The following is a 72,089-nucleotide window of genomic DNA, read 5'->3' as shown; positions in this document are numbered from 1 at the left end:
AATTACATGTGATTCACATGTAATTCACATATGAATTACATGTGATTCACATGTAATTCACATATGAATTACATGTGATTCACATGTAAATCACATATGTATTTTTGTGAGTGTTTTTGCATCAATCATTTTTTTTAATTTTCTTATAGATTTGGAAGAAATTGTGGTGAATATTGAAGGGGTGAAAATGATAAAATGAAGAAAATATGGAAACATTGACACGAAAACGCTTTGAAAATTTGTAGCATTTTTTTTTTGTTTTTTATATTTAATTTCGTACCGAATAAAACACTTATTCTATTGTGTTTATAGATTAGTAAATAAAATGAGATTTCTTATGATTTCCTTAATATGCATATATATGCATTTGTAAAAATATGCATATATGTACCTAAACTGTTGATTTTTTTGGTTAAAAAATTATAGTATTTTTTAAATATTCCAGTTTGTTTTTTTAATTTTATTGATTTTAAAATGCATTTAAAAATATTTTAGTTTTTTTTAAATATTTTTTTCAATTTTTCTCAAAAGTTCAAGTTTTTTTATAACAAATTAAAAAATCTGCATTTTTTTTAAAAAATTGAAAATTACTATTTTTTAAAATCCAAAATTTTGATTTATAATGTAATTTTTTAGATATTTTTATTAATATTTCCAATAAAACAAAAAATTAAACATTAAATAAGATTGGTAAGATTACGATCATGCCCTTAATGAATTAATTTTGATATAACGCTCCACTTTTAGTTCTCGGGTTCTCGGGAAGCTATGATTTCTCAACCGATCTCACCCCTATATATATATATATATATATATATATATATATATATATATATATACATACACACACACACATACGTAGGGTTAGGGTCATGTGAGACCACTCGCGTTTGTGAGTCGGGGAGACCAAATCTTGACCACTCATCTTGAATAATCAAAGGCTGATATTAATTTAGATTAAACCATAAAATAGGCGGTGGCATTTTTCTAAATTAATGGAACTTAGGGATTAGATCAAGACACGGAGGGGCAGGAATGGAATTTTGCATTCTTTTTTGTTCAGCACACAAAAACACCCGATATTCTTCCTAAAAACCTGAGATACGAACACTCATTTGATCCAAATCTCGATCATCATTCTGCTTCCTGAAATTCATCTTCCGATTCTTACACGAAAACCTCGATAATCAACTAGAACCTTAAAAACCTTTTATTTTGGATTCGATATCGATTCAATTGGCTCATTCTACAGATTTTGATTATGATTTTGTATAAAAAGTTGTTCCAAGTAAGTATAATATAATAAACCTCTTGTTCTTATTCAATAAACCTATCTGTTCTTATTATAGAAAGCTTTTTCACTTTAAATCGTTGTGTGTCTTCAACAAATGTCTAATAATCGAGATATTTCACTAGCGATTTATATCTCGAAGTCAGGATGTAATGGACTATAACATTATATAACATACAATCTAAACCTAAATCTCAGTGTGTGATTTATATAGAGTCTATGTATCTAAATGTTAACTCTACATATTATTCAAAAGTGTTCTATATATTCCTCAATTCATTTGATCTAAATGTTCTTAATCAAAATCAGCAAAGATGTTATATTATTCTAACTAATTGTTCATCATTTAATTAGATTTGGATCCATAAATTGTCTAATACTATAGATTTTGGTAACATAAATCTCTTCTTATGATTGTATTATAGTGTTTAGCAAAAAAAAATATTTGTATTCTAGTGAATTTTATGTTGATTGATATTAGAAATTTGTTGTTATGTATTTATAGAACTGTGACCAGATTATATATCCTCAACTAATGTGAATTCTAATGGAATTTGTTGTTATTGATGCAGCTAAAAAAGTGCAAAGAAATGCAACCGTAAGAAAAATAGGGATCGAAATTTATAAATATAAAGGTATAAATTGTAATTACTTAGATTAAATATTATAATTGTTTTTAGTAACTTCTAAATGCTTTTAATAAATATTTTAATTGTTTTTACTTGATAATTTTCTTCATACTGATTTAGGGAATCAAGATTGGGTTAAAAAAGGTATTAACACCCTTTCTTTCAAATAATTCATGAAAAAGCATATGTTTGGATTTATTTTTTTAAGTTAATTATTCTGGATATTCTAATTGATTTTAATTATTAAATTTCATGAAGGAAAATCAAAGAAAAAAATTTGAAAAAAAACATTGTTACTTCTGAAAGCGACTCTGATTCTTCTTGTGTTTCATCCTCACAACATAGAAAAAGAATTAAAAAAAAGGTATCAACAATCATTCTTTAAAATACTTAACAAAAGAAAGTTTTTTGGATTTAATTTTTTCAGTTTATTATTATGAACATTCAAATTGATTACAATAAATATTTTAACTTATTTGAATTTTTAAATTTCTTCATACAACTAAAAATACAAAAGAGAAGAAAAAACTTGAAAAGAAAAAAAGACACAATGTTTCAGATTCTTCATCTTCACAGTCAGAGACATCTACAAGAGAGAGTGATGAATATGGTAAAATATTATAAGAATGAAAATCTACTAAAGTATTATAATAAAATAATGGCATATGTTGTCTTTTATAATATATATATGTTGACAGCGAATAAAAGTATATTATATTCTTCTAATAGAATAATTATTGATGCAGATAAAGTAAATAAAAAGAAAAAAAGAAAAGTCAAAAAATATTTCAAGCATCACATCAAATTAATCAGATACACAATCAACGGGTAAAATAATCTAAACTTCTTTTTTCTGAAATATGATTTTTATACTTTATAATTCAAATATTATAGAACAATAGAAATATTAGAGTGTTTTTAACAATAGTTTTCATAGCCTATGTTTGACATGAATTACTTATGGATCATAACTGAAATTCTAGGTATTTTGATGTGAACGTATTTTTCTAGTGTTTATTGATGTGAAAGTATGTTTCTTTGATATGAAATGTTAATGGTTCATATTACACATTCTTGATATTATTATATCATAAATCATATAATACTTGATTTTTGTTGTTTTACTTAACTGATATAGGATTTTGCAACATTTAAGTTTATTTTTTTTAAAGAACAATATAATTTGAATAAAAATCTACATTTTACTTAGATGATATAGGATTTTTGGATTAAATTTCATAGAACATTCTGATATAATAAGTGTATTTGTATAATATTCTGTTGGAATATTACTTTGTAATTAGATTATATAGGATTTTTGGATTTTTGTGGTGTTACTAACATTTATGACTGGTGTAATGAATTAGATGATGAATCTGATGAAGAAATCTATGTAAAAAGGAGAAACGACGTTAGAAAATAGTTAAAGTAGTGACAAAGATTAAAAAATCAAAAAGGAAGAGGAATAGTGGGGACAATCGTGCAGCAATAAAGAAGCAAAAAACCGTTAAAGAGCAAAAGACTATGAAAGATGTATTGAAGGAGTTGCCTTCAATAAACACTAGATCGACACCTGGATTGATGACAGATGTTGTAAGTTCGTTGATGTCAGAACAAAAAGATTGGGTGAAACGGACGGGATTTAAAGCATTTTTGAAGATCAACATGAAGAGTATTCCCTTAAAACTTTGTCATTTTGTGCTTGAGCATTGTGATGAAGGCACAAACAGTATTCTAATTAAAGGAAAAATAATAAAGATCACAAAGGAAAAAATTCATAAAGTATTTGGTTTACCCAAAACTGGAAAAAGCTTATTTAACTTAGACATGGTTAGCGAAGATCATCAAGTGTTTGATGGATCGATGAAGGAACTTGAAGGTGGAAAGGCACATGCAACAAACTACAAGAAGATTATTCAAAAATCTGAATAAGTGGATATGAATTTCAAGTTGGTTTTCATAGCTTTATTTGTTAATACGTTTGCAGATTCCATTCATATAGGGACAAACAACTTAGTTCCAGTTAGAGCACTTGTTGAAGTAGTTGACATGTCTAAAATCGATTGGTGTGCGGATTTGTTGTATTGTGTGAAAAATTAGAAAAGGGAGATGGTGTCCAGACAACACTAAGTGTTATTATAGAGGCCCAATATGATGTTGTTGCTATTGGTATGTTTTTTCATGTACTTATTTTTTTTTTTTTCTTAAAAATGGATATCTAATATGATGTATAAATAATGCAGCTAATTTACTGTGATGAAATTGAATGCAAGCTCCAAAAAATAGAACGTAAAACACCATTAGTTGCGATGTGGACAACAAATAAGTTGAAGGAAAGACAATCTTTTGAGATTGAAGCTAGTGGATTTGGGGTTGGAAATCTAACTGTTAAACGATTACAATAGAAGTTTCCAGAGAATGAAGAAAGACAAGAAGAAGATAAAGATATGAAATTTGACGAACCAATAATTTGGGTTTAGAGAATAATATTGGCGAGGAAACTATTAGACATCTGCACAATCCAGAAAGACAAATAGAATTTGAAGGCATAAATGTTGATGACAAAATAAATTTGGCTTTAGAGGTGAATAATATAGACGAAACTATTGGAAAGAAGAATTTAGAAGAGAATGTTAAGCGCAAAAATCTTGTTGAGGGTGGTGAAATGATTGGTGAGGAGAAGATTAGGGAGAGAAATATTATAGAGAAGGTGGTTGGAGACAACATAGGTGAGAGCTCAACTATTACACCAAAACACAATCCAAAAGGTATATCTATTGATTTTTCCCCTTGGTCAGATTCATTCATAGAAAATCTAAACGAGGATTTGTTTAGAATATTCTCAAACAGAAATCCAGATTCAAATGCAATTCCAAATCCAGTTGTCAAATCTCCTTTTCCAAAAAAAAAACTAACATTTGAAAATTCAGAATTTCCTTCCTTTGATCTTTAAAAACCCAACTAATGAATGATGCAGAAACTGGTGATAATTCTGAGGGTATTGATGAAAATGGATAGTTAGAAGGGAATGAAGAACATATTTTAGATGAGAAAGAGAAAAAGGGTTAGAATGTGAATGAAAGAGAGAAAAGGAAGGTGACTAATCCAGATATTTTTATATCACCTTTTGTGAATAGGGTAATTGACTTAAGTGAAAAAGTCAGTACTGGGCAACATATAATGATGCAAATCATGTTTAGATGCACTCGAGACAAAGATCCAATGTAAGTAAATTCACAATCTTTAGTAAATTTTTTTTATTAGATATGCATATTCTTGAAGGAATACTTTTATAAATTTGAGTATTGTGTAATATTCTTATTGGAATATTGTAACACTATTCAAAAGAAAATATTATCCTAATTAATTTACATTTGTTTTAGTTAAATAATATATTTTAACTACAATGCAATATTTTTGTTTGAAGGGAAATGTAGTTTGAAACTGAATCTGGAGACATAATGGATAGGGTGCATTTTGAGGGTATGCGTCCAAATCATAAGATAAATCCTTTCATTATTGATTGTTGGGTTGTTGTTCTTAATTTTGAAGTAGAAAACCTAAGAAACAAAAAGTCAGCACCACGTGTCTTCTTCAACACTCAAATTATGGTACTTAATTTTTAAGTTTATTTTCTATATTCTAATTATAATTTATAACAATGTATTCTAATATTTCTATTGTTCTATATGTACAAACGGAAAAATTATTGGATGCTTCAATACCTTTTTTCGAAAGATTGCGACTTTTTGATGAGGTTGTAAACAATTACTTATATGACATCAAAAGAAAAGTAGATTTCAAATCTATTAATATGGTATGTTTTTTTTATTACAAGATAACATATTCATATTAAAATTTATAAAATTCATCTGTATTTATGTTTGAACTACAAGCGTGTTTTCCGATACACAATCGTGGTCATTTTTATGGTCTTGTTTTCAACCTTACAAATCCAAAACATATAATCATTAACAAGCAGCATCAGATACACCAAAAAAGTAGAAGATATCTGTGGAGAGATTCCTAAACTTGTGGTAAATGTTTCTTGCATAAATCTAAAATTTTTGTTCTAATCATAATTGTTTACTTTAAAAAACCACTCTATATAAGTAAATAAATTCTGATTAGAATATAAAATATAATATTTATATTCTTATCATATTTATTTACTTAATATATTTATAATTTTAGAAAAATATTGGTATTTTATTAATATATATTGCAACATATGTACTTTTCAAAGTTTTTGGACAACAATCGACATGATAAGGTTTCTTTGTTTAAATTTGTGAAGCCAATGAAAATAAAAATGGCATGGCAAATAAAAGCTAAGATAAATGATGATGGTATATTTTTAATGAGGCACATGCAAAAATACATAGGTGAGAAAGACAAAAAGTGGGATGGGAACTAGGAGAAGAAAGTGTTGGGACATCTAAAAAGATTGCAAAGTTGCGTACATTTTATGTTGCTAAGCTAGCAAACCATCAAATTAACAAGCAGAGAAAAATGAATGTTGCAGAAGCATTGAAATTTTCAAAACTTGATAAGAAAACCAGGTGTATGTTGGTGAAAGAAGGGAGTGAAGCAAGAGACAAGTTGGAAATGAAGAAAGTTTGAAAAAATTTTATATTGACTTATTACATACAAATAGTTTATTTTATGTTGTGTTTTTTTGTAAAAATACTTATGATTGAGGATATGCTTAAACCATTGATATTTTGGTAAATGATATGCTTAACCCACTTAGTTGGTATCTTGATAAAATATTTACTGCTTAATAGTAAATGATATATAGCGTTTAAAATTTTTGTTTGATGATCCCTAATTATTTGACTAAAAAATTGTTTGGTAAAATGATAAATGATTAAAATCCATATATGTTTATTATTCTTATACAATAATGTTGACAAATAAAAACACATATTGTTAATATTGTATTAAGCTTATTCTAATTTGTTTTATGTTAATTATTCTGATTATTCTAGTTTCATTAAAATACTTAATAATAAAACGTTTTATTATCTAACTATAATACAATATGTAATTTTGTTTTAGAATATTTTAATAAAAATAATATATGAAATTAGACTTAGTTCTTGATACAATAATAAAAGAATAGAATAATAAAATTTTAGTATATTTTAGGACATCTTACTTTAGAAAATAAAGTACATTATCTCTATTAGTAGAAGTAAAATTTTAGAATAAATGAAAATATTTGTTTTAGAATATTTGTAATTAAGTAATTTTATTTTACAATTAAAATAATATCATAACTTTGTTTTAGAATATATGTAATTAAGTAATTTTATTTTACAATTAAAATAATAATTGAACCAAATTGTAAGTTTTTAAATTAAAAGGGACTAAAAATACTAGGACTTATTTGCCATGGACGAAAAAGGGACAAATGTAATAACTTTGAGATTACTACTTATTCACGAGTGAAGAATATTAAAATAAAAAAACTCAATTTCTTCATCTGTATTCTCAAAACCCTCTTCCAAACTGCTTATCATTTTTGGATTCAACTCATCAAACACTCCATCAAAACCCTAACTTCTTGTACTTTTGAACTCGTCATCTTCGATTTCTCCTTGGATCGGTATCATTTTTCGATGTTGTGAATCCGATTTTCACTTGAAAATGTCGATAAAAAACCTAAAACCTTGTCATATCGATTTTAAACTTTTTGATTCATATTATGGTCTTTAATCCCTTGATAAAACCCTAAACCTACTTACTTTGATTCTTATCGAGTATTTCTATCAACAAAAATGGCTACATCAACACATGCTTCAGAATCTACACCATCAGATCATCCAAATGACATTGTTACCAAAACTCTCAAGAAATTCTAGGTATTTCAGTAGTTCTGTTTATTATCATTTTATATCCTTGTTTCCGTTTGAAAACGACGATGTTGCTTCGAGAACTGATCTTCTATTATTGCTCCAGTCTCTAATAATTAGGGCTCTTGGGCTCTTGTATCTTAGTAAGTCCCATTATTAGGATCATAAAGTGAAATAGGTGAAATGAAATGAAATAAGATGCAAAATACACCATACCTTCAAGAAGCAAGTGAAAATGTAGAAAATAACATCAAATTAGGCTTCTATTAATCAATCCAGTTTATGAATCAAACCATCAAGAGTAAGCAGTGTTCTAAAAGGCGCGCCATGGCGTGAGGCGTAGCTCCGCCGTTACGAAAAGCCTCATAACGTTGCTGTTAGGCGTGACGCATGACAAGGTGTGATATGGCGCGCCATGGCGCGTTATGGCGTATTATGGCGCATGTTTTTTCGTTTGAGACATGCTTTTTTGCTCTTTGTTATGTCTTTTCTAATCGTAGATACAAGTATTGTGGTTTTCGTTAAAATTTGGTTACTAGTTATTGATCTAATATTTATAAAAAGTAGTTATATTTAATATAAATTTATATTTATGTTGTAATATAATTTTAAATTAATACAAAATTGCCGCCTTACATCACGCCTTTAAAAACGCCATGGCTCGTTAAGGTTGAGGCTTGACCTTGCCGCCACGCCACACCTCACGCCATTTAGAACCTTAGGAGTAAGTATTATGATCCTAATAATGGGACGATTTTACCCCTGTTTAAAAAATGGTTGGTTTGAGAGATTTTTAGAATCGTTTGACTTATACCTTGTTGAAAGTTGAAATTAGGTGGAAATTCCCTTGTGTAAGTATTATGATGAGTTAGAATATAATTTTGTAATAAATGTAAGTGTTTTTCTATTACAGACAACAATTAAAGTGTATTTAACATTAATTATTTTCACGCAGCTAATATTATAACAATAATGACAAAATCAAAAATAAAAATGATGACATTAGATAGAAGTAGTGAAGTAGAAACTTCAATAGGCAAACGGTTGGTTTAAAAAAGAAAATCATCGAAGTCGATCGATGAATCAACAGCTACAGCATCCAAAGAAAAAGAAAAAAAAGTACATCATCAGTTATTCTTTTCTAACAAAATATTTATCTCATTTCTTTATGTTATTCTATGTATTATAATAAAATATTCTATATTCTGTTAATGTTTTTCTATATTCTATTAATCTTATTCTAATATAATATTTTTAAATATTAATCTAATTTGTTTATGTTATTCTATGTACTATAATAAAATATTCTATGTATTATAATAGAATATAAAAGAATAAATGATATATTATGTATTCTAATAAAATATTTATCTCATTTGTTTTTGTTATTCTATGTATTACTCTAAAATATTCTTTATTCTATTAATGTTTTTCTATATTCTATTAATCTTATTCTAATAGAATATTTTTAAATATTAATCTAATTTGTTTCCTTATTCTAATAGAGTAATTTTAAATGTTACTCTAGAATTTGGATATGATAAATCAATTATTAATTCCTAATTTGATTATGAAAATGGCAATAAACAACAAGAATGTCGGATATGGGTAAACTCATTAAAAAACATCAATAGCCGAACGACTAATTGAAAGAAGAAAATCATTGAAGCTTATTGATGATTCAACGAATACAATAGCAAAAGCCAAAGAAAAAAAGGTATATCATCAATTATTGTATTTGTACTATAATATCTTGTGTATTAATGTTATTCTAATAGCAAGAATGTCATATATAGGTAAAATTCATATTTGTTATTATTGATTATGCATTTACAATTAGAGTTAGCAAAAACAATTTACATAGTTCTTTTAATTGGAGATTTTGTGTTGACTAATAACAAGTTAGTTAAACCCTAATGGGTTTTTGCGTAACCCTAATGACTAACAGTTTGGACTTAATTATGTGATTAGGTATTTAACTCATGATAATTAAAGTTTGGAAGAAAGTTTCCATATAATCAATTTGATCGATTTTGCCCTAATACAATGTATTGACGATTTTACCCTGTTTCAAAAATGGTTGGTTTCAGAGATTTTTAGAATTATTTGACATATACCTTGTTAAAAGTTGAAATAAGGTGACAATTACCTGGTGTAAGTATTATGATGAGTTAGAATATAAATTTGAAATAAATGTAAGTGTTTTTCCTATTACAGACAACAATTAAAGTGTATTTACTGTAATTATAGAATGTTGTTGGATTTTCTGAAGTTATCAAAGTTGGTGCTTGACGTTGACTTCGTTATTAATTATATTGATGTCTCAAGATTCATTGGCTTCTGAAACACAGTAGATATATTCATATAGATGTTATTCTAATAGAATATTTTGAAGTGTTAATTATGTATTCTATTTTTATGATGTTATTATCTTTTTTCTAATATTATTTATTCTGAAAATCCATTGAACAATAGGGCAAAAAAGGTGCATTTTGAAGATGAAAAAAAAAAAAAAGGAAGTTAGACAATACGAATGATAACATCGAGAAAAAGACACAAAAAACAACAAAAGATTTATTAAAAGATCTGCCTTCAAAAAATGTGTAAAGAAGATGGGTTTTGGATCGCTTTTGGAGTTGAACATCAAGAGAATTCTGTTGAAGCTTGCACATTTTGTTGTTCAACATTATGATCATCAAAAGAATAATATTGTGCTTGATAAAAAAATTAAGATCTCAAATGAAAAGATTTATAAAGTCTTTGGTCTACCAAATAGAGGAAGAAGTTTGTTTTATTTTCATTTTGTTGACAGTGAGAATGAAACGTATGTTACATGGCAAAGCCAGTTTACAAAAGAAACAATGAATGAATGTCACTGGATTCAAAGAAGCCATTCTGAAATCCAAAAGATATGATGTTATCTTCAAGCTAAATTGTCTTTCTTTGTTTGTGAATACGTTTTTTGAATCACATTCTTATGGGACGTGCAACATAGATCCTGTTAGAAGAGTAGTTAGAGTTGAAGACATCTCATGCATTAATTGGTGTGCGTACTTAAATTACTGTCTGAAGAATACAAGATCTCTATGGCATCAAGATAAAAAGAAATGCTATTATAATGGGCCAGTGTTGTTATTGATGGTATGCTTTTTATTTAATTATTTTAATTATTTTTTATTTATGAATATCTAATACAATTTACAAACTACTATCATGCAACTACTTTACTCTGATGGTCTTGAATGTCCCATAAGAATTATCTTAACTTTTTGATCAATTTGTTGGAATTGCAGGTTGTTTTCCTAATAAATAATGGTGACCATATGTATGTTGTTGTTTTCAACCTAACATATCCACAAGTTCATATTATAGACAACATAAAAACAAAAATTGTTAGAAGAAACGTATGGAGTTACACCTACATCATTAGTAAGTTTTCATTTACTTTTATTAAATGTATTCAACTTACAATATAATAGACTGAATAATGTAATTTTGTTAATATACATTGCAGAAATTGTACTTCATACGATATCTGGAGAAAACTACATTTATCGTCAAAAAAATCAAAGGTTTGCTATCAACAATAGTGAAGATGATGAAAATTGACTGGAACACAAAGAAGTTGACAACAGAGAATAGAGCATTTTTAATGAGACATATGGAAAATTATTGTGGAGAAAAGTAAGGAAAGTGGAATGTGGAAATGGAAAAAGGTAGTGATGTGCAAGATGTGCAATTTGTAAAATTATGTGCCTGATATTCTATTAAGATTGCTACACATGAAATCAACAACCACAAGGAGAGAGTTATCAAAGAGGCAATCGAATTTGGAAAATTTGATCATCTGACTAGAAAAAAGATGTTAGAAGAAGGTATCAATAGAATGGATGAATTGGAAATGGGTAATAAATAGAATTTGATAGAAGTTTGGAATTTTATAAACGTGGTTATAGTGACTTAACAACAATTCCTTTTGTAATATCTATCTTATTTTGAACAAATTAGACAAAAAAAAAATGATGTCTAGTATTATGTAAAAAACTTGATATGGTTTATTAGGTGATTAATGCTTAATGTATAGTTGGTATTATGATCACTTCTTAATGGTCACAGTAGAATATTCTATAGTAAACATAAATTTTTTAGAATATTATAATAGAATAATGTATAATGGCATCATTATTCTATTAGAATAATATTAGATGTTGCATATACCTATATAACATTATTACATGTATAATCTTGTATTATAATAATTCGATAACAAAAGATCATACTGCAATCATTCGTATATACTTCAATGCAAAAATTAAAGATTGAAAATAATAGAAGAGTCAATATGTTTTCAAATGTATCACACATCATCACAAACCAAATGTCTCATACATCATCACAAACCAAAACATCTAAAAATGTCCAAACTAAAGAAATTTAAACATTTTATCTATATGGTATTATTGAACTTTATTGAAATACAAAAAAAAAAAATTGAAATATATTTCTAGACACAACTATGAACTTTGTACATTAGAGGTATTCAACAATGTCAAACATTTCCTTGAATTATGCCCTTTAACCCCACATGTTTTGCATGATCTTGATTGCTTGTTACCTTGAATAGTAGCCTTCTCCAAAGCACGTTTTAAACGTTTTCATGTAGCAGAACCTTTATTCTTCACCATAGGTGGATTTTCAACATCAACAACTTGAGGATTCGTAGTAGCTTCATAAAGTTTATCAATATGAGCTTCTTTTGTAACCGGTGATTCGTCTGAACCTTGTTCACCAATATAAGTCATAAAAACTTCTAGCTTTTGCATGAACTCTTCTAACTTCTTGTCATCATTACTTAATGAAGACAAGCATTAATCAAGCATCGAAAAAGCTTTGTATGCAACCTTCTCAACATTTCCAAACGAATCACCATATCTAAGTGTCCTTTTCAAAACTTTGGTGGGGATAATATCTCTTATCCATTTCTTAAGAATGTATCTTGATGGAATGTTTTATATGTCATAAATCTTTTGAATACAGAAGATGTGTATACAAAAAATTCCAAATCGCTCAAAAAGCATGCATAAACTTTTCACTATTAGATCTTCTCTGATGAATTCAACCTGTTTCAAAAGTATGAGGATATTAAGTATATTCAAAAAAGAAAAATTAGAATATTTTTTAAAAGTATTAGAATTTTAAGTATACTCTAAAAAGAAAAATTAGAATAATATAAAAAAAAAATTAAGACAATTATTAGAATTATAAAATGTCAACATTACCTCGAAATCACCTTCACTTGTGTTAAAATTCCATTCACAATCGATGTCAACTTTTTCTTTTTTCTCAACTACTACCTTCTTTTTTGATAGATTTGTCCTTTTATGTTTCACAATGCATATGTCGGAAACAACGCCTAAAGTAACACTCTTCTGTGAACAAGAAACAAGTGAATGAAGAATTTCCCTCTCCACCATGAGAAACATAGTCCTGATTTATACCATAGATGCATGTTTCCCCATATCTTCAAGAGGTCTTTTGATGATTCGAATTATAGTAGATGTATCAAAATCAAATTTGATCTAATTATTCCTTTGCCTTTCCATAACAAACTCAAAAGCATTCATGAAATTGTTTAACGTATAACCATGATCTGATACCCTATTGAATCCTAAATTCTCACTTTCCGACTGAGAAGTTGTTCTCATTATACCTGACATCGGTACATCTTTAAAATAGGATGGAATCCAACTACTTCTCAAATCAAACATATCTTTCATCCATTTATTGTCTTGTAACTTATATTTTACCATTAATGCATCCCATCTCATTTCAAAATCTTTCACCACAATTTTGGAGTCCCATATTATACTATTGAGGTCTACCTTAAAATCCGATTCATTCATTGTTTCCCAGCTTATATTCAAAAACAATCCATATATTATTCTATTAGAATATAGTATAGTATAAAAAGGCATTTCATTTAATATATTACCCTAATTACAAAAAATATTTCATTTAATATTTTGATAAGACTATAATATAGTATAAAAAGGCATTTCATTTAATATATTATTCTAATTTCAAAAAATATGCCATTTAACATTCTGATAAGAAAAGAACAATAATGTCATATTTATATTGAAAATAATGTCATATTTATATTGATAAGAATATAACAATAATGTTAGTACCTTCAATGGAAGTTTACTTGTGATATGCCACATACAAAATCTATGTTTTGTGTATGGCAATACTATCTCAATAGCTTTTTTTCATTGTTGGATCTTGATCGGTCACAGCCATAAGTGGTGCTTTTCTAAAACACTTCAAGAATGACCGAAGTAACCAAATATAGGAATTTATATCTTCTCTACACAACAAACCAACTCTAAAGTGATGCACCTTTTGTGATTATTAATGCCAGTAAAGGTACAAATACCATACAATACCTAAAAAAACACAAAAAAGACCATTAGAATATATAACTAACAAATATTTATAATTCTAGAATAAATACTTGTTTGTACGATATGTTGCGTCAAACGAAACAACGTCCCCAAATAACTCAAAGTTTGGTTTTGTAGTGTCATCAGCCCAAAATAGAGCATTTAACTGCTTCTTGTTACATCTGTATTCATATGTCAAATTTGTAACATTCTCTTTACGATTTTGAAACTTTGTAATCAACAAATTTGCATTAGTGCCGCCGATGTGATAATTTATATCCCTTGTAAAATTTTTCCAATCTATCTCTAGTCCACCAACAAATTCACATCCTCCTTTTATAACGCACATTAGCCTATATGTTGTAGTTGCCCCCACCTTTTCACTCGAAAGCTTATATATAAAAGCTTGATCAACAACATACAACTGGCGTTTAGCTCTTAAAAGATGCATACAATCTTGATTGATCAATTTGTGGTTGTGCTGTTGTTCAAAATGCCACAGGTAAAATTCTGAAGAATGTGGTATAACAATGAATGCAACAAAATCTTTGCAATTTGTGAGCTTAGAATTACTATTTCTCAACTGCTTTTTATGATCATCACTAGTCGTGTCTAAGGTAGAAGTGTTTGGCAATCTCCCTCTATTACATATAAAATATTTAGAAGTTGTGATTCCACTTTTTTTCCTCTCTTTTGATTTTTTAATATCAAAACCAGATCTTAATGCATATCCTTTATACCACTTAATAGCATCTTTGATATCTTTAAAAACTGAACCTAGGGGAGGTATCCAGCTATCTTCAACCTATGGAATCCAAAAGAAAGAACCATCAGCTCCAATGAATTGTTTGCAAGAGTCATATTGTGCTGCAACATTGTCACTTTGAACTACAAAAAAGAATATACCACCATGTTAACATATAATCAGAATAATTTGCATTCATATAACTGTAATCATAAAAAACCCCAATGTTATATGTGGATTATTTTATAAGCATAATATGTAGTAACATGAACTTATCAACAACATCATTCTATAAGAATAACCGATATTAGTAATAGAATTACCTTGGATTTCCGATTGATTTTCATAATTATGCAGAATCTCTGAAACACAAAACTGAATTGATGATTTTCTTCATCTTAATGATCATTTTCGATGTCATTCATATCTAAATCATCCATAACTATTACTAGGTTAAAAATTGAATATGTTATATGCAACTAACAATGAAAGCAATGAAAATGCAAACCTTGATCAATTGATCAAATCATGATATAATGTAAAATTTAACAAAATTACCTTGTGTTTTCGATTGATTTTCCTCGTTATGAAGAGTCTATGAATCATTAGAACCGAACTGATGATTTTCTTCACCGAGATGATTGTTTTCAATGCCATGCATATCCAAATCATCCATAACTGTAATCATTATTGATATATAAATGTATGTACAATATTCTATAAGAATAACATGCAATCTCATGAACTTATCACTAAGATGATGTTAATGAAAAGCAAATAGGCTGGAAAATTCACAGCTTGAAAGATCGTAAGCAATTCTTGAAGATGAAGATTAGTAGAAATCATTGAACACTTGAACCTCTACCGAAATTGATGATCATGGAGTTAAAATTGATCAAAATATTCTAATGAATTGCTAATGTCAATACATGAACATAAACATCAATCAATCAGATTATCAATTGCAGATGTAGAAGAATAAAGAACATGAACTCGAAAAACACAAAAATCACGAATTTAAAAGCTATGATTTAGCATCATTCGATCAATGTCCAAATCAAATTGATTATCGGTTGAAAGAATATAAGATTGGAGATATAATATCAATAAAAATGAATTGAAGAATAAGGAATGTTGATTCATCGAACAAATTGGTAGAAAAACAGAACAAGTGAGATGATTTCTTGATGACATGAAAATCAAGCTAACCTGATATCTGATCATCTTAAATTTAACCTAGTGACTAATCTACCCCTAATTAACTAACCAGTTAGGTTAATTAGTGTTAATCCCTTTTTTATGAGCCACAAGATCAAATTTGATCAAAGGCTAAGATTTGGTCCCCATGTAACACAAAATATTGGTGGTCTCATATGAACCTTTACCTCTCTCTTTCTCTCTCTCTCTCTCTCTCTATATATATATATATATATATATATATATATATACACACACACACACTAAGTGTAAAACTCATGGGACCCATGGTTGATTAATTTAAACAAAATCATAATTTTGATTACATAATAAAATAATATGCCATATTTAAGAAAAAAAGATAAATACATAATAATAGTATATTTATTTTATTAACATTTTCATTTGTAAGTATTTAAAATTTATAAATTTTAAGCAATAAATTTGTTAATTATAACAATTTATTTAACATGAATAAATCAAACACAATAAATTAATATAATTAAATCAAGTTATATAATTGAATTAATTAATATTAAAAATAAAAAAAAGATGATACAAAATAATTGATTATAAATTACCAAAAACTTCCTTATAAAAAACATTAGAGGTTTTATTGGTTAGCCTACCATCTTTATCTAAAAATAACAATTTTAATCCCTCTCTGATTTGTACTCTAGATAAGGCAACATATAATTAGCCATGTGAGAAAACAGGATCTTTGAGGTAAAAACCAACCTTGGATAACGATTGTCCTTGACTCTTATTAACAGTCATAGCAAAACATACAACCAATGGAAACTATCTTCTTTGGGATTTGAATGAATTTTTTTTCCTGATGGGGCTAAAGACATTCATGGAATAAAAGTACGATTTCCAATATTACTTCCAGATAATATATGTGCCTCGATAACACGTTTGCCCAATGATATCACTTGGAGTCTTGTTCCATTACATAAGCCATTTTTCTGATCAATATTTCTCAGTAACATAGCTGGAACACCGATTTTTAAAACTAACTTATGATTTGGTAGACCCAAAACTTTCAGACCATTAAAAACATCAGGTGAGTATAAATCTGCATCAAACTGATCATGGACAAATTCAGATTGGCATATAATATCTGAACTTAAATATTCAACCTCATCTCCTGGAAACTTAAATAGCAAACGGTCATTTATTTCTTGAACCATTCATTCTTTGGAGCTAGTATTGCTCTTTCTTGAAAGTAACTTGTATTGTTGTAATTCTCCAAAATCGAAGGATATAAAAACTCAATTAATGAACCTATAGGATCTTGTGGATCACTAGTGAGAATATCATCGGGAATATCAATAACCGTTTCATCGTCATTCTGACCACCAAGTTTGCCTTCTCCTATATCCAATAGCCATTCGGCAAAATCTCTAATTTTTTCTACATCAGACTGATCCCTTCCAACCGTTAGCCTCATGTTTTTTGTTAACTTATGTATTTTGCATTATTGTCATAAATATGAAGAACTTATTGAAGCATTAACAATGTTTTGTCTGCTGCCACCCGGAATAACAGGCAAAATTTTTCTAAAATCTCCACCAAAAACAATAACTTTCCCTCCAAATGGAATATTCGACTTGGTAGAATTTTCAGACCTTAATACATCTTTTAAACATCGATCTAAAGCTTGAAATGCATGCTTGTGGACCATAGGTACTTCATCCCGAATTATCAAAGATGTTTTCCTCAATAAGCTAGCGAGCTCACTACTTCGATTTATTTTACATACAAAATCCTCAGTAAGTTCAAATGGAATTATAAATCGAGAGTGCGTTGTTCTACCTCCGGGCAATAATCATGAAGCAATCCCTTGAAGCAACATTTAAAACGATATGACCATCACATCTAACTGCTGCAAATATTGTCTTCCATAAAAAAGTTTTACCTATTCCACCGTAACCATAAACAAAGAAGACACCTCCTTTATTTTTTTTAACTGCACCCATGATATCAAGGAAAATGTCATGTTGCTCATTTGTTAATGCAAGAAGCATACGGTCAAATTTAGTCTTTATAATGGGAATGTCATAATCTAGCTCCTTGGTGATAAGTCGATTGTTTGAAGAAGAAACATAATCAACGTTCGGGTAAGGCATGTTTTTATAATTTTTGAGAGTGTTGTTGTTACGAAGTAAAATCTATTCTATCTCGAACATATTTAAGTTCATAAGCCGATCTTCACTAAGAGTTAAGCCTGGAGGACAAAATATCAAATTAATTATATATATATATTATTAACAATATTTACTTATAATTATAAATTTATCAAATGCATGTTAGAAAATAAATAATTTAATTTTTAAATAAATAATAATAATAATATTATAATACATGTACACTTGAATCTCTGTCGTTGATTATAAAGAATTCCATCTGCCAAATACTCCCATGTATTTTCCCAAACAACTTCTGGTTTAGACATACTGTTACACATCAACAATGTGGCAAATAAGAACCGTAGATAAAAACCAGATCCAGAATGACTTGCTTCTTTAATTGCATCAATGTATTCTTTGTCATCATCCAAGAGCCCAAGAGCATAACAAGCATCTCTAAAAGAAAAATATTCTTCACCATTTACTGTACAAATCTCTTCAAATGATCTCGGACCTTTCACCTTATTTAAAATAATCCTTAAGAAATAAGCTTCCCCTAGATTAGGTGTAACCGAATGAATTCTACCAATGCACTTTCCTACTTCCCTAGGCTTCTAAAACGTATCCTTACGATTCCAAACAAACTTTGTCGAAAATTCAACATACGTAAGCTTCCGTGCATCATGAGAAATTGCATTACACTCCATCCAAGATGTGAACATTGAAGCAGCAACAAAAGGTTTGTCCAAAACAACATCAATATCACCGTCTTCCCCATATACAATCTGTTGTTGACCAGGAAGATGAAAAGGTAGTCTAACTACAGAAGGATACATGTAATGAACATCATATTTAAAAATTCACCATGACGCTTCACATGCAGATAAATATCTACAACCGTAATGTTCATTTATTTCATCAACCACTTGATGATTATCACAATCATTGTTGCTTCGTAAAATGGAAATTGTAGCTCTATCAGGTCCTTTGTTTATGTATTTGAAGAAATACTTTATAGAAGATCCCTGATTGCACCATTTAACATTAATATGTGCCTGGTATCTTTTCAATAAATAGTTGTTGTAGGGGACAACATTTCTATTATCCAACTTGACACCTGATTTTTCAACAAAATGACCATTGTTTCTTCTCCTATATAAGGGAAAACCATCTTGCTCAACAGACGTATGATTACAGAATTCCTTTGGAAATTTTTTAGAGCACTTTTTGTCCACCATGCATGAGCAATTGATATTTTCACCTCCACATGGACCATGAATCATGAACTCATTCACAAGTGACTATAATTCAGGGTCTTCATCTTTGTTTGGTAATTCGGCAGATATTATGGGATCAATAAATTCAACAACAGGTAACTTGTAGTCAGAATGCATGAACAGACGTATATCACTATGTGGCAAACCTCTTTTTTGAAATTCAATTGTATAAACAACTACAAAATATTTTGCACAAAAAAATATGGTTAGACCGTAAGCAAAATGTTAAAAATATGAAATAAAAAACATTTAATCTCATCAATTATGAGATAAGTTAATTTTAAATACCTACTTGAACTATGTCGAAGATATGACTCTCCCTTAAGTCTTTAATAAAAGCATCAAGCTTGATCTTGAACAACCTACATAGTATATCAGGTTTGTCTTCTGGTTGAAGTGAAGTATCCTTAAGAAACCTTTTGACCTCTGGCCATTTGGGATTACACGTAAAGGTTATGAAGAAATCAAGATATACAAACCATTTACATAATGACATGGCATCCAAATAGTTTTGTAGCGTATAGCGTGCACCACAAGTAAATGATAAAGGTAATATCACAAGTTGTCCGACGTTGGAGATACTTGTAGCTCCTTGAGCTTTTTGTGTAACACCGTAAATTTCAAAACCAATTTTTTTGATTTCCTAATAAACATAATTCGATTAATATTCACCAAACAACCATATTAATTATCCAATATAAGTTAATACAAAATCCCAAGATCACAATGTAAAAATTCCGAGTGTGTGTGTACGGATCAAGCCGGCGCCTTCCCACAGTCGTCACTAGTACCTGAAACAAACAACATCAAACAATGTAAGCACAAGGCTTAGTGAGTTCCCCAAAATACCACATATAACACATATTAGCCACTCGAGGATATAAATTTGTGGGTCCGTGCACCCAAACTCTGTGAACCCTCAGGTTCTAGCTTTGATAAACATGCACTACATAAATCACATAGAAATAATGCAGTACAATACATAACATACATAGCATACAATACTCTATCACATAACTCAGGTTACCTACTCAAGGTAATATAGTATAGTGAGAAGACTCACCTCACGTATCTCGGTAGCTCACGAATCCTGGAAATCGCTCGTGCTCGATCCTCCGAGCTCTAATCCTCCTATAACATTATATGTTTCTAATTAACACTTTATATCTCTAAGGTTGACTATCACAGGTCAACTCTGGTCAAGGGTCAACAGTCAACTCTGACCGGACTCGGCGAGTACCATGGTGACTCGGCGAGTCTAGGCGTTTTCACCAACCCTCTAAAATCCTCTTACTACATGTCGAGTATTCCCCCCTTTACTCGACGAGTTTCACCTGAATGAATCGTGGGGCCACCCCGACTCAACTCGCCGAGTCTCAAGGACAACTCGGCGAGTCCAAGTTTGACTTAGTCCACTCGTCAACCCTCTACAACTCACCCTAACTCACTGAGTCTACCCATGACTCGATTGGACCACTCGCTGAGTAGTCCCAAGGCAATCTTCAAGCTACTCGCCGAGTCGGATGAACAGACTCGGCGAGTCCATGCCAAGCAACCACTCCAACTCGCTTCTAAGGTCAGATCTGCTTCCAAAAACTATAGATCTTGCCTCCCTCGACTGATTCATCACGTAAAGCTCCTATCTTGGTGCTCATAACACACCCTATAACTCAACAATGGCGTTTTTGACCTAAGGCATGAGGATTCCAATCCAAAGCCTCCATTGATTCCCAAAAAGCTTGGGTAAAGGGACACTCTGGACCTCTAAGGGTCCAGATCTATGGTTCCAACCTCATAAGGGACCAAAAGGACAACAAATCTTGCCATAAAAGGGTTCAACAAACCCTAAATCTAGATAAACATCAACAACAAGAAGGTAACTTGGATTTATTACCACAAAAATGATGCTCTGGACTCCAAACCCACATAAGTGGCTCCTTCTTGCTTTCCCTTGGCTCGCTCTTCTCCTTTCCTTGCAACAATGGCACCTCCAAGGTCAATAATGGCCTCCTACTTAGCTCCAATGCTCACACTCGATTAGGGTTTCACTCAAGTGGCTGGTGAGCACAAATGACGGCCATTAGGCCCTTTAAATAAGTCTCAAACCCGAGAAATTAGGGTTTCATTACACAGCGCTGACTCACCGAGTCCATATCCTGGACTCGTCGAGTCCAGGCGCGATCCTGCATCCAAATCCGCATCCCTACTCGGCGAGTCTGAGCTCCAACTCGCCGAGTCCCCTTCACAAATCAACAAAATACCTGGTAAAATCCGGCTGTTACAACTCTCCCCCACTTGGACTAGACTTCGCCCTCGAAGTCTCGCTCTAAAAACAGCTCCGGGTGCTGCTCCTGCATCATACGCTCTGGCTCCCAGGTCATCTCTGATCCCCTCTGGTGTTGCCACTGAACCAACACCAGAGGTACCTCCTTGTTTCTCAGAACCTTGATCTTCCGATCCCTGATGGCCACTGGTCTCTCGGCATACTTCAGGCTTGCATCTACCTGAATATCCTCTAACGGAACCACTGCCGATTCATCGGCTATAGACTTCCTCAACTGCAACACATGAAAAGTGTCGTGAATCTGTCCCAACTCTGCTGGCAACTCCAACCGATAGGCTACCCGGCTTACCCTTGAAATCACACAAAATGGACCTATAAACCGGGGCCCCAACTTACCCCTCTTCCTGAACCGGATCACCCCTTTCCAAGGAGAAACCTTCAGGAGAACGAAGTCGCCGACCTGAAATTCAAGCTCGGACCGGCGTCTGTCCGCATAACTCTTTTGTCGGCTCTGGGCGGTCAATAACCTCTGTCTGACCTGTTGTATCTGCTCTGTCGTCTGAATCACGATCTTTGTACTGCCCATCACTCTCTGCCCAACCTCACCCCAACAAATGGGAGTCCGACACCTCCTACCATACAACAGCTCAAAGGGCGGGATACCGATGCTTGAATGATGGCTGTTATTGTAGGAAAACTCTGCCAAGGGTAAATACGTATCCCAACTACCCCCAAAATCCAATACACATGCCCGAAGCATGTCCTCAAGCATCTGCATCGTCCGCTCACTCTGGCCGTCTATCTGGGGGTGATATGCGGTACTAAAATGCAGCTTAGTACCCAACTCCTCATGAAATTTCTTCCAGAATCGGGAAGTGAAACACACATCACGGTCCGAAACAATCGAGATACTACTTCTCTCACATAAACCTCCGCCAACGTCTTCGCCGAAGAACTCTCACTGATGGCAAGAAAGTGAGCGCTCTTCGTCAACCTATCCACAATCACCCAAATTGCATCAACCCCTCTGGCAGTCCTCGGCAATTTGGTGATGAAGTCCATAGTGATCTGTTCCCACTTCCACTCGGGAACCTCCAATGGCTGCAACTTACCATGCGGTCTCTGGTGCTCGGCCTTCACCCTTCGATAGGTCAAACACCTCTCGACAAACCATGCGATGTCCCTCTTCATACAAGGCCACCAATACTCTTTCCTCAAATCCAAATACATTTTCGTAGCCCCGGGATGGATCGAAAATTTCGATCTATGAGCTTCCTCCATCAATGTAGTACGCGTACCACCCACAAACGGAACCCAAATCCGGCCCTGATAAGTCATAAGCCCTCGACTATCCGACACAAACTCAGAAACCAAACCAACGACCCGTTCTCTCTTCTGCATCTCCGGATGCACAGCCTCGGCCTGTGCCCCAAGAATGGCATCCAGAACTGGAGCTATCACGGTCAATCTCAAACATACATTTCGCAGTGGAGTACTCTCCGCCCTGCGACTCAGTGCGTCGGCTACCACATTAGCCTTGCCCGGGTGGTACAAGATCTTGCAATCATAATCCTTGACTACATCTAACCACCTCCTCTGCCGCATATTTAGGTTAGGCTGATCCATCAAGTACTTCAAGCTCTTATGGTCCGTGTATATCGTACAACGAACCCCATACAAGTAGTGCCACCAAATCTTGAGAGGGAACACCACTGCCCCCAACTCCAAATCATGTGTGGTATATCTCGTTTCATGAGGCTTCAACTGCCTCGATGCATATGCTATCACATGTCCCTTCTGCATCAGCACCGCTCCCAGCCCTAAAATCGATGCATCAGAAAATACCACAAAATCTTCCATCCCTTCCGGAAGAGCTAATACCGGAGCTTCACATAACCTTTGGCGAAGCGTCTCAAAGGAGGTCTGCTGCTCGGGACCCCATAAAAATGTAACACCCTTCCGGGTCAATCTGGTGAGTGGCACTGCAATCTTGGAGAAATCCTTGATAAACCTCCGATAGTACCCTGCCAACCCAAGGAAGCTCCTGATCTCAGAAGGTGACTTTGGCACCTCCCACCTCATCACCGCGTCAACCTTGGCCGGATCGACCAATATCCCTTTCTGATTAACGAGGTGCCCCAGAAACTGGACCTCCAGCAACCAGAAATCGCACTTGGAAAACTTTGCATAAAGTTTCTCCGATCTCAAAACTCCAAGAACCTCCCTCAAATGCTCCTCAAGTTGCTCTCTAGATCTCGAATATACCAGAATATCATCGATAAACACAATCACTGACCGATCCAACATCGGCCTGCATACCCTGTTCATGAGGTCCATGAACACAGCCGGGGCATTGGTAAGTCCAAAAGGCATCACCACAAACTCATAATGCCCATAACGTGTCCTGAATGCTGTCTTCTGGACGTCCTCGTCCTGCACTCTCTCCTGATGATAGCCCGACCTCAAATCGATGTTGGAGAACCAAGATGCTCCCTGCAACTGATCGAATAAATCGTTGATCCTTGGCAACGGGTAACGGTTCTTGACCGTCAGCTTATTCAATTCTCGGTAATCAATACACATTCGATGCGAGCCGTCCTTCTTCTTCACAAACAGAATGGGTGCTCCCACGGCGAGCTACTTGGCCGAATAAACCCCTTCCCCAGCAGCTCCTGAAGCTGCGAGGATAACTCTTGCATCTCTGGAGGTGCAAGACGATAAGGCACCTTAGCGATAGGCGCGGCTCCCGGAACCAAATCGATACCGAACTCCACTTGCCTCACGGGAGGCACACCTGGTAATTCTTCGGGAAAAACATCTGGAAACTCACGCACCACCGAGACTTCATCCACTGAACTCGGTCTCTCGGAGATCACTCGCGTATCCATCACATACGCCACAAAACCCTTACAGCCCTGCTGTAAACACTGCCTCGCCCTAGCGGCCGAACAAAAGGCTGATCCAGAACGTGTACCCTCGCCGTATACCGAAAGAACTCCCCCACTAGGATCTCGTATGGTCACTAGCTGACGCTCGCAGTCGATAACCGCGCCGAATCGGCTCAACGAGTCCATGCCCACTATGACACAGACATCACCCATCGCAATAGGAACCAGGTCGATCGGAAACTCAACCCTAAAAATCTCTAACACACATCCCCGGAGGACCTCCGTGGCACAAATCACTCTGTCGGAGGCTATGGAAACCCACAGAGGCCGACTCAATGCCTCACAACTAACACTGATATGCTGACTAAAGGCCAAAGATACAAAAGACCGACTCGCACCCGAGTCAAATAACACTAAAGCAGGCACAGAGTTCACAAGGAAGGTACCTATGCATAACATAATATAAGCATAATATCTCAACACCAAAAATAAATATATAAAAGGAAACGTACCAACCACAACGTCGGGTGCAGCGCGGACCTCTTCCGCAGTCAGCTGAAAGGCTCTCCCTCGAGCTCTCAGTGCCTCGGCCTTCACGGGCCGAATCTCTGTAGCTCTGATGGCGGAGGGAGCAGATCCCTGAGACGCTCCACGCAGCAGCGGACACTCCGCCTTCCGGTGTCCGGTCTGGTTGCAGTGAAAACACACTGCAAACCCCTTGGGGCAGTCCTTGGCCATATGCCCCTCCTTGCCACATTTGTAGCAAGACCCTGCTCGACAGACTCCATCGTGACCCTTGCCGCACTTCCCGCAAGTGCGGCCCTTCTGGCTCCCGGGCTTGGGATCAGCGGGCTTGGCCCGCTTGGCTGCCGGCTGAAGCTGTGCCGGCCGTCGATCCCTCCCCAGAGACTCCGCCTCCTCCCTGGACTGAGTCTCAAGCTCAATCTCCCTCTTTCAGGCATTTGCCTGAAGCTCAGCAAATGTCCGATACGAGGAGTTCGCAGCAAACTCCCGAATATCCCGTCTCAAAATGCTCAGGTAGCGGCTCATACGTGCCTGCTTAGTGGACACGTGCTCAGGGCAGAACATCGCCCTCTCATGAAACATCCTCGTGATCGCTGTCACTGACTCAGTACCCTGCTTGAGGGTCAGAAACTCCTGTGCCAAACGCTCCCTCTCCACCTGGGGAGCATACTCATCTCGGAACATGGTAGTGAACCTCTCCCAGGTCACTACCGAAAGCTCAGCAGGCGTGAAATGCGCCGTCACAAACTTCCACCAGTCCTTCGCTCCCAAGCCAAGCTGGTTCAGCGCGAACCGAACCTTCAAATGCTCAGGGGATGAGCAAGTGAAGAAGCACCCCTCCATATCAGATATCCACCTCATAGCTGCCACCGGATCCTGTGTACCATCAAACTCTGGTGGTTTGGTGTTGCTGAACTCCCGAAACAGTGACACATCACCTCCCTGGGGTCTCGCCGCAGCGATCGCTGTGGTAGCCGCTGCAACAGTAGCCTCAGAAAGAGCGGCATAACGCTTGTCAAATGTCTCAATCAGCGTGGTCTTAATAGACCCGAACATCTCTGGTATCTCAGCTCTGATGACTGCAGCCACCTCCTCATGAATGATCTGCCGAATCTCCTCATCACTAGCTCCGGCATCCTCCGGCATATGACGTGTCCTCACCATGATCAACCTCTGAAATACAACATGCGATAAATTAGAATTTACTCGAACATTCCCACACTCGACAATCCACCCCTCCTTGATTCTTGGTATCCCAAGATTCTTATTTGGATTGTGTACTGCCCTGGTGCTTTCAGTAGTACGGGCCCAATACTACTGTCCACACCGTCTCAGTACACACCCCAAACCTTCCTCTTCGGATCCCAATTCCCAAGTACTCTATCATGCGTATACCACTCTCTAATAGATCTCTCGTAAACCCCTTGCTGCTACCTACTCACTCTCAGCATCTCATAGCAGCTCACCCCTCCCTAGGCTAAGGCATCACAAATCAGGCCACTCTAGTCCTATTAGCAACACCTAGCCTACTCTAGCATGCAGATACATCATATCAATATTAATATCACGTAATATAAAGGTATTTTGGGAATTTACCATTCGGGCGTTAACTGATCGTACACACGTTTCTTCCTGGAATTTGTTTCTTTTTCAAGAAAATCTTTTACTCTTAGAAAAGTTAGGCTTTCTTTTGAAAATATCTTTCCAATTCCTCAGTTTGAGTTCAAATACTCCCGAAGGTGTACCCGAATCCCTCAAACCAAGGCTCTGATACCAAATTGTAACACCGTAAATTTCAAAACCAATTTTTTTTGATTTCCTTATTGATGAGATTAAGCAAACCTTTAATCTATAAAGATCGATTAGATCTTGAACAAGTAGGTAAACAATGACGATATGAACACAATAAAAGAACAAGACAAGATTGAATCAAACGTGTCGAATGATTAAACAAAATCCTCAGAAGAGCTCGATTAAGAACATCAACTGTAGAGGATTGGAAGGTTACAAGAACGATCAAAGAAACCTTTTGTCGTCTAGATAAATCGTTATTTTCAGATCTCTAAAAAGCTTAACCTAATATGCATGCAAGCATAAACTTATATACAAAACATAGAAGGCTCACGGTTGGACAGGCCCAAACCGGAATACAAAATAGCATAATCAGATGAGCCCAAAAGACGCAATCTTCAAAGCCCAACAATCTCCCCCTTTGCGTCAATTTGGGGCGAGACCTTCACTCTCTTTTCAAAGCAGAGGGCTTCTTTACCGTTTCAAAAAATTTCGGTATCAAAGCTAGAATATGATGCCTGAAGGTAATATACCAACGAAGCATATCTGTAAAGTTCTTCTTGTCTGCTGTTGAGTTCTGTTTGCATCGGTGAATGATATTGATGATGTGCTCCAGACACTCTGTAGAGAACAGATGCTTGTCTACCAAAGCAAACAGAAACTTATGCTTGTCGCCCTTGGTGAACATAACCGTCAGATTGGAAGAATCAATTTGCCCCAACTTCATTTTATGGACATCTCCGGTCTTGGAAGTGGGCTTGACAGTTGGTTTCTTGTTCATCACTTTTGCTATTTCCTGATCCATAGTGGCAAGCTCATGGACGTAGGAAGCCAACATTCTTTTAAGATGAGAAAGAATTGGTTCATATTCTCTCTGGTTGGAGAGAAGAATGTTGTTTAGCAAGATCCAATCGTGCGGGTTCAGACTGGGAAGATCTGCCAGAGAAATAAGATGTTCGGTGTTGGCCGTTCCTCTGTTGATTTTGAAATTGACGTTCACAAATCTCCCAGCCTGGGTTGGTTTCAGTACCTTGACTTTAATTATTTTCTGGGCATGTCGAACTGCGAGTCTCTTGAATTTTCACACTCAAAAGATGCAATCGGTTCCAACCAATAAATAGAAGGAAACTCAATCGCTTGAGTGATGAGTGTGTCTCTGTCCCAATCTGGGAACAGAGTCTTTTTAGCTTGATTAGCCTCCTCATCCTCCCTGATTTTCCTTTCTCTGGCCTCGGCCTCACGAGCTATCTTTAAGGTTTCATCAAGCTCTTTGTCCTTTTTCTTGCGTTGAAGAGCATCAGTAATGGTTTCGTCTGATTCTGATTCGCTCTCAACTAGGACTTGTTTACCAGAACCCGAAGCTACATTAACCTTCGGTTCTGTTTTGGACACACCTTCCTCTCCCCCTTGTCTCGGAAGAACAAGCTTCTCCGAGACACCCTTCATTTCACTTAAGATAGTAATTGCAGGAAGGAGTTTTGCCTGGAGATGCTGACGAATAGTGATGGTTAGGAAGTGATCATGGGAGTCAAGAACGCTTGTTAACATATTTTTAACGTCACCAGCGCAACTTTGAAGAACTGCCCGCTGAGTTTGAAGCAAAGTTATTTCTTGTTGTGCCTGGGCCAGTTGGATCTTTTGTAAGTCAATAGTCGCCTGGTGTTTGATAAGTTCTTCCTTCAGGGTGCTCTCGGCTGCCAGAGAGGCAAAACGTGAATCCAAAGATTTGAGGAATGAAGTGGATTCAGTTTTGAGGTCAGCACGCAGAGCCTCAAATTTGCTGGTTTCTCCCTGAAGGGTAGCTGAAAAAGAGTCTACTGACGCTTGAAATTTGGAAGCATTAGAGTCAGCATTAGCCTTGAGAGAATTAAGAAATATCTGAGTTGTATGAACAACCTCAGAAACTTCCTTAGTGGCTTTGGAGCATGAGGCCGCTGAATTATCTACGGCGTCAGTAGAACGATCCAAGGCTTCGGTGTAAGTCTGGATCGCAGACTCTATAAAGGCTTTCAGCACAGCACCCCCATAGGCTTTACCGTCAGCCAGCAGACTATCAAGTTTGGCGTGAATTTCCTGAAGCTGCTGACTTGACGCAGGGGTATCTGCATCGGTGTCAGTAGGTATCCGGTAGGGGTTGTAATAGATGGAATCGAAGTCTTCATCATCACCCCCTAAGGTAGCACCGGAGTTGGAAGATGGAGAAGGGGAGGAGGCAAGGTTGACGACCGGGGTTTCAACCACAGAAGCAGCCCCTGTATCAGATACGTTGACCGTTACTGGTGGTTGGGTAGTGGTGATGGTAACAGATTCGGTGATAATAGGCTTGGAGATAGAGGATGAAGGTTGAGAAACAGAGAAGGGAATATTAGGTTCTGTTGTGGTTTGGGGGATTGATGTTGGAACAGAACTTGTGACTCTCTGTTTGGGTGATTCGGTTGGGGTTGGAAATTTTGGGGAAGTAGGAGGAGAAGGTGATTTGGTAATTTGGGGAGATTTAGGTGGGGTGGGTGAGTTAGGAATACGAGGAGAGACTGGTGAGGATGGTTGTTGTGGAGACGAAACGGGTGTAGTTTCGGGTTGAGGATCAGCAACTTCTGTTTTGGATGGTGCATTCGGTTCTGATTCAGAAGAAGGAGATCATTTGGCTCTTTTAGCCATCTTCTTGACCTTTTTCGATCTGGACTGAGAAGGTGCCTCTGCCTCGTATTTGCGTTTGGAGGACCTTCTCTTTTTCTCCTTTTGGGGTGCGGTTTCTTTCTTCTCCGCCTTCTCCTTTTTGCTCACTCTCTTGCCCCGGTTAGCAGGCTGATCCAGAGCCTCAAGAGCAGCACGTTGTTCCTTAGAAAGAACCCTAGGAGGCAGGGGGTCCTTGAGCTGTAGTCCGCCATGATCTTGCTGTGGGGCGTGATGCATCTGTACATGGACTCAGGGATTAGTCCATAGTGCTGAAACTTACTTGGATCTGAGACGATGATCTTCTTGGTGTGATAAGTGGCAATTGAAGCCGTAAGAACATCCTTCATTACTGGGATGTCAAGAGAATCAATAGCCCTTCTGGTGATAAGGGTCCAAAACCTGGCGCAAGAAATCTCGGAGTGCCTGGCTGTAGTGTTGAGACTCTGAACCACTTGAGCCCAGATAATAGACCCATAGTCAAGATTAATGCCATTGTAAAGACCGTACAGGATTGTTAGAAACCCTTTGCTTGTGGTGTCGGAACCACCACATCTCTCCGCTAAACCCTTAATCAAAAGGGTAAGCAATCCGTTCCACTGAGATGGAAGACAGGATTTCTTGACTTTGGCAATAGATGTTAGAACATCTGTATACCCCATCACATACATCATCGTAAATATCTGGGCGGTGGTGATGAAGTCTGGTGAGATGACAGAGGAGTCGACGGCAAGCCCTAGAAGAGAGCAAAACCGTGTTTTGGATACTGAAGTCTTCTTGTCGTGAATAGTAAAGTAGATGCGGTCTTTGTGCCTGTCGTAGATGGCCGTGGTGTAGACTTGGGAGAGCAGGGACATAGGAACGGCCTCCACTTGCGTAAGTGCCAACAACAGTGGGGAATATTTGAGGCATTCCACCACGTATAGCATGTATGGGTCATATAGGAATGGATACATCTCTATGATCATGTTCTGATTTGGTTTGATTGTGAGTAAAGAAGAAGATGCAGATTGATCGTGAGCGGAAGAAGAAGTCGCCATTGTTGAGTTTTGGAAGAAGATGAACAGTGGTAACTTTTTCAGAGAGATAATGCTTGAGAGGTAACTGCCAAAGAACACGATCACGTCTTATTTATACCGTTCACAGGAGAGAGAAAATCGTGATGATGAAGAAACCAAAACATCGCCTGAAAAAGCGCGATTAGAAGTTATGGTGTATCCCAGGAATACGTCAGCACACGTGGCTGTGAAACGAATCCTTTGCATGCGCCCAAATCTTTTTCGTACCGTTTGAAATTCCTTGTGCCCTTGTTTGGTTACAACTGAAACTTAGAACCATGTGCCAAACAACAATTAGAATGTTGGAAAAAAAATTCCGTGCATAAGAGTGTGAAAGACAAAGAAATAAATCAAATGTGTTTGGAAGTGGGTGTTGTCTAGATAGAAGACAGAAAGCAGAAGATTCCGGGCAAGAATCGCTTCCTTCAAAGCCAAGAGAGACTTGAAGTGTTTGTGTGGTTTCCCGAGAAATACGATCAGTTGTCTTTAGAGAAACAGTGAAAGGCATCTTTTGTTGATGGCTAAAGGGTGGCTGAACTCAAACCAAACATTAAGTCTTGACATAAAACTGAGTGTTGGTAGAGTTACCTGTGAGACCGTTGTGATCTGTTGAACAGGTAGGAGGGAAGTATTTTGTGATAAGAATGATATAGACAGAAATCTCAAAAAAAAATTAAACTGGACCTCTTTGGGAAGAAATGTCTTAGGACGAGACAATTTCATAAAAGATCACGCATAAAGAAAAAGAGATTTCCAAGTAAAAGCTTGAGTTAATTACTCACCGTCAATTCATTTTAGGTGTTGGATTTTGGGTTTCACTTAAAACGTGGTAAACGAATCTAAGATCATAAACACAGATGTTGTGCAACCATAAGCCTCAGTGGTAAAGACCGAGAGCATCAAGGGTTACTTTAGGGAGCGAATGCAAATGAAGAAGTTGAAGAGATGGTTAAGAGACCGAACGTACCTTCTGCTACAGAAATGGGACAAAGCAGAGCAACTCATGTTTCAGATGAGTAAAAGAAGGTAGCTCTAGACCGAGTATGAGAGAATAGCCTGATTGGGAAGAAACGATAGGTATTGATCGAATCATTAAGGCATGCTCGAGGTCATAGAGGCTTGAGACAACATACAGCAGCATGCTTCTAGGGACGTCTAACTAGTCTGATAAAAATAAGACATACCTGGATGAACATTACATAAGGAGATGCTTGTATTCATTCGTGCAAAAAGTACACATACTAGAAATATAAAATGTTTTTGTAATTTTGAAATTTTCTGAGAAATAACGAAAAACAGAAGGATAAAATATTTTTGTTAATTTGGAATTTTCTGAAAAAGAAATAAAAACAGAAAGATAAAATATTTTTGTTAATTTGGAATTTTCTGAAAAAGAAATAAAAACAGAAAGATAAAATTTGTACAAAAGAAAGAAGCAGAGATAGACCGAACGATCTGAGTATTTCGGTGAGGGTTTTACAATCAGGAAGAACCGAGCGGTCTGTTTGAATGAGCGCCTGTATATTGCAGAGACAGAGAAGGACCGAGCAGTCTGGTTGTTTCGGTTCCGTTATTTTACCAGAGCAGAGAGTGACCGAGCGGTCTGGTTGGTTCGGTTCCTTTATTTTACTAGAGCAGAGAGTGACCGAGCGGTCTGGTTGGTTCGGTTCCTTTATTTTACCAGAGCAGAGAGTGACCGAGTGGTCTGGTTGGTTCGGTTCCTTTATTTTACCAGAGCAGAGAACAACAGAGCGGTCTGTTAGCTTCGGTTTCGTTAAAGTGTCAGAGCAGAATGCAACAGAGCGATCTGTTAGCTTCGGTTCCGTTAAAGCGCCAGAGCAGAAAGCAACAGAGCGGTCTGTTAGCTTTGGTTCTTGATTTTTAAATAGAGACTTGAGGATTTGGGACCGATTCTGAAACCATCATACCTAAGCCTTGCAATATTTGATTGAATGATGCTTCAGGAAGAGCTTTTGTAAAGACGTCAGCCAGTTGATCAGTGGTTCTTACGAAGTGAACTTCGATGTTTCCATCTTCCACGTGATCTTTGATGAAGTGATACCTCAGTGCTATGTGTTTGGTTTTGGAGTGTTGCACTGGGTTATGACAGATCCTAATTGCACTTTCAGAGTCACAATATAGTGGGATCTTCTTCATATTTAGTCCGTAATCTCGAAGTTGACTTTGGATCCAAATCACTTGTGATATGCAGGATGCAGCTGCAATATATTCCGCTTCGGCAGTAGACAACGACACGCACGTTTGTTTCTTGGATTGCCAGCTGACTAGCTTCCCGTCAAGAAATTGACAACCACCAGTTGTGCTTTTACGGTCGAGTCCGCATCCTCCGAGGTCAGCATCAAAATAGGCTTGAACAAAGAAGCCTGAGTTGGATGGATACCAAAGACCTAAGGAGGTGGTTCGCTTGAGATATCGTAAGATATTCTTCACTGCAAGCATGTGAGGTTCACGTGGGTTTGCCTGAAATCGAGCACAATAACACACAGAAAACATGATATCAGGTCTGCTAGCAGTTAGATACATTAATGAGCCAATCATTTGACGATAGAGCGTGATATCAACAGCCGGTTTGTCTAGGGATGGGGTAAGCTTGGTTCCGAATGCCATTGGGACTTTAACTTTTGAGTCTCCCATCATACCAAACTTTGCTAGGAGGGTCTTCGTGTAAGCTTCCTGATTAATAAAGATGCCTTCGGGTCCCTGTCTTATGTTTAAACCAAGAAAAAAGTTAATAGGACCCATTGAGCTCATTTCAAACTTAGTCTCCATCAGCATTCTGAATTCAGCCGTTAAGCTGGGATTCGTGGAGCCAAAGATGATGTCATCGACATAAATTTGAACTATCATAAGGTGGTTACCTTCCTTTTTGCGAAAGAAGGTTGGGTCAACCGAACCTTGTTTGAATTTAGACATCTTTAAAAATTTTGTAAGCGTTTCATACCAGGCTCTCGGAGCTTGCTTAAGGCCGTACACAGCTTTATCCAGAATGTAGCAGTGATTTGGATGCTTTTCATTCACGAACCCAGGAGGTTGCTCCACGTACACCGTTTCTTCGAGTTCTCCATTGAGAAATGCACACTTGACGTCCATTTGGAAAACCTCAAAGTTCTTGTGAGCAGCATAAGCCAGAAATATTCTAACAGATTCTAGCCGAGCTACTGGAGCGAAAGTCTCTTCATAGTCTATCCCTTCCTCCTGACAATATCCCTTTACCACCAGACGAGCCTTGTTCCGTATAACATTACCTTCCTTGTCCATTTTGTTCCTAAAAACCCATTTGAGACCAACAACCGAAGCATCTGGAGGAGTTGGAATCAGGCGCCAGACTTTGTTCCTTTCAAATTCGTTCAGCTCGTCTTGCATTGCTTGAACCCAATCAGAGTGATCGAGAGCAGTGTTAACTGTCTTTGGTTCAACTTTTGATACGAATGAGTTGAACATGCAAAACTCAACCTTTGAAAATAAGGAAGTCTGTTTTGCCTTCAGTTGTGATCGGGTCAAAACCTTTTCAGATACATCTCCAACTACTTGAGAGACAGGATGATCTCTGGTCCATTTGATAAGAGGAGGGTAATTTGGATCAAAAGTTGGGTCTAGTTCAGCATTAATTATTTCGTCTGGCTCAGATTGGCTATCATAACCGAGTGTCACATCATTATGTTCCCTCTCAGTTGATGAGCTTTGGAAGACATGAGGTTCAGGTGGTTCTTATGGTTCTGAGCTACCTGGTGTTGAGGCTTCTTCGATTGAAGTTGTAGAATTTGGCTCCCCCTGGAGTTGAGCGCTAGGCTCACCCTCGACTTGAGTGCTTGGCTCCCCCTCAACTTGAGCGTTTGGCTCCCCCTTGACTTGAGCGTTTGGCTCCCCCTCGACTTGAGCGTTGTTGGAAGGAGAGTCGTTAGAGGTTGATGTTTCTGCATGCATTCTCCTTGCAGCATCTTCGACAATCTGCTTCATGTGATCAACCTTGTTGTCTGCTGCACCTGCTTCAGAGAGTGAAGCATTCTCCGGTTCGTCGAAGAGGTCCATGAATGTCTCGAATAAGTTGGCGACCGAGACTGTAACCTGGCCATTTAGAGGAAAGATTTCCCCAGTGATATCTTCTTTAGCCTGTAGCTTCTTGACATAGTTGTCGTCAAAGGTCACATAATACGTCTCTTCAATCTTTCTCGAACGCTTGTTTAGGACCCTGTATGCCTTGGATGTGAGCGAGTAACCCAGAAATATTCCCTCGTCGGCTTTGACATCAAACTTGTTGCGGTGTTCTTTAGAGTTGAAGATGAAGCACCTTGAGCCGAACACATGGAAAAATTTCACATTTGGCTTCCTGTTGTTCATTATCTCATATGGAGTGAGCGCGAACCTTTTGTTGAGATATGACCTATTCTGTGTAAAACAAGCAACAGAAATAGCGTCAGCCCAAAAATAAAGAGGTAAGGAAGCGAAACTTAGCATAGTTCGGGCAGCTTCACACAAGGATCGGTTTCGTCTTTCGACTATTCCGTTCTGTTGTGGTGTGTAGGGAGCTGAGAAATTGGGATTGATTCCCTTTTCTGCAAGAAACTCTTCAAATTCCCTGTTCTTGAATTCGAGACCATTGTCGCTTCTGATGTTGCGAACAATCTTCTTGAGCTGTACTTCAATTTGCTTGATAAACACTATCAGCTTTTGAGTCGCTTCAGATTTGAGCTTTAGAAAGAACACCCATGTAAATCGTGAAAAGTCATCAATGATAACAAGAATATACTTGCTACCACCGATGCTTTCGATAGATGAAGGACCACAAAAATCAATATGAATTAATTCGAGTGGTTCAACAACTTTTGTGTTGATTATAGATGGATGACTTTGACGACTCTGCTTTCCCATTTCGCATGCAGCACACAGATGATCCCTGTCGAACTTGAGCAATGGAAGGCCCCTTACATGACCTCCAGTATCAAGACGGTTGATATCTTTAAAATTAAGATGAGATAATCTTCGGTGCCACAACCAGCTTTCGTCAGATTGAGCTTTTGATAACAAGCATATAGCTGGGTTTCCTTTGATGGGTTTGATGTTTAAGGGAAACATTTCACCCTTTCGCTCTGACTTGAGAATCACTTTATTTGACTTTTTCTCTATGATTTCAGAACCTTCATCATCGAATGAGACTTTGAGACCTGTACCTCCAACAGGCTGAGATACACTAATGAGGTTGTGTTGGAGTCCTTCCACATAAGCCACCTTCCTTATAGAGAAGTCCCCATTGTTTATCATCCCGTATCCCTTTATGGTGCCGAATGAATTGTTTCCAAACTTGACGTTGCCACCATTTGCAAGAGATCTGTATTCCCTAAGATCCTCTTTCATCCCTGTCATGTGACGCGAGCATCCACTATCGATGTACCATTCTTCGTCGAACTGCTCGTCACTTATAACCTGCAAAAATTAGACAGATTTAGGAACCCAAACTTTCTTGGGTCCACGTGAGCTTTGCATGGGAACGGGAACAATAAGAGAGACATCAACAAGATAAGTTCGTTTTATAAGAGTTGTTTCATCTTTCCTTTTAATGGTATAAACCTTGATTTTGTTAAGATTAGGTGAGTTAGATTTGGACTCTGGTGTGGATTTATTGACCTTCTGCTTCCACTTTTGCTCAGCTGATGAATGAGATTTTCGAGAACAAGAAGAATCAGATTTAGAACGAGATCGAGATAAAACAGTGGATGAGGAAGAATTAGAAGAATGAAAAGCGTTAGAGGGAGAGAAAGTCTTGGAAGGAGACTCTAGATGACCCTTTTGTTTTTGATCATTGGAGGGAACGACCTTAGAGTTTTGTTTTCTTTTGTCTTCAGAACCGAACCTTTGTGTTCGGTTGGAGCTGCCTTTGGAACCGAACCTTTGGTTCTGGTTGAAATCCTTTTCAGAACCGAGCCTTTGGTTTCGGTTGATTTCTTCTTGTGAATCGAACCTTGGCTTTCGGTTTTTGTGACTTTCACTCTTTCCTCCTGGATTGTTTTCACACTTCAGATTCTTGTTTTGATGAGTGAAATATGCATTCTGGGAATGCCAGAATTGTTTCCTTTCCAAAAGGTTCTTCCGGTATCTGCTGTTTCTTTCTCTCTTCATGTTCCTCATCTGAGAAGGTTGATGATGAACATTTGCTTTCGTATTCGTTGTCTCCTTGGCTAGTTCCTTTTGAACTGTAGGAGTTTTACTTTGAGTTGAGGAAGCAGAGAGAACTTTTTCTTTTGCCGAGTGATCCTTCTTCTGAGGAATATCTTTTGTACCACTGGTGCTCGGCTCATCGAAGTTGTTCGGTTTATTCAAGGGCTCAGGTATGTATCTTCCTTTGCTCTTCCAGGAAGTTCTTTCAGATAAACCAATGGTTTCGTCTGCATTATCAATTGGAGCTTCCCAGAAGTACTCATCACAGCCATCAGCATTGTCTTCGTTTACAATGGCTACAAGTTCAGCTGTTTGATGTTCAGTTACTCCTGTCACCTTGTAAACTTGATTTGGAGTGGTCCTCACCTTTTGATACACAACAGCTTTCTCAACTAATTTTGGGGACTTTTGATGGGACAACCGAGCGAACTCCACTGAGTTTTCAGAAATTAGATTCTTGTGATTTTCAGGTTCGGTTTTAACAAATTCTGAGCAGTCAACCGTGTCCTCTACAGAAATTTCGCTCATGTTATCGTCCTCGTTAAGCTCAGATGCATTTTCAACATCAATTTTGTTTTCTAAGCTTACGTTGGCGTTTAAAGAGTCAAATTTTTGCATGGTTTCGGTTCTCAGTTTAAGTTTGTCATTTTCATCCAAAAGATTTTTAAGCATGTCTTTGTGTTCTTTGGATTTAATGAAGGATTCAATTTTGTCCAGACCATGCATGTAGGTGGGATTGATATCATCAGACGATATCACACTCTCACAATTATAGGCTTCAGCATCGATTTCATCTTCCTTAAACTCTAGGAAGGGCAAAGTTATGCGGTGAATCCTTTGGCCTATTTCACATTCCAAGTGAAGCTGGGTAATATTAGAATACAGACGTTTAGCAATTAAACAAAAAACATTTCGTTGTTTTAACAATTTCAAATTGTCTCTTTGCAAATAAATGTTTTCATCTTTAACTTTGACTAATTCCGACTCCTTTAACTCTATCCACATTCTCCGCTCCTCACTCTTCGATGCCGCCCTGCTCAATTGATCAGTTAGGTTAGAATTTGTGACCCGAGTTTGAGTTAAGCTACTATCTAGATGAGATATTCTTGTATTGACGTTTTTTAGTTCTTTCTCATAAGAGGATGATGGTACTTTGCATGAAATAAAAACAGATTGTACCTTCTTTATCAGTTCATCGAGCTCATTGAACTGCTGGCTGAGCGGTTTGGTTGTAAAGCACATGTCCTCCTTTGCTTTCTGTCCATCGCTGCCTCCATCGGTGTTGTATCCCCTCATTTGAGATACGTCAGAAACCATGAGGCATTTTCCACCACTGCTTTCTTCCTTAGACAAGTATGCCTTTCCATGAGTAGGCTGCCTCACTTCCTCGTCTTCTGAGTCGGTAGACCAAACTTCCGTGCTACCGAACTCATCACCTAGAACAGAACCCTGCACAATAAGAGCATTAATAGGCGGTTTAGCAACAGACTTCTTCTTTCTCAACTCGTCCAATCTTTTTTGCAACACGGCTTCCTCGTCGTTCCCATCATCTTTTTCAGCCAATTTCTTAAGGACACAGTCCTTAGCATAATGATTTTTCCCACCACAATAGAAACAGCTCACTCCAGAGTCGCCATCCACCTTCGGTTCCTTCTTGTGCTCCTCAGCTTTCGGTTCATTAATCAACTTTTCAGAGCTGTAACTCCCCTGCCAGTTTCGGTTTTTGTTGTTGGGGAATCTCTTCTTTATGAACCTTTTGGGATTGGACACCATCAAGGCATAATCCTCTGATGTGAGATCATATTCTTTCAGGTTGGGGTCTTCATCTTCCATAACAGCTTTACTTTTTGACAGGAGGGCCAACGAACCAAGACTGGAAACGACGTTCTTTTCTTGCACCACGATCTTCTCTTGAGACTTGAGAATTCCCACCAGTTTCGCCAAAGAGTATGATTTAAACTGCTCATGGGCTTTAACTGTGGAAACTACTGCTCTCTATTCAGACCTCAGACCATTCAGGAATGTAACCTTCTGTTCGATGAGCTTCCTTTCAATATCGTGTTTGATCATCTTGCTGAGAAGATGATTGAAGCGATCGAACGTCTGGGTCACAGATTCTTCAACCCCTTGCTTGAATTCTCCAAACTCAGATAGAAGCAAAGTTTGAATCGAATGTTCAAGATCTTCATCTGTAGAATACAGTTCGCGAAGTCTATCCCAAACATCCTTTGCCGTCGTGCATGAACTAACCAATCTGAATGTATCGGACTGAAGGGCGAACCGGATCAATCTTAATGCCTTGATATTGCATTGGAACTTATCCTTTTCATCTTGTGCAATATCTTTCACGTCCTTTAGCAGATCATTGTATTCTTTTTGAGTCTTGATGATTCTGGACGTTGCAGAATGAGAAAACGGTCCATTGGTGATGGCTTCCCAAATCAGATACCCATTCTCCTCCGATCCAATAACATAGTCTTCGAAGTGATGTGCCCATACTTCATAATCATGGGTGTATAAGATCGGAATCTTTGTCGTCGAACCAATGCTGTTGGAAATATTAATAATGTTTGATTGTGTCGCGTCCATTATGATCGTAAAAACCTGTTCAAAGATCAGACTTGTAATAAAGCAGATTAGGGCAAAATAATAAATATCAAGATACGTCAATAAAGAGATGACGGCTCAATAAATATTGATGATTGCGGAAAAACCCTAATGAATATCTTTTTCACAGAAAAGATGTGTATCAATTACACAGCCTCCTGCTCTAATACCAATTGATGAGATTAAGCAAACCTTTAATCTATAAAGATCGATTAGATCTTGAACAAGTAGGTAAACAATGACGATATGAACACAATAAAAGAACAAGACAAGATTGAATCAAACGTGTCGAATGATTAAACAAAATCCTCAGAAGAGCTCGATTAAGAACATCAACTGTAGAGGATTGGAAGGTTACAAGAACGATCAAAGAAACCTTTTGTCGTCTAGATAAATCGTTATTTTTCAGATCTCTAAAAAGCTTAACCTAATATGCATGCAAGCATAAACTTATATACAAAACATAGAAGGCTCACGGTTGGACAGGCCCAAACCGGAATACAAAATAGCATAATCAGATGAGCCCAAAAGACGCAATCTTCAAAGCCCAACACTTATAAACATAATTCGATTAATATTCACCAAACAACCATATTAATTATCCAATATAAGTTAATACAAAATCCCAAGATCACAATGTAAAAATTCCGAGTGTGTGTGTACGGATCAAGCCGGCGCCTTCCCGCGGTCGTCACTAGTACCTGAAACAACAACATCAAACACTGTAAGCACAATGCTTAGTGAGTTCCCCAAAATACCAAATATAACACATATTAGCCACTCGAGGCTATAACTCTGTGGGTCCGTGCACCCAAACTCTGTGAACTCTCAGGTTCTAGCTCTGATAAACATGCACTACATAAATCACATAGAAATAATGCAGTACAACACATAACATACATAGCATACAATACTCTATCACATAACTCAGGTTACCAACTCAAGGTAATATAGTATAGTGAGAAGACTCACCTCGCGTATCTCGGTAGCTCACGAATCCTGGAAATCCCTCGTGCTCGATCCTCCGAGCTCTAATCCTCCTATAACATTATATGTTTCTAATTAACACTTTATATCTATAAGGTTGACTATCACAGGTCAACTCTGGTCAAGGGTCAACAGTCAACTCTGACCGGACTCGGCGAGTACCATGGCGACTCAGCGAGTCTAGACGTTTTCACCAACCCTCTGAAATCCTCTTACTACACATCGAGTATTCCCCCCTTTACTCGACGAGTTTCACCTGAATGAATCGCGGGGCCACCCCGACTCAACTCGCCGAGTCTCAAGGACAACTCGGCGAGTCCAAGTTTGACTTAGTCCACTCGTCAACCCTCTCCAACTCACCCTGACTCACTGAGTCTACCCATGACTTGATTGGACCACTCGCTGAGCAGTCCCAAGGCAATCTTCAAGCTACTCGCCGAGTCGGATGAACAGACTCGGCGAGTCCATGCCATGCAACCACTCCAACTCGCTTCTAAGGTCAGATCTGCTTCCGAAAACTATAGATCTAGCCTCCCTCGACTGATTCATCACGTAAAGCTCCTATCTTGGTGCTCAAAACACACCCTATAACTCAATAATGGCGTTTTTGACCTAAGGCATGAGGATTCCAATCCAAAGCCTCCATTGATTCCCAAAAAGCTTGGGTAAAGGGACACTCTGGACCTCTAAGGGTCCAGATCTATGGTTCCAACCTCATAAGGGACCAAAAGGACAACAAATCTTGCCATAAAAGGGTTCAACAAACCCTAAATCTAGATAAACATCAACAACAAGAAGGTAACTCGGATTTATTACCACAAAAGTGATGCTCTGGACTCCAAACCCACATAAGTGGCTCCTTCTTGCTTTCCCTTGGCTAGCTCTTCCCCTTTCCTTGCAACAATGGCACCTCCAAGGTCAATAATGGCCTCCTACCTAGCTCCAATGCTCACACTCGATTAGGGTTTCACTCAAGGGGCTGGTGAGCACAAATGACGGCCATTAGGCCCTTTAAATAAGTCTCAAACCCGAGAAATTAGGGTTTCATTACACAGCGCTGACTCGCCGAGTCCATATCCTAGACTCGTCGAGTCCAGGCGCGATCCTGCGTCCAAATCCGCATCCCTACTCGGCGAGTCTGAGCTCCAACTCGTCGAGTCCCCCTCACAAATCAACAAAATACTTGATAAAATCCGGCTGTTACATTTTGGTTACGTAAATTCTCATAATACTCGCATCTAAGAACATGTTGTTGCCTGCGTATGTAATGCAATCTCTCACTTTCAATCATATTATACGCATCTACCAGAAATTGTTGAAACAACCTTTTTGAATTAAGAATCAGTGAGAACGAATGATCCCAGTCTTGAATTCTAAAAGCGAAAAATTCTCTCATTATACATGTCGTCCGCTTGTTGTTGGTTGTATCTGTAATACCTCTATGAAGAATGTTAACAGTGTAACCATCATCCCCATATAGAAATAGTAGTGGATATTGGAGAGGAAGGTAATAAGGATTCAATTAACCGATATGTTGTAGAAATCCTAGTTTTGTTTGAACAACGATATGTTTATTTTCAATTGAAACAGATATGTCATTTACAATTAAAGCTGCAACCTCAGAAGTAGTTGGTAGGTTATATGTCCTTCCATCATGATTCCTTTGCCTGATAATTCTTAACTTCATATCAACGTGAGGATTTTTTTGAAAAGCATCTCCTACCATTCTATAAGAGCTAACCAAGACATTATTTGAATCTAGCATCACCTTCAAATCTTCAATAATATCATTATCAAATGATGTAGATTGATGGTTTTCCCCACTAAATGAATGGAAAATATACATAATATTAGTAAAAAAAAGAAAAATATTAAAATTTAGTATGAATAAGAAGTTTGAAAATTTACCCAAAACATCTCTATTTATTTGAATTTTCCTTCTTGGTATCATAAATGTATATCTAAGAGAATTTTGGTTGCGATCCTTTTGCTGGTAAAAGACTTCCAATACTATGATAATTTTGGCCACCAAGTCTGAAAATGTATGGAGAATTTCCTCTATTGATTGAAAAATCAATTTTACCACCGATCGATGTAAAAAAAAAGATTGAACTGTAACGTCAAATATTTTTCATGAAGTTTTTGCTTTTAGAATCGCTTGATTGAAACATTCTTTCATAAGTTGGTGGTGCCTTCTTTAAATCTGGTAGTTGAACCTTGCCATAACCACAACATAATGAAAATTGTGTGTTCCTTTTTTGTTTGCCTCTAATGGATTCATTTGTCCATAACTTTGCACAACATGTTTGGCATATAACAATCTGATCACCATGATCCAAATATTCTGTAAAAAATGAAGTGTTATAAATAAAATACTAACTTTATAAATATATACCATACAAGATTTGATTTGTAAAAAATAATAATAATGGATATTTTTTTTTGTTTACCTTTGGAAATACCAATGATTAAGTTTTCAGATATGAACTCATCTATATTTTCTACATCCGATGTAAGGTTAATTAATGGAATAGGAGATAAATGTTTCAATTTTCTTTTTAATTTATGACATCCTGGATTTAACTTGATTGATGATGAAGATTGAGATACTGTAGATGCAATTCTAGATGTCATATCGTCTGAAAGAACAGAGTAGTTTCTTTTATTTTCTAACGTTAAAGTGGGGTAGTTATTGAAACCAAAATTAGCTGAAACAAATAATAGTAATTTTAAAAAAAAAAAGATTATAAATCTATTAGGGTGTGCATCAGAGTAAATTTAAAAACAAAATTATTACCATTTGTAATGTTAGATAACGGAGTTCTAACATTTATGTATGAAGGAGAAAATTGTGAGGGCGTATTTTGATTTCCTCGAGATCTATACGAATGAGCATTTTCATTTTGAAGAACAACGCTTTTAGATTGATATGCAAAAAAATATATTCTAAAAATGGAAGGCATGACGTAAAAAAAAAAGTAAGAAGGTAAAATTAAATAATATTATAGCGTAATATCATAAAAGGATGAGAATTCATGTATTGTATTTTTCAGCTAAATGAAGTATAAAACGTGGTTGATTTTAATAAGAAAATTACAGTTATCCATGTTTTTTAAGATATGTGGAGTTGATGGATTTAGAATGTTGGATCTTGTATTTGTTCTCTTTAATCGTTTATTATCCAAATATAATTTTCACTGTCTTCTATTCTCTTTTGCTTGCAAGTAATACATATAGTTGTTTTTTTTTTTTTTTTTCTGCATAAGGAATATAAGCATATGATATAAAATTAACAATAGGTAGATAATTATATTGATAAAGAATATTAATAACAGTGAAGAAATAAATGTACCTTTGTAACTTTTAAAAAAAAATATAGCAGATGATGAAGATTTAAGGTACAACGATGCAGATAATTTATTTGCTTTTTCTTATCATGTTAATACGAGTTGGTGTTAGAATAGTACATATTTTTATGTTAATAAAAATATACAAAGAACTTAAAAAATATGTAAAAATAAAAATAAAAAATTGTAAATGATAAACATAACGTTGTTAATTGAAGTAAGAACATTAGTAGCAGTTAAAGATCGGTAGATTGATGTAGCAGACAAATTAATGTGCTATCTATTTTCTAAGTAAAAAGTATTTAATTTTCTAGTCTTTTTAGAATTAACCGACTTCATGACTGTTTGCGTTCTGAACAAATAACAACAATTAGTAAATAAAATACTACACGTAGTTAATAAAACAACACAACCGTAATTATTATTTAAAATTAGATGATAAGCATGAAAAATAATAATTAAAGTGAAGATAATATAATATAAAATAATATGATGATAAAATTTGAAATATATTTGCATTATGGTTTATAAAGTTTGTAAGTAGGACATCCTTGTAATGTAGTTACAATATAATATTTTTATGTCAACAAAACATAAATAAAAAATATAAAGTTACCACTAAATCATTTGTCTTAAAAATGAATTGTACATCAATATTATATACAAATTATATATTTGTATTATAATATCTAATTTTTTTATTTTTAAATTGTAATATAGAATTGCAGTTTCATTATTCTCATTATACAGTTATTATAGCTTAAGAATTTTTATACTTCGTACACTTTTGAATTGTATAATTTAGCATTAAGATCCGTATTTTGAAATACTGACAGCCACGTATGAAACCCCCCTAACCTACCAAACCTAACGTACCCATCTACATTTCTACATTTCTAGGTATGCGAAAAAGGGAGAAAGGATGAATGAATGCGTACAATTAAACGTAGCCCTAAACCTATCTATCCAATTGACTACAAATCTCATATGGGGCGTACAATAAATCAGATGAAGTTGTTGGAAGAATGTGTATGTAGGTCAGAACCTTCACGATTAAACTGCATACAATGATTGGTCTCAATATTCTCCAAAATAGGAAATCAGAAGGATGCGATTACTAACATATTATCGTGTGTTTTGAAATGGAACGTGGAACGATTAGGAAGAGGATACCATCATCGGCATGAGTCAGCCCAAGCAATGATGAATCATAATAAAGTATGAAGGAGAAGAAATGATGAATCAGAGGAAGTTGTCAACGTTCTGCAAAATCCTTTAGGCGAATCTATATACCGATTTGGAGGTAATTTAGACCCCCAAAAAATCTCGCTTTTTAGAAATTTGAATTCTAATTTCAAATTTTCAATATCGATTTTTTTTACATTGATTTTTCAGCAACAAATTAAAATCTATACGTTCCTAGTAAATATGGATGATTTTAAGGTATGATTTAAAGGATAAACGTGCATAGGGCCTAGATTTTACATGTAGTCGATTTTTCTTGACATGACCATTTATGTGAATCTAGAAACACACACATCGGGATTAAATTCAAAAATACAACTTTGCCCTTGATTGTTTAAAGCTTTAAATCTGTTTTCGTAAAGAGGAAGCAAATGCATTTGGTGCTCAGAAAAAGGTTTTGGAAATTGCAAGAAGAATAGGAATTAGGATTACCATGGATGTGATTGTTTGAAACATGTTTTCTATTGTTGTGGCTTTTTATAGAAGCGAGATGTTTCTTTAGAGCTATATGTTACTGATTATATCATAATATAAGTTATTGGGTTTATCATCAAATGCTATAATTTTTGTAAAGATTATTCCATCTAAGTAGTTGTGTTATTACGTGTATTGAACATAGTGTAAAATGCATAATTTCAGGAACCAGAGGACAATTCGTCCAAAGATGAGTGCACATTATCGAAGTAAGGTATTTTATTTACATTTCTTTTTAATTCACTAAAAGTCAAGGAAAAAACTTTTACAAAATGCTATTTTTATTTTACAGGAGGCACAAGTAACACAAAATATTGAAGCTACTTTGGGTAGTAGAAACATGATTGAAGCCGTGAGACTACCTTCTGGGGAAGATATCGGTGAATGGCTTGCTGCCAACAGCTAATATCCTTCAATTCATAATTTGATTCTAATTTTGAATTTGAGTTTTGAGTTTTGACTTTTGATACTTGATTTTCAGCACACAATAAGAATTAGGATTACTGTGGGTTTGACTCACCAATTTGATATTGACACATTCGTGAAGTTGAAATTGAGCTTTTATTTACCCATGTGAAACATTGACTATTATGACCTTTTACTCAAGTACATTGCTTTTGTATAATTTAAAGAGATTTATAAAGCATAATTATGAAAAAAAAAATATATTAAAAAAACTCTGAAAACAGTGTTTTTCAACAGAAAAAGACAATTATGCCCTTGTAGACAACTGCATTACTTGTTTTGAATTTGAATTTAAATGTTTAAATGGAGTTATAAAGAATAATTCTGAAAAAAAAAACCCCTAAAAAACAGTGCTTAACAGTTTTTAAACAAAAAAAAAGAGAATTATGCCCTTATAAGAAAATTCATAAAAGTTACTAATTACTAACAAAAATATAAAACCAATCTATGGATTTAACGACCACAAACTTAATGAAACAATTGTTTGACCAATTTATGGATTCTTGATTTTCAACAAAATAGGATATGTACCAATTTAAGCTTTGAAAAACAATTACAATGTTCCTATAATTAAGAATAAATTGAATTATAATTTTCAAGAACGACTTTTATCTATTAAATAATTTAATTTTTCATTTTGTAGGTTCTGAATTTGTTCATGTTAACTCGTCAAAAAAAAAAGACATATAAAAATAGCAAATAGATTATAATATTAATAGATATCATTGAATATTGAATATGAATATTGAGTTTATTTCTAGTTAAATAAAAAATATATATGAAAACTTTCAATTTTATTAATTGTTAGGTTGATTTTTTTTAGATTTAGGTATACCTATATGATTGTTCTGTACATAAGTAAATTCTTTGTCATTTTTTTATCATAATTTTAAATGGTTTTAGTTATTTTAATATAATTCTTATTTATTGCAATGTAAAAACTATTTGTTATATATATATATATATATATATATATATATATATATATATATATATATATATATATATATATATATATATATATATATATCAGTATTGTAAATATCGGCCTAGGCGGCGCCTAGGCGCTTGGCGGTCTGCAACTGATTACGATTAGGAGTGTTTGGAGGAAATTGGTTATACTCGGTCTCGGCGGTCTTCAGCGGTCTTTGGCGGTCCTCGGCGGTCCTTGGCGCTCCTAGGCGGGAAAATTTTCAAAATTTCAAAATTTCAAATATTACACAAAACTTAACAAAATTTTAAATTTTTAAATTTTTAAATATTCAAAATTTCAAATATTATACCAAATATTTAAAAGTTTAAAATTTTCAAAATTTTAAATATTCAAATACTAATTTTCTTAGGATGTATTAAATTTTAAAATATTTTTATTAGTAATTTAGGGTCTCCGATTAATCCCCGATTAATCCCCGCCAAATCGATTAATCGCTTGATCTCAGTCAACTGCAGAGCAACCGTCGAGCGATTTTTACAACCATGATATATATATATATATATATATATATATATATATATATATATATATATATTTAAATGGTTTTAGTTATTTTAATATAATTCTTATTTATTGCAATGTAAAAACTATTTGTTATATATATATATATATATATATATATATATATATATATATATATATATATATATATATATATATATATATATATATATATATATCAGTATTGTAAATATCGGCCTAGGCGGCGCCTAGGCGCTTGGCGGTCTGCAACTGATTACGATTAGGAGTGTTTGGAGGAAATTGGTTATACTCGGTCTCGGCGGTCTTCAGCGGTCTTTGGCGGTCCTCGGCGGTCCTTGGCGCTCCTAGGCGGGAAAATTTTCAAAATTTCAAAATTTCAAATATTACACAAAACTTAACAAAATTTTAAATTTTTAAATTTTTAAATATTCAAAATTTCAAATATTATACCAAATATTTAAAAGTTTAAAATTTTCAAAATTTTAAATATTCAAATACTAATTTTCTTAGGATGTATTAAATTTTAAAATATTTTTATTAGTAATTTAGGGTCTCCGATTAATCCCCGATTAATCCCCGCCAAATCGATTAATCGCTTGATCCCAGTCAACTGCAGAGCAACCGTCGAGCGATTTTTACAACCATGATATATATATATATATATATATATATATATATATATATATATATATATATATATATATATATATATATATATATATATATATATATATATATATATATATATATATATATATAGTGTTTAACAATCCCTTGTACACAAGTATATTGCTTGTTTTGAATTTAAATTTAATTGTTTTTAAACATTTTATGTTCAAAGATTAATTTGAGTGTACTATTATCTCCATAAAAGGTACGTGTATGTCTATAATAAAACGTTTCTCATGCTATGAGGTGGAAGCATCAATGATGTTAAAAAGTTGAAGAGAAACATCATCCATGCATCATTTACTGGTATTATTACTAATTCTCATTTTAATTTACATTTTTTCCTGTTTTTAATTTACTTTGAAAAATTCAAGCCATTTTAGAAATGTAATTGTGATACAAATCAAATTTAAAGCAAAATTGTCAAAGCAAGTGAATATGTATTGTTAAACCATTTGAAATAAACAAAACAAACGTATCAAAACAATTGAAATTCCCCAAAATACTTGAATGAAACAACGAAATAGTATTTAAAACCAAACCAAACCAAAATTAAGAATTGTTTTTATAAACCATAATGAACTACTTCTCCACTTTTGGCACCAAAAGTGGCGTCTCTTCACTCAAAGATTTCCTTTTTGATTTGTTGAACTTATCACCATCATCATCAACATCATAAACGTCATGCAAATTATGCTTTAAATTTGTTGACGTTTTGATAGGACTGGCTGCGCTCGATTTATCATCATTCGACGGAGTTAAATTGTCATCCGTAAAAGAAATAGCATGCTAATAACATAAACAAAACATAAGTTGTTAAATAAATTACTGTAAAAATTGAACAAACAAATCGAAGTATAAAAAAGTACATTTTTAATTTATAAAATTTTAAAAATTTCTATATAATGTATAAAATTACAAAAGTATGACCATTTTGAACCTGTACAGTTAACAAATAACAGTTAACAAATATGTAATTTGAAGACATTGTTGGAAATAAAAAAATTAATTTGAAGACATGAAAGTACATTGCTATTAAACTATTTTTATTTTGTTTATTTCCAAAATTACCCTTGTAATGTATAAAATGAAAAAAAATCAGATAATGCATGTTGCTATTACCAACATATAACAGTAAAAACAAAACATAATTTGTTAAATAATCGAACTGGAGTAACTAATGAAAGTACATATTGAAGTTTATATCGTTAAATATAAATAATTATTGTTATGGACTTCAAAATACCTTCACAACTTTCTCTACATCTTCATCATATTCCAAAGGGACTTGAGTCATAGACACAAATTAGTACTCTATAAAATATGTTGGAAAACCCAGAGGTTACTTAAAAAGTCAAAAACAAATATGTAATTTATAGGGAAATGTACATACCAAAAGTTCAAGTTTACTTTCTAATTCCGAAACAATTGATACATCTTCCGTAAGTTTGAGAATGGTATATATATTATTATAGTTGTACACATTAGAGGACGTAATATCTACAAGAAAAGCAAACTTACGGTTTTTCAAGATGTTAATTTGGTTTGGAAATAGTTCCAAACTATCTCCAGCCTGTAAGAGGAATGTTTAACATATTAAACAAATAAAATGTTTTTTTATTTAAAAGTATGAATTAAAACAAATAAAATGTTTTTTTACCAAAAAATATGAATAAAATACTATAACTCTTCATGTATTTTTCTCAATTGGTATGCACTTATATCTAATAGCTTCTTCGCATCCCTATAAAAAAGAGTCAATCCGATGGTGCCAGTAGCATCTTGTACGTTGATTGGAATCATATACCTAAACAAAAAAAAATATAACATTAATATCAATTTTGTTCAAAAGTGAAATGGTTAATATAAATACAAATGTGTATAAATATAAATGTTTATACTTTGTAACAGGACGAAAATCCGAAATGTTGCAATGTGCTTCTTTACATTTAGTAACAACAGTCTCTTAAATTTTATCTGTGGTGTTATAGGAATGATTGACTTTGGGTACTGTGTCTATCTTTTCCCCACATTTGGAGCATGTATCGTAATACCAACGTAGATTCCGTCTAATATTCACGATGGAACCAACTAATAGAAATTTTATTACCTATATAAAATAAAAGGTAAAAGTTACTCAATAAAAAGTTAATTCCAATAAAAAAATAAATATAGATAAAAAACAGAAATTTTTTAATAGAACATTAAATTTTAAACATACAATTTGTAAATAAAATTAAAGGATATCAAATAATGCAATATACCTTCAGTGGTTATGTGATCTTACAAATTGTTTTTAAAGGGAAATCCCCTTTAAAATCATCTATATAAGAATAAGAGTAGCTTGGGAGTGTAGTTATGATTTTTTCAGACGTACCTCCATTGTTATCGACTTTCAAACTGTAATGTTTATAAATATTTATTTACATATAAGAAGTTGTAAATGTTTTAATTACGAAACAATAATAAAAAATTTAAAAGGTTCAAGAAAACTAACTTTTTTTGAACTTAATAATTTCGACAATGTCTGAATTAATGAACAATTTGGTTACATCAAAATGACTTTGGGCTTGATCAATTCTTGTAAAATTAAAATAATTCAATAAAAGTAAATTCAAATAAAAAATAAATAAAAATGGCATGACTACAAACCATCCCAAATGTTAAGTTTAGCAAATTGCATCACTATAACAATACAAGTAACCGTGAGATTAGTTTTGAGGTACTGTGACATCTGGTGTGCATGAGTTCCAAATATAAAGAACTTCAGGGGTACAGAGCTAAATTAATTAGTATGAAAAAATATGATTAAAAATAATAAAGAAATAAAAGAAATATAATATTACTGTAAGTTTCTAATTGTCATCTTTATGTAATGCTTGGATGGGTTAGGATTTGATGTTTCAAGTGCACGAAATGAGACAACTTGTCCAACAATATCTACATAAGTTTAATAAAATATAATAATTAATATTAAGTTAATGTATAATAAATTAGACAATTTATAAAAGTGATTGCAATAAAATAAAATAACTAACCAAAGAATGAATCTCTTGCACATGTTTGTTTCATAATAGAATTAAAATCAACAAACACAAAACCATTTACCGGACCTGAAAGATCCTCACTTTTTTTAGAATACTTCTCCAACTCAAAGTTATGGTCCGTTTGTGACCCGTAACACTAAAACCATTGTTCACAGCCACAGCCGCCATGTTGGGTTTGATAATAACATAAGTTTGACCTTCCTTTAAAAGATTACCAAATCTAGAATTTTTTTGATTGAAAACACGATGTCACAACTAGAAATTTTATGTCTTGTAATCACTATACTCAAGTAAATGTTGAATTCAAAAACTCAAAAGCATGTATGATGCTTACTCAATGGAAAACTAAACCCCAATTCCCTACATCAAGCAATTGGAAAACCCTAGAAGTTCTTGTTAAGTCCATTTTGGACTAGAACTTCCTTATTGGATCCAAATGGACCAATAAGCTTCCAATTGGACTATCATGGGCTTAGAACCCTAATTGGGCTCTAATTGGATCCACATTCATTTATTTCAATATTATGGGCCATATTGGGCCTAGAATGAAATAAATTGAAAGCTTTGATCCATGATTAACCCAATCTAGCTTATTAAAACATAAAAATCACAATTTTATTTTATAAGGCCAATAAATACCTAAGACTAACTCTAATATTGGGCTTAGGAGCAAAAAGCCCAAAATTTTCCTTTTTCCTTCCATGTTTTTGGCCCAAAACAAGCCCAAGAGAAAGGTTTGACTTTCTCATGCCACCTCATTTTTATCTTTTGGACTTCCATGCAAGAAACTCATATCTCCATGCAAACCTCACCTCAAACATCATTTCTTCTTCCTCTCTCTCTCACTCTCGGCCGAGCAACACCCACACACACACACATCTCTCACAAACTCTCTCTAGATCACTCAAGGCTTCTTTCTTCTTCTCCATCCAAAATCTCGAGATTTAGGGAGCATTCAAGGAAGTTCTTCCACAAAAATCATCATCTAAGGTAAGGTTTTGCTTGGATCTATGACTTGTATTCCTTGTTTTATAAAAATCTCTTCCTAATCCATGCAAAAATCGTGATCTTGCACTCTAGAAAACTCCATAAACTCGAAAACTTCATCAAGGAGTGGAAAGGCCAAAAATCACTTCATTTCTTCCATTCTTTCTTCAAAAACCGAATCAACACCCAAGGTGGGTTTCATACCCCCTTATTTTCGGTTTTTATAATTTTTTGTGGGGGAGAATACAAGCAAAGGTTTAGATCCATCATTATGTGTATGTTGTGGTTGATTTCTATGCTTATATGTATGTTTTATATGATTTTGATGCTAGATCTAGTTATGAAATGCTAAAAACTGAGATATATATTTTATTCTAGCATAAAATATACTACTACATGCAAAGTATACTAAGAAAAATAGCCAAATGGCTCGACAACACTTATTTTGGGCTAAAAACTCATTTTTTTTGACATAAAATGTTAAAAATACAAAGTTGAAGGGCCTAAAATGAAATATTTCGAAATCTGATGGGTGAGATGAGTCAAAACAGTTTACATAATGTGTTTTCTGAAAATATACTATTTGGAGGGTTAAAAACATAAATTCCAAGCTTAATGGGCTAAAAATGACATTTTCGGCCCAATGAGGCCCATTATGCGAAATTTTCTGTTTTGGAGGGCCAAAACTGTATTTTTTTTTTGTAAAACAGTGGACTATAAGTGTTCCAAGTCCTTTTCAAAGGTTTAAGATGCTTTTTAAATTTAAAGGGGACTAAAGTTGCAAAAGTTTTACAATTTGGGCCAAAATTGTCAAACTTGCGAAAAAGATGGGTTATAACCGAGAAAATTGGAATTTAAGGGCTTAAGCTGTTTTCTATGAAAAATATGCTGGAAAATATTTATTTCAATAATTTTTGGTATTAAAATGTCAAGAAAATTGATTTAAGTACCAAACCGTAAAGTATTTAAATAAAGGGGTTGAAAAAGTAAATTTTACAACCAAAGAGGGACTGAAAACAGAAAATTCTCAAGGCTAGTTCAATACATGCAATTTGACCAAATGATGGTACCACGACTATCGACGAAATACAATACATTACAACACCAAAAGTCGTTGTCAAACGAATTTGGTTCGGTCTCGAACCAATAAAAATCCGAAACTACTAACACGACGACACTATAACATTACGACATTACGATTCATAACTAATAACGATTGGGAAGTCACTATACATGCGAGTGTGCACAGACGTCTACGCACCATCTTCGGGCCCCAAAAGTGTAAAATCTTGTTTGTTGAGCCTAGCTAGCCCAATGACCTGATCTTAAGGCCCGAAGACCTCTCTCTTACGAAGTGTTGGGTTTTACCGATCCGACATAACGTAAAAGGACTTTCAATGGCAAACATGCTGCTGGTCCCTAAGGGTCCTTCAGTGCTGCTAGTAAAGTCGGTAACTCACGATTGCGGGTTGGGCTTCGGGCCCTTCGCAATTGCAATGGTCTTGATCGACGCGGGGAAATACCGAGGGTTTCGCACCTTCTCTTCTTCCCTCCAGTCGTGGGACTACACAAGTCCGGGAGGATTGAGTTGTGTGAATAATTACGAGTGACGCCTTAGGGATCGCTTGTAAGGTTGTCGATTGGACGTTTTTCATTAACGGACGTCACAACAATTCACCACCCACTGTATACTCAATGCCTCCGGAGCTCAACGAATACCTCTAACGCAACGAAACAACAGTACACAAACTAAGTAAAGCAAAGTGATAGGAAAACGTCGGGTTTTCCTAGGGTTTTCAACAAGTACACTTGTGAATTACCTGTCGAATTTTACAACTCTTACGCTTACATCTATAGAATTCAAACAAGCATACTCACGGATCTTCACATATTTTTACACTACTCTATTTTTAGAAAATATCGGATTTTCTGGTGGTTTTCAAACAATACATTGGATTTCAAACACTACTTATGAACTCACCAACATTTCATATGTTGACGTTTTTCAAAATACTTGTATTCTCAGGTAACAGATAAGGTGAAGGATGATTTGTACTCTATGACGTTTTGCTGTGGTTTAAGTAGTATCAAACAGTTATTTTTGAGAATGTAATGTTTTGAAACAATGTAATGAATGTAAACGCTACCAGTTGTATCATTCCAAATGTTGGTGATGTATAATGTTATGTTTCATGTATATGCATTGTGATGGTATTCAATGAGTCACGATAGCCCTCGGACGTTTCCGCCGTCTGGTTCGGGGGTGTGACAGGTTGGTATCAGAGCTTTGTTTATAGTGAACTAGCATATCTAGCCACACATGGATATGCAACTATAAACCAAAAAGAGGGACTAACATAACTCTGAACAAAACAAGTAGATAAAACAACCTTGTTTGCACTAGGAATAGGAACCTAACGCCGAACCAAACAAAAATAATACTAGTGTCTCGGTTAATTCAGGACTGTTCTTAGTGGTACCAAGGAGTGGATGTAGCCTGATCAACTACACTCTCTCCAAAGTATAACTAACGCACGTCTTGATGAGATCGGGATTTCTAGGGAATCTAAAACTATACCCCTACCACCGAAAAGAGAACGTCTGTTTAGCTTGTGCCATAGCATTAGAATCATAGGGAATGTGATAGCTGCAAACCCCGAAACATTTGACAGCGCGAAAAGATTGGCAAAAAGGTTGTATGACCATAACAACAAGAAGGGAGAGAAGCCAGTGGAGGCTGAGAAGACGAAGGAAGGAGATGGCAAGAGGGGAAAGAACAATAAGAGGAAGGGGCGCCAGGGCCCCGACACCTCCAAGAAGCAGCAGACAGTGGCGGTTAATGCTGTTACCGCATCGGTTCCAGCCGCACCACATGCTCCAACCTCAGCCACTTCAAATGCTTCCAAACCTTATTCCGGTAATCTTCCCAAATGCAACAAGTGCGGTTTCCATCATGTTGGGTTTTAGCCATAAGAACTTTCCTATGTGCGCATGCAAAACCCTATTGCTTGGATCTAGGCTTTCTAATAAACATGCTTTTGAATCCAAGACTTCTAATGGCTAATAAGGTTAAACAACAACATTAAAACAGATCTAGAATCATACCTTTGAGTTCCTTGTTGATCTTGTTGTCTTGGAGCTTCTAGAGTCACAATTGTCACTCCTCTAATGGCTTACAAACACCAATAGCAAGCAAGATGATTTGGGAGAGAGGAGAGGGGATGGAATTCGACCAGAGGTTCCTTGCTTTAGGTTCTGAAAGGTTGTACACGAATTCCACATCCCAAGGGCCTATTTATACCTTTAGACTCCTTAAGGGTTTCACCCTAAACCCTAATTGGATAATCTTCTCTTAAGGCTATCCAAATCCATTCCATAGATATCCCTATGGACGATTTTGAGCTATCCTAAAGCTCTTAGAATCCGTCCAAAGTGTATCTTAATGGATTTACAGTCCAAAGTCTAACTATCAAACAATTGACAGTTTATACCCTCTTATTTAATTAATCTCTTTAAGTCACCAAATTAATACCAATTAATTTATGACTTATATTAATCAAATAGCTAAATATTATTCCTTATAATATTTACTCTCTCTCTTAATAAATCATCCTTCAAGTTGCTATGGTGAAGGCAACCCAAAAGGACCATGCACCACCGAATATAGTTATAGCCTTAGACACTATTCCAACAGTCTCCCACTTGGATAAGTCTAGTAACTATACAAGTATAATACGGTTTGCAATCGTAGCTCTCAAAGACGCTGTCAACTCTGATCTAATCAATCTTGTCCTTTAGATAAGGGATCGTACAGTCCTCTGTTAGATATCATGCTGACAATCCTATGGAATGGTTAGTCTAGCATTTAGATTTCTCGATCTTTGATTTATTTGACATAGAACTTAATCAAACACATCAATTCAGTTCTGACCGGGCCCGGCACATAAGTCAAATCAAATCATCGAGTGGCCAAGATATCTCTTCTATCCTCTTAGAATAAAATTTACAGATAAACTTCGACTTATATGCATTTACTTATTCATTAACCAACTATACACAACAATGCGTTTTATAACATCAAGTTACTGATGCGTTTTCGCATTATCAATGCACAATCAATTAACAAATAATAAACCATATATCTAGGTTTTAAGACCATATGATATTATCGTCTTGCGATCACCTTTTATATCGTATTCCATAAGGTGATTCCAGCAAGCGCGGGTTTATTCCAATGCTCAAAACCAGTTCATAAGCACTCATGAACGTTGCAGCAACCCTTGCTATGTCTAACACCATTTAGACATTCTACACACCAATTCATGACAATCTTCATTCATATCTACTCCCAACATATGAACGATTGTGGACCATTTGAATAATTCGATTATTCCTAATAAACTCAATTATTCTGGAAGTCAAAACATGCAAAGTGAAACAATAGTTAAACAACTAACATGTGATAGTAACTTTACTCATAAATAAAACTCCTTTATTTAATCATCAAATGTCAATTACATTTATCTATTATACGTTTCTAATACTATCTAATCTATGCTAATATCATCCTTCAGCCCAATACTCCTAGCATGCTGTAAGTGCTTAACCCTACTCAGTCCCTTCGTAAGCGGATCTGCTGGGTTATCTTCTGATGATATCCTCTTCACTACGAGTTGTCCTTCTTCTACACGATGTCTAATGAAGTGATATTTTCTGTCGATATGTCGAGATCTACCATGATCCCTCGGTTCCTTGGTCAAGGCAACCGCACCTTCGTTATCACAGAAAATCTCCATGGGCTCCTTTATGGGCGGCACAACTCCAAGATCACCGATGAAGTTCTTCAGCCATATTGCCTCCTTCGACGCTTCGCTTGCTGCGATGTACTCTGATTCGCACGTTGAATTAGCTACGGTTTCCTGCTTGGAACTTTTCCATGTCACTGCTCCTCCATTTAGGGTAAAGACCCAGCCCGACTGCGAACGATAGTTGTCCCTATCGGTTTGAAAGCTGGCGTCACTATACCCTCGCACCTTCAAGTCATCACTCCCTCCAAGGACCAAGAACCATTCTTTCGTCCTCCGAAGGTACTTAAGGATGTTCTTCACCGCAATCCAATGTGCTTTGCCAGGGTTCCCTTGATATCTGCTAACCATGCTCAAAGCGAAGGCTACATCAGGGCGAGTACAAGTCATAGCGCACATGATTGAGCCAACTGCGGAAGCGTATGGTACTCGGCTCATTTCTGCTATCTCAGCTTCGGTACTCGGACTTTGAGTCTTACTCAACTTGGCATTTCCTTGTATCGGTAGTTCTCCCTTCTTTGAGTTTTTCATACTAAAACGTTTTAGTACCTTCTCTAAGTAAGTATTCTGACTAAGTCCAATTAGTCTCTTACTTCTTTCTCTTACTATCCTTATTCCCAAAATGTAAGAAGCCTCTCCGAGGTCCTTCATAGCGAAGCACTTCCCGAGCCAGGACTTAACCTCCTGCAGAGTCGGGATGTCGTTTCCTATGAGTAATATGTCATCGACATATAGAACGAGGAAGCTTACTATACTCCCACTGGCTTTGACATATACACAAGATTCGTCTTCGCTTCGTACAAATCCAAACTCTTTGACTTTCTCATCGAAGCAAAGATTCCATCTGCGAGACGCTTGCTTAAGTCCATAAATGGACTTCTCAAGCTTACACACTCTATTCGGATGCTTCGGATCCACAAACCCCTCTGGCTGAGCCATGTAAACATCCTCAGCCAACTTTCCATTAAGGAAAACGGTCTTGACATCCATTTGCCAAATCTCATAATCATGAAATGCGGCAATCGCTAGCATCACTCTAATAGATTTAATCTTCGCAACTGGTGAGAAGGTCTCATCATAGTCAACTCCGGGAGTTTGAGTAAAGCCCTTCGCAACCAATCGCGCTTTATACGTGTGTACGTTCCCATCCATGTCGGTCTTCTTCTTGAAGATCCACTTGCACCCTACGGTCTTACGTTCGGGCACGTAATCAACCAAATTCCAAACTTGGTTATCGTACATGGATTGGATCTCGCTATCCATCGCCTCTTTCCATTTCGCAGACTCCGAGCCTGCCATGGCTTCCTTATAGCTATTAGGTTCATCAAGATTTACTAGTGTACAATCACTAATATACGTGTCCCCTTCGGTAGTAATATGAAAACCATAAAACTGGGGTTGAACTCTAACTCTATCGGAACGTCTAAGAGGTAAGGATTCGTCAATCGGTTCAACCGGAGTTTCCTCCTCGGGTTGAAAGCCAGCGGTAGAGGTTCCTTCATCTATCGACTCTTGAATCTCTTCAAGTTCGATTTGCCTCCCACTGTCTCCTTGGCTTATGAGTTCTCGCTCTCGGAAAACTCCTCTCCTCGCAACAAAGATAACATTATCTTTCGGTCTATAGAAGAGATATCCAAAGGAAGTTTGCGGGTAGCCGATGAAAATACATCGCTCACTTCGAGGTTCAAGCTTGTCGTGAGTATCTCGTCTTACGAAAGCCTCGCAACCCCAAACCTTGATATGTGCCAACGAGGGAGCTTTCCCCGTCCACATCTCGTGAGGTGTTTTGGCAACCTTCTTGGTAGGGACTCGGTTAAGGATATGGGCGGCAGTCTCTAAGGCATACCCCCAAAAGAAGATAGGTAGTGAAGCACGACTCATCATAGAGCGAACCATATCCAATAAGGTTTGATTACGCCTTTCTGCCACACCATTCAATTGCGGTGTCCTAGGAGGCGTCAATTGTGAAACTATTCCACACTCCTTGAGATAATCGTGGAATTCAAGACTTAGGTACTCTCCTCCTCGATCGGATCGAAGCATCTTGATTTTCCTGCCCAATTGATTCTCCACTTCATTCTTGAACTCTTTGAACTTTTCAAAGGTTTCTGACTTTTGCTTGATTAAATAGATATACCCATATCTACTATAATCATCGGTAAAGGTCACATAGAAGCGGTTCCCATCCTTCGTGGTTGATCTAAAAGGTCCACATACATTGGTATGTATTAGGTCTAATAGTCCCTCACCCCTTTCACAAGTACTCGTGAAGGGTGACTTAGTCATCTTTCCAAGTAAACAAGACTCGCATGTGTCATCTTCCCTAAGGTCGAATGACTCCAACACTCCATCCTTTTGGAGTTGGGCTATGCGTTTCTTGTTGACATGTCCAAGACGACAATGCCACAAGGATGCTTTATCCATACTAGTGGAAGAATCAATATTCAAAACATCATTTCCTAAGTTATCAACAATCATAACAGTTTCATATATTCCATTACATGGTATAGCTTCAAAGTAAAAGACACCATTTAGATAAACCAAAATAGAACCATTCTCATTATTAAAAGAAAATCTAAATCCTTGTCTATATAAACCATGAAATGAAATGATGTTTCTAGCCATTTCTGGCGAATAGCAACAATTGTTCAAATCTAAAACTAAACTATTCTTAAGCACTAAAGAATACACTCCAATCTTGGTCACAGGCGACGATCTTCTGTTCCCCATGATTAGATTGATCCTTCCTTGCTCCACATCCCTATTTCCTTTTAGTCCCTGCACATTAGAACAAATGTGATAACCACAACCGATGTCAAGAACCCAAGAAATAGCATGATTAGAATCGTTAGATTTTATTGCATATATACCTGCGAAAGATGGCTTGATCTTTCCTTCCTTGATGGCTTGCAGGTAATCCGGGCAGCTTCTCTTCCAATGTCCTATCTTGTGGCAGTGGTGGCACTCTGCCTCCTTCGGGTTAGAGCAGGGCTTAGAGGGATCAACTTTGGTCCCACTAGAAGAGGAACCATCTCGGGCTTTCACCTTTCGATAGTTATTTGAAGAAGCTTTCCTCTTCTTTCCCTTCCCTTGACCAATAGCCAAGACAGGAGCAGCGGATGGATTGGGAGTTGGTGCAACAGACTTGTCCTTGAAATTGCTCTCAGCAACCCTCAAGAGGCCTTGGAGTTTACTTAGAGTGACCTCCTCTTTGTTCATGTGGTAGGTCATCCTAAATTGATTATACATCGAAGGCAAAGAGTGAAGCACCATGTCGATCGCCAAGTCTTCGCCGAAGTCAACATTTAACTTGCGAAGGCGGTCGACATACCTTTGCATCTTTTGCAAGTGCACGGTAAGAGATTCTCCATGACCCATCTTGGCGGAAATCATGTTAGTGAAGATCTCGTAACGCTCTTGTCTCGCGTTTTGGTGGTACCTCTCCAACAAGTCTTGATGCATCTCGTATGGATACATGTCCACGTAGGACTTTTGGAATTCGGAGTTCATGGTGGCGATCATGATGCAATGTACTTTCGTTGCATCTCGCTCATGGGTTTCAAAGGCGGTGATTTCGGCGGGAGTAGCAACTTCGGGGTTGATTTTCTCGAGCTTCTCGTCGAGGACATACTCTTTATCCTCATAGCGAGCAATGGTGCGAATGTATCTTATCCATTCGCCAAAGTTCGTTCCATCGAAGGTGACCTTTTGGCAAAGGCTCATCAACGTGAAAGAACTAGCAGCAGCATTGTTTGCGTTTGACATCTATAGAAAGGACAAAGATAGATTAGAACAAGAATCCATAATTATCACCCAATAAGAAAAATTAGGGCTAGGATCCAACAATAACATTTACATACTAGAAAAGGGATGCCGTAATCCAACATGCAAATAAATTGAAGGTAAGTGAATGACGATTCACTAATTCTCCATCACAAAACTTAAACTTTTAGTCCTAAGTGTTTTTTTTTTTTTGAGAATTCCTAGGTTCGGATGAGATTCATTGAACTATTCAATGGCATGTTTAAATCTCGATATGCCCCTCTTGTTTGTGACTGGGATGCCGAGGATCACAAAGCGGGTGTGAATTACCATGCAAATTCACATGGTGCCTTCATTGTTACGATCACCTATTCGATGTGCCGGTAAACCACACACGCTCCATCGAACTATGATAAACAATGAATCACCCTTTGCCACCTTCGCTTAGAACCAATTAGTGTGCCGGTAAACCACACACGCTCCACTAACATCTTAGCAAGGTGCAAAGTGTAATTTCATGGGATTGCATCAATTCACTTTTCCTAAAGTAACTAAGATTGGGAAAAAAAATTAGTTACTTCGTATTTCTTATTATACTTTTAATGAGAGGATGAGGTTGCCCTATCCTACCCGTTCGGCTAACGACCCTCCACCAATCAAGCAAGCGGTGGGTGTGAGTGTACACCCATTAAGCGCCATTTTATAGGCCGCAACCTTATACCCACCTTATAGATCGGCTTCATGAATAAGGCCTACTAGCGGTAAGACTAGCATTTAGTTATACATATATATATATATATATATATTATTCTAGTAATATCATATAAGTATAGGGTTGCATTTTAAACTTTTCAAAATCTAGGGTTTTTGGAAATTTAAGTTGTCTAAATTAAAACTTTTAATCACAATTATAAATTTCAAAACTTAAGGGTAGGTTTTAAACATTTAAAACATAGAGGATCAAATAACAAATAATTCCAATTAACAATTAATATTCTAATTATCTTTATTTGATTTATCTTGATTTCTTTGAAGATAATTACCAAAATAATTAATTATTATCATATAAGGAAACTAAATATTTTATTAGATGATAAATATCTTTAATTAGATCAAGATAACAGTCATATTTATCAAAAAATCGGATTTACATTGATCTAATATGATTAAGGTAAGTTTCCATAAGATAATTATGAAAAAATCCCGAATCTGGCCATTCCTGACGCTTGGACTCGCCGAGTGCACAAGGGGACTCGACGAGTCAGGCCTACTCGACGAGTCCACCATGGAACTCGACGAGTCAGTGACTCAAAACCCAAAAATTCGAATTTTGCAGGTTTGTTTCAGTTATTCAAGCAACAATTTAAAGAAAACCAATCTAGGCTCTGATACCACTGTTGGGTTTTAGCCATAAGAACTTTCCTATGTGCGCATGCAAAACCCTATTGCTTGGATCTAGGCTTTCTAATAAACATGCTTTTGAATCCAAGACTTCTAATGGCTAATAAGGTTAAACAACAACATTAAAACAGATCTAGAATCATACCTTTGAGTTCCTTGTTGATCTTGTTGTCTTGGAGCTTCTAGAGTCACAATTGTCACTCCTCTAATGGCTTACAAACACCAATAGCAAGCAAGATGATTTGGGAGAGAGGAGAGGGGATGGAATTCAACCAGAGGTTCCTTGCTTTAGGTTCTGAAAGGTTGTACACGAATTCCACATCCCAAGGGCCTATTTATACCTTTAGACTCCTTAAGGGTTTCACCCTAAACCCTAATTGGATAATCTTCTCTTAAGGCTATCCAAATCCATTCCATAGATATCCCTATGGACGATTTTGAGCTATCCTAAAGCTCTTAGAATCCGTCCAAAGTGTATCTTAATGGATTTACAGTCCAAAGTCTAACTATCAAACAATTGACAGTTTATACCCTCTTATTTAATTAATCTCTTTAAGTCACCAAATTAATACCAATTAATTTATGACTTATATTAATCAAATAGCTAAATATTATTCCTTATAATATTTACTCTCTCTCTTAATAAATCATCCTTCAAGTTGCTATGGTGAAGGCAACCCAAAAGGACCATGCACCACCGAATATAGTTATAGCCTTAGACACTATTCCAACACATCATTATGGAGAATGCAAGGATTTTCAGTGCACCAGTTGCAACCGAAGGGGTCACACCGCAAAGTACTGCAAGGCTTACCCTCCCCATAACCAAAATCAGGGAATCAACAACAACAACCCTCGGAACAACAACAACGCCCATGCCAGCGGCAATAGCGCAGGGCCTAGCTACACCAGCTTCGGATGCGGGAAGACTGGACACATCCGCCGAGACTGTCCCAACAACAACAATTTAAGAAATGGAGGAACAGGAAGGATGCTGACCATGGGTCAGAGTGAGGCTATTCAAGACCCCTCTGTTGTTACCGGTACGTTTCTCTTAAACCACGCTTATGCATGCATCTTATTTGACACCGGAGCGGAGCGAAGTTTCGTAAGCAATAAGTTTAAGCACTTATTAACACAACTTCCCCAAAAGCTAAATGAAGCCTATACGGTGGAAATGGCCAATGGGAAAACCGAATCCACTGGGGAAATCTACACCGGATGTACCCTAACTCTTAATCAGCACGTTTTTCGAATAGACCTAATGCCAGTGTCAATTAGGAGCTTCGATGTGATCATCGGCATGGACTGGTTAAGCCCCCACCATGCCGAAATTATGTGTCATGAGAAGGCCGTCCGTCTTCGCCTTCCAAATCACGAAACCCTAGTAATTTACGGAGACAAATCTAGCATGAACCTTCGCCTCGTTTCATGTATCAAGGCACAAAAATATCTACGAAGGAACAATATGGCGTTCCTGGCTCACGTGGTGGACAAAACCAAGGAGGAGATTAACGTTCGAGACATTCCCGTAGCATGTGAATTTCCGGACGTGTTTCCTGAAGATCTTCCAGGAGTACCCCCAGAGAGACAGGTTGAATTTCGAATCGACCTTATTCCAGGAGCAACTCCTCTTGCTAAATCACCCTACCGGTTGGCTCCTGCCGAGATGCAGGAATTATCCAGCCAACTCAGCGAACTTTTGGACAAGGGATTTATTCTACCTAGTTACTCACCATGGGGAGCTCCGGTGCTCTTTGTCAAAAAGAAAGATGGATCTTTTAGAATGTGTATCGATTACAGAGAGTTAAACAAACTCACAATCAAGAACCGCTACCCACTCCCACGAATCGATGACCTATTTGACCAGCTCCAAGGAGCTAGTTATTTTTCTAAAATAGATTTACGGTCCGGATACCACCAACTCAAAGTCCGGGAAGAGGATATTCCAAAAACCGCTTTCCGAACTCGCTACGGACATTATGAATTTGTCGTAATGCCCTTCGGTCTAACGAATCCCCTGCCGCATTTATGGACCTAATGAATCGAATCTGCCGACCGTTTCTCGACAACTTTGTCATTGTTTTTATCGATGACATCCTCGTCTATTCTCGAAGCAAGGAAGAGCATGGCCAACATCTCCGACAAGTCTTAGAAACTCTACGATCAGAAAAACTTTACGCCAAACTCTCCAAGTGTGAGTTCTGGCTGCGGAGCGTGAACTTCCTAGGTCATGTAGTCAGCCAAGATGGAATCCATGTGGATCCCTATAAGGTCAAAGCTGTAGAAGGATGGGCAATCCCGACAACGCCCACGAAAATTCGTCAATTCTTGGGTTTAGCAGGCTACTATAGGAGGTTCATTCAAAACTTCTCTAAGATCGCCAAGCCACTTACCTCGCTTACGCAAAAAGGGCGTACCATTCAAATGGACAGACAAACAAGAGATCGCGTTTCGAACCTTGAAACAAGCTCTCTGTAGCGCACCTGTACTATCTCTACCTGAAGGAACGGAAGATTTTGTTGTCTACTGCGACGCGTCAAATCAGGGCTTAGGTTGCGTTCTCATGCAACGTGGGAGAGTGATAGCCTATGCATCCCGCCAGCTAAAGACACATGAAGTAAACTACACGACCCATGACCTAGAGTTGGGAGCTGTAGTCTTTGCCTTAAAAATTTGGAGGCATTACCTTTACGGTACAAAGTGCACCATCTTCACGGATCACAAGAGTCTCCAACACATCTTAAACCAAAAGGAGTTAAATATGAGGCAACGCAGATGGGTTGAATTGCTAAACGATTATGAGTGTGAGATTAAGTACCACCCGGGCAAGGCCAACGTGGTAGCTGATGCATTAAGTCGGAAGGAGTACTCTAATCGTTGTACGAAAACTCTCTCGATAACCATTCAATCACACCTGGCCACTCAAATTGCAGTAGCCCAGTCAGAGGCCATGAAGACGGAAAATCGAGTAAGCGAAGTATTGCGCGGAATGGAAAAGAACCTGGAGGCAAAGGAGAATGGAGTATACTATTTCATGAACCGTATTTGGGTCCCTAAATTTGGAGGGTTTAGAGATGTTGTCATGAAGGAAGCCCACAAGACGTGATACTCCATTCATCCCGGTTCTGATAAGATGTATTTAGATATTAAACAACACTATTGGTGGCCTAACATGAAGGCGGAAATCGCGACCTACGTCAGTAAGTGCCTTACGTGCGCCAAAGTAAAAGTGGAATACCAAAAACCCTCAGGATTGTTACAGCAACCGGCAATCCCTGAGTGGAAATGGGAGGGGATTTCTATGGATTTCGTGACCAAGCTACCCAAAACGTCGAATGGATTAGACACCATATGGGTAATAATCGACCGACTAACGAAATCTGCCCATTTCCTGCCAATTAAAGAATCGTACAAGATGGAGAGATTGACGCGTTTATACATTCGAGAGATCGTGAGACTCCACGGAATACCAACATCTATCATCTCAGATAGGGACAGTAGGTTCACGTCCCGATTTTGGCAATCACTCCATAAGGCGATGGGAACAAACCTCGATATGAGCACCGCTTATCATCCACAAACGGATGGTCAAAGTGAGCGAACCATCCAAACGCTCGAAGATATGCTCCGTGCATGCGTGATAGACTTTGGAAAGTCTTGGGATACCCACCTACCCTTAATCGAGTTCTCATACAACAATAGTTACCATTCGAGCATCAAGGTGGCTCCTTTCGAAGCATTGTACGGGCGTAAATGTAGATCACCGTTATGTTGGGCTGAAATTGGTGACACCCAGCTGGCAAAAACACATGCGTCGGACAAAACACTAACGGGACCGGAGATCATCCGTGAAACCACAGAAAAGATCGTTCAAATCAGAGCTCGATTGCAAGCATCGCGTGACCGACAAAAGAGCTACGCTGACAAACGGCGAAAGCCCTTAAAATTTCAGGTCGGTGATCGAGTACTGTTAAAAGTCTCGCCCTGGAAAGGGGTTATACGTTTCGGAAAACGGGGAAAGCTGAACCCGCGATACATTGGACCTTTCGAAATCGTCGCCCGAATTGGTCCAGTAGCATACAGACTGCAACTACCCGCAGAGCTAAACGGTGTACACCCCGTGTTTCACGTCTCTAATCTGAAGAAGTGTCACTCAGATGAAACACTCGTCATTCCCCTTGACGAAATCAAAATCAATGAGAATCTCCTGTTCGTTGAAGAACCAATCGAAATCATGGACAGGGAGGTGAAGCGTACTAAGCAGAGTCGCATCCCGATCGTGAAAGTACGGTGGAACGCAAAGCGTGGGCCAGAATTCACTTGGGAACGCAAAGACCAAATGAAGCAAAAGTACCCTCACCTATTCTAGCATTCTCAAATCTAGCTTTCAAACAGAATTTCGGGACGAAATTCCCTCTAACGGGGGGATGATGTCACAACTAGAAATTTTATGTCTTGTAATCACTATACTCAAGTAAATGTTGAATTCAAAAACTCAAAAGCATGTATGATGCTTACTCAATGGAAAACTAAACCCCAATTCCCTACATCAAGCAATTGGAAAACCCTAGAAGTTCTTGTTAAGTCCATTTTGGACTAGAACTTCCTTATTGGATCCAAATGGACCAATAAGCTTCCAATTGGACTATCATGGGCTTAGAACCCTAATTGGGCTCTAATTGGACCCACATTCATTTATTTTAATATTATGGGCCATATTGGGCCTAGAATGAAATAAATTGAAAGCTTTGATCCATGATTAACCCAATCTAGCTTATTAAAACATAAAAATCACAATTTTATTTTATAAGGCCAATAAATACCTAAGACTAACTCTAATATTGGGCTTAGGAGCAAAAAGCCCAAATTTTTCCTTTTTCCTTCCATGTTTTCGGCCCAAAACAAGCCCAAGAGAAAGGTTTGACTTTCTCATGCCACCTCATTTTTATCTTTTGGACTTCCATGCAAGAAACTCATATCTCCATGCAAACCTCACCTCAAACATCATTTCTTCTTCCTCTCTCTCTCTCACTCTCGGCCGAGCAACAGCCACACACACACACATCTCTCACAAACTCTCTCTAGATCACTCAAGGCTTCTTTCTTCTTCTCCATCCAAAATCTCGAGATTTAGGGAGCATTCAAGGAAGTTCTTCCACAAAAATCATCATCTAAGGTAAGGTTTTTCTTGGATCTATGACTTGTATTCCTTGTTTTATCAAAATCTCTTCCTAATCCATGCAAAAATCGTGATCTTGCACTCTAGAAAACTCCATAAACTCGAAAACTTCATCAAGGAGTGCAAAGGCCAAAAATCACTTCATTTCTTCCATTCTTTCTTCAAAAACTTAATCAACACCCAAGGTGAGTTTCATACCCCCTTATTTTCGGTTTTTATAAGTTTTTGTGGGGGAGAATACAAGCAAAGGTTTAGATCCATCATTATGTGTATGTTGTGGTTGATTTCTATGCTTATATGTATGTTTTATATGATTTTGATGCTAGATCTAGTTATGAAATGCTAAAAACTGAGATATATATATTTTATTCTAGCATAAAATATACTACTACATGCAAAGTATACTAAGAAAAATAGCCAAATGGCTCGACAACACTTATTTTGGGCTAAAAACTCATTTTTTTTGACATAAAATGTTAAAAATACAAAGTTGAAGGGCCTAAAATGAAATATTTCGAAATCTGATGGGTGAGATGAGTCAAAACAGTTTACATAATGTGTTTTCTGAAAATATACTATTTGGAGGGTTAAAAACATAAATTCCAAGCTTAATGGGCTAAAAATGACATTTTCGGCCCAATGAGGCCCATTATGCGAAATTTTCTGTTTTGGAGGGCCAAAACTGTATTTTTTTTTTTGTAAAACAGTGGACTATAAGTGTTCCAAGTCCTTTTCAAAGGTTTAAGATGCTTTTTAAATTTAAAGGGGACTAAAGTTGCAAAAGTTTTACAATTTGGGCCAAAATTGTCAAACTTGCGAAAAAGATGGGTTATAACCGAGAAAATTGGAATTTAAGGGCTTAAGCTGTTTTCTATGAAAAATATGCTGGAAAATATTTATTTCAATAATTTTTGGTATTAAAATGTCAAGAAAATTGATTTAAGTACCAAACCGTAAAGTATTTAAATAAAGGGGTTGAAAAAGTAAATTTTACAACCAAAGAGGGACTGAAAACAGAAAATTCTCAAGGCTAGTTCAATACATGCAATTTGACCAAATGATGGTACCACGACTATCGACGAAATACAATACATTACAACACCAAAAGTCGTTGTCAAACGAATTTGGTTCGGTCTCGAACCAATAAAAATCCGAAACTACTAACACGACGACACTATAACATTACGACATTACGATTCATAACTAATAACGATTGGGAAGTCACTATACATGCGAGTGTGCACAGACGTCTACGCACCATCTTCGGGCCCCAAAAGTGTAAAATCTTGTTTGTTGAGCCTAGCTAGCCCAATGACCTGATCTTAAGGCCCGAAGACCTCTCTCTTACGAAGTGTTGGGTTTTACCGATCCGACATAACGTAAAAGGACTTTCAATGGCAAACATGCTGCTGGTCCCCAAGGGTCCTTCAGTGCTGCTAGTAAAGTCGGTAACTCACGATTGCGGGTTGGGCTTCGGGCCCTTCGCAATTGCAATGGTCTTGATCAACGCGGGGAAATACCGAGGGTTTCGCACCTTTTCTTCTTCCCTCCGGTCGTGGGACTACACAAGTCCGGGAGGATTGAGTTGTGTGAATAATTACGAGTGACGCCTAAGGGATCGCTTGTAAGGTTGTCGATTGGACGTTTTTCATTAACGGACGTCACAACAATTCACCACCCACTGTATACTCAATGCCTCCGGAGCTCAACGAATACCTCTAACGCAACGAAACAACAGTACACAAACTAAGTAAAGCAAAGTGATAGGAAAACGTCGGGTTTTCCTAGGGTTTTCAACAAGTACACTTGTGAATTACCTGTCGAATTTTACAACTCTTACGCTTACATCTATAGAATTCAAACAAGCATACTCACGGATCTTCACATATTTTTACACTACTCTATTTTAAGAAAATATCGGATTTTCTGGTGGTTTTCAAACAATACATTGGATTTCAAACACTACTTATGAACTCACCAACATTTCATATGTTGTCGTTTTTTCAAAATACTTGTATTCTCAGGTAACAGATAAGGTGAAGGATGATTTGTACTCTATGACGTTTTGCTGTGGTTTAAGTAGTATCAAACAGTTATTTTTGAGAATGTAATGTTTTGAAACAATGTAATGAATGTAAACGCTACCAGTTGTATCATTCCAAATGTTGGTGATGTATAATATTATGTTTCATGTATATGCATTGTGATGGTATTCAATGAGTCACGATAGCCCTCAGACGTTTCCGCCGTCTGGTTCGGGGGTGTGACACACGAGAATGGTATTTTGTACTCTGTTAAATCAAATAAATAAGAATTATTTTATTGCTTGAAACATATTTAATATTGAGTGGTATATTAAGAAATAGTACAACAAACCTCCTCATCCATTACAATAATTTAAATTGCTAAAACCGCATTATTCTTTATAAATTTCCACATCTTTAACACTCCCACTTTGATATGGGAATCATCATCAATATGCTCAATGTTTTTAAGGTATACTTTATTACCTATATTCATTTTCTGCAAACAATTGAAAGCATATCTTAAGAATGATAAAACAAAGAAATGAAATGGTACACCTAAATTGCCTATGTTCATACATGAATAAATCATTATTGAAAGTAGATTTTATAATTTTTTTGTGTGGTTTTGACTATTTTGAGAAGTAGGTTGAATATATACATAAAATTGTATGTTAGAAAGAAACTTTAATAATCTATATATGTTTTTGTTAGATAATATCATAATTGGAAATCATAATAAGTAATAAAATATTTGCAAAACAAATAATTAATTTACAAATATATAATCATTGTTATGAATTTAATCATGGAAATTACAGTGAAATAACATGACAAATACCGATGTAATGACTTTGATATATGAAAATGTAAACATAACAGGAATAAACATATATAAATATAACACAATAAATTATAAATTAAAATGATAAAGTCTGATTTACTATATTAATTAAAAGGTTATATAAAAAAAATAAAAATACACAAATTATTTATAAATATCTTAAAACGTCTTTAAAACATGTGTGATACACAATTTCTTTATAACATTGCTAACTTTGTGTGAATGACCAACACACTTAAAGTTGTTAATAGTTATTGTGAGATTTATACTGTATTTATCACCACCTATTTATGTAATCATTCAAACTTTTGGAAACCATTAGCTTGAATTCAAGTACCTTGAGAACATAAATAACAGATCATTTGAAAAACATGACACTATTCTTTGTTATTGTACTTTAGCAAGAGATTCAAGGTATAATGCTGAATATACAATGTTGAAAAGGGTAGAAATAGGACCAAACATAAAATAAGAAGATTATCAAAGTACAATGTTGAAATAGAGCAAGAATAGAAAAAACACTATAACATTCTACTTTCTGAAAATTCTCATCCATTGATGTTTTTTGCATATGTTTTTACATCCATATTCAACTAGTTTTTCAAAATCTCCAAAATAACAATATTATTTTATCTTAATAAAAAAACAGAATGTACACTAACTTACCAAAAAGCACAAAATATATTCAAGAAAAAAGAAACCAAATATGGAAAGTAAGATGTACACAAAATCGAATATATCCAATTCAGATGAATAAAGCTGAATTTCATAAAAGTACATTGTTAAATTTTGAACATGTACTTTGATTTTTTATCTGTTTTTCTTATTTTCTGGAAACTACTTTGAGTATATATAGCAAAAAAACGTTTTAGCATCATACTATGCTAATTGCTATATTATTTCCAACAAAGTATTATGCTAATTGCTATATTATTTCCAGCAAAGTAGGATGAATCGAATGATTAATGCTAATTGCATTAATCATTTATAGTACAATAAACACAGGAAAAAAACGGTTTAGCATCACATTATATGATTTGCTATATTATTTCAAGCAAAATAGGATGAATCAAAAGATTAATGATAATTCCATTAATCATTTATAGTAGATTTTATAAGAATGAAGGTTCGATATCAAACACAAAGAGAAGATGAAGGAGAAGCAAATAAATGTAGAAATATGAACAATAGAATAAAGACCAACCTTATGTGTTGAACTTTGATGAAGCATAAATTCTGAGATGTAGTCGAAACAGAAAGAATGCGAAGCAGAATACCATATATCCAATACCATATATCCAAGTAACCGATGAATATATAATTCAAAAACTGAAAGAATTGTGATGTTTACAAAATTTAAGGCAAGATGCTCCGTTATCTTTTAAGGTGATTACAACTTTAGTGCTAAATTTGTATAGAATTATATAGATATAGATATACGGAATATAATTGAAAATTTCTTCATGATTTTATGTGATTTTTAATGCAACTTTATTGGAATAGGATGATTTGAAATTTGAAATCCGAAATTTTATGGTTATAGCAGAATATGAAATTCGAAAATTCGTACTGATTTTATGTATTTTTTAATGTAGGTTTATTATAATAGAAAGATAGGAAGATTTGAAATATGATATTCGTAAATTGAGGATTGAGGAATAACATATTAATAGAGACAGTTACTTTTTTCGTTAAAGGGCAAATAAGGAAATTAACTTAGCCTTTTGAGCGGGAAAAATTGATGGGGGGAAGCTCATAAAATGCCACGTGGCAAGTTGGTATTGTTTTATTAGATTAG

At 35.9% G+C, this 72,089-nt stretch overlaps 1 protein-coding gene and 1 long non-coding RNA gene across 2 annotated transcripts; one reads left to right on the top strand and one right to left on the bottom strand.

The window, feature by feature from the left end:
• Positions 1-19,599: 19,599 nt before the first annotated feature.
• LOC145010303 (uncharacterized) lies at positions 19,600-43,669 on the bottom strand. The gene is made up of 7 exons (XM_078968863.1): positions 43,660-43,669; positions 43,013-43,270; positions 42,732-42,906; positions 42,090-42,385; positions 41,746-41,990; positions 19,864-20,218; positions 19,600-19,751 (listed from the first exon to the last, which is right to left on the bottom strand). Exons 1-7 carry the CDS (start codon positions 43,667-43,669, stop codon positions 19,600-19,602), a joined length of 1,491 nt encoding a protein of 496 aa, XP_078824989.1.
• A 1,228-nt stretch (positions 43,670-44,897) lies between these two features.
• Positions 44,898-46,209, top strand: LOC145008442 (uncharacterized). The gene is made up of 3 exons (XR_013663433.1): positions 44,898-45,212; positions 45,794-45,837; positions 45,921-46,209. It is a non-coding gene; the product is annotated as an uncharacterized LOC145008442 (long non-coding RNA).
• Positions 46,210-72,089: the final 25,880 nt, after the last annotated feature.

This window comes from Lactuca saligna, chromosome 8, assembly GCF_052625555.1.
Source record: "Lactuca saligna cultivar CGN05327 chromosome 8, ASM5262555v1, whole genome shotgun sequence".
Taxonomy (NCBI): domain Eukaryota; kingdom Viridiplantae; phylum Streptophyta; class Magnoliopsida; order Asterales; family Asteraceae; genus Lactuca; species Lactuca saligna.
This window is presented reverse-complemented; position numbering and strand designations above follow the sequence as displayed.

What these genes read in the sequence shown, in the direction of transcription:
- LOC145010303 (XM_078968863.1), bottom strand. An exon ending in TAACAGCCGGATTTTATCAA is followed by an intron (nt 20,219 to 41,745) that starts GTATTTTGTTGA and finishes TATGTTTATTAG; the next exon opens with GAAATCAAAAAAATTGGTTT. An exon ending in CTTCGACATAGTTCAAGTAG is followed by an intron (nt 19,752 to 19,863) that starts GTATTTAAAATT and finishes AATATTTTGTAG; the next exon opens with TTGTTTATACAATTGAATTT.